Raw genomic sequence first — 72,089 nt, 5'->3', positions numbered from 1 at the left:
TTCATTACTCAAAGTCAAGCCTATTGGTGAGGTGATAGGTTACAAAGAGGGGGATTAATTGCATTTTGCATTGCATATCTTTCTAATGCATTTTAAATATGAAAGGTTAATACATTCATGTGTTTGTATAAGATATATTTATTAAAAATATTTTCCTACTTAAAGTGAGCTTAAAGATCTAAGGAATTAAAAGTTTATGTAAAGGATGTTCAAGAGTGAAGAGTTACTTACTATGTCTCAAAGATGGCCTATAAAAGAACCCTTACATTCAAAATAAGTTCTATTTCTTTAGCTCAAGTGATAGAATTTTTCAAGATCTTTCAAACCGTATCTCACAATATGTTTTTTGATTTTTCTATGATTTTAATGATTTTTTTTTAGTTTGAGCTATCAAAGAGATGAAATAGGCACGTTTTTCTCTTAATTTTTTTTTAAAAAAAAATAATTTATTTTCAAGAAACTAATGGTGTCGTGGAACCTATATTACACTATATCATGTATATATATTTATAGAACCTTAATTATTAAGAGTTTTAAGTAACTTTAATTTTATCTAGAGATGACTTTAGAAATAAGAGTTTTTCACAATCTTTAATTCTAAATAAACGTTTTAAATCTTTAATCTTATTTTAAAGATAAATTCAGAAATAAGAATTTTAACAAACTTTAAATTTTTTTTTATAATTTTGTGAACCTTCTTATTTCAAACCCTTTCGCGACGCAAGAATGAATCATAACTTTGTTTATTTCTTTTAATAATTAATGATAGTTAATATGAGATTATGGCCTCATTTCCAAACATGAGGTTTAAGATTAATTATTTAGTTGTATAAGGTTGTAACAATTCCATCTCCATAAAAATAAGCTTATATCCCATTATAATTACCCGATAGATTAATTGACAATCGGATATGATAGTTTTTTGTTCCCTTTTATTTGGAAGTAAAGCAATGACAAGTTTCGTGTTTTATTTGGTCAGTTTCACTAAGCCTAAACACATAACCCTTAAAACCTTACAAATATTACCCTTGAGTGAGATTATATAGTGAACCCTTCTAGCTTCACTCAAAAAATTCCTTGACCCACCAAAAAGTCGTCAATTGGGACGCATTTGTTGAATTGTCTTATTCAAAAGACATTTTTGGTGATCACTAATCGGGGTGATTTTCCTCAACCAAGGTGGTTAATTTTACTTTTATGAGTGAATCCGTAAAAGATCACAAAAAATGACATTTATGTCAACTACCCAAATTAAAAACCCAATGGAATTGGTTACTTAAAACATGACATCAGTCTGAACTACGAAGGTTTTGATCCGTGAGTGAATTAAAAATCTCACTATGATCGGTACGTAGTGCAATTTTGGTGCTCAAACCTACCTTATATTATTATATCATTTTTTTTTGTGATTAACATGTCTTGAAACTTGATTTTTAACAACGCAATAGTGTAGAGAATATTTCAAGCATTACCCCTAGCTTGAACCCCACTGTGATCATACACTTAAGCATGGTGGCGTCCAAAGGGAAAGAAGATAGAGAAAAAGAGTCGCCAACAAGTTTTAGGAACTTGTAAACCGTTCACGAGGTGAAGGTTACACCCCTAAACGATCCACGAGATCGTCAACTCCAATAGGTCTTGAACCATGACTGTAGTTCGGGGATGAAGGTACAAATCTAACCTAAAAGAGATTGAACCTGCCCTAATAATAGGCCTCTACTTTATTCTGATCGTATTTATGTGCACTTTCTGACTAACATGCAATCAATAGGTTTAACCCTAAACCTGTTTATCTATGTTGGTTGAATATTAATGCACAAATAAATCTATTATTGGCGATCACTTGAATTATAATCATATTAACCCTAAACAAGATTATTAATTATCTTATTAAGCGTGATTACAAGTACCAATTCCCTTTAAACATGCATAAAAGGTGTGATCAAGCAATAACAATAAATATCAAACAACATAATAATAAATAATAATTATTATAACAATTATAATCATACAAATAATCTTGTTAATAATAAAGCATAATAATAATAGCAAGATCCTAGACATGATACTAACAAGATTAATAACAAACCCTAGCATGTCACTAAGCATTAAAAATCATATATTTAGCCCTAACATGATACTAACATGAATATAAATATTAGGAAGAAAATAGGAAGCATCATACTTTTAATCATACTTGATATTAAAGTTACCCTAGACATGAAACTAGGAATTTATTGTTGTCACCCTAAACATCAAATTAAGGAAAACATCCTCACATGATACTAGGAATTACAATAACAACCTAAGCATGATTTCTACATAATAACATCAATAAAAACCATTAAAGCACTTACTTGGATGCCTCGTATCTCTTTCTAATAACAAAATACACACGTTAGTAACTTCAAGGAAAATAATAAACAACAATTAAATTAAATAATTGAAAGAGAGATTTGGGACCAAACCCTCAGAAATTAAACCTTTCACGTCTAGGGCGAAGGCAACTTCGAATAAGGCTAGGTGTATCTAGGTCTTGTGAATGCGGAATTTTGTATTTGAGAAAAGGCTAGTTTAGAAAAGAAAGAGAGAATAACCAAGAATTTCTTGATGATAGTTGGTGAATGAAAACGGAGTTTTTAGTTTTTAGAAGACTATTTATAGAGAAAATCAGCCAAAAATATAGAAAATCGAAACAGAGTTCTGACGCACAAAAAAACGAGGTTAGCGCCAGACGCTGACACTAGCGCCAGACGCTGACACTAGCTCCAGGCGCTAACGCTAGCGCCAGGCGCCAAGCTTAGCGTCAGGCGCTAATGCTGGAGTTTGGCGCTAATTAAATTATTGACGCGTTTTCTAAAATTAGATACAAATTAACAGTACAGGAGGATAAAATCGTATTTTCCTCAAAAACATTCTTGTATTCTGATTAAAACTCTAAAAAGTCAACAAAAGTCAATTTATCAATGCTAATTGAATTAGGAATGAAAATAACCTTCTAGAAGAATCTAGAAGACTAAAATCATTCCTAATTGCATTAGTAATGATAAATCCATATTAGGCCCTCCTCTAGATCATTGGACCGCATATAAGGCTCAAACCAGGCCCAGTTTAGTGATTTGGCCATAACTTCCTCAATATTCATCGGAATTGGGCTTATAATATATCGTTGGAAAGCTCTTTTCAAGCCCTACCCAACTACACTACTATTGGACCCATATCATGAACCAACCAAACTGGATTTACTGTTTTCTTAAAATAGATTTTCAAAAACAGAGAGAAAAGAAATTAAAACGATCCGCAACACTAAACCTTCCACACTTTCACTTCATTCGATTATGATTCGACGTGAAAGGTATTCATCACCGGGTTTGGTTTTGGGGAGACACAAATGGGTGTATACAAATAGTAAGAGCCCATTCCTTAGAACAGAAGGGAAGACGAGTTCCAGACGTTCGATTCTCTTAACCTAAACCCCAAACCCTGTGCCTTATTTATCTTTATGGAGTTAACAGTTGTTTTTTTTTTTTTTAGTTTTATTTATTAAAATTGACAGTTTTAAAATCCATCCTTATTCAGATAAAAATAAGGTGGCGACTCTAAATTTTGTTTATAAGTCTTATCAGACACTTATGTGGAACCTTTATATACTAATCTTTGTCCACTAAACACCAGGTACCATAGAAGGAACCCAATGGTCAAAGCTTTTGTGTATAGACCAACCCGAATCCACGCTCCTTACGGAGTATACTCACAAAGGTGTTTGTGAACCTCATAAGAATGAAAAAATGCATGCTTGCTAAAATAATCTCTCAACAAGGGTACTTTTGGTCCACAATGGAACATGATTGCATACAATATGTCAAGAAATGTCCAGAGTGCCAAATGTATCTAATTTACAACACCTTCCACTATCCTAACTATATCACCTCACTTCCCCTTGGCCTTTATCGACTTGGGGAATTGACATAATTGGTAAAGTTTCTCCAATAGAGACAGGAGGACACGAGTACGTACTAATAGCCATAGATTACTTTACTAAGTGGATCGAGGTCGCTTCTTACGTTAACATCACTTCTAAACATGTTGCAAAGTTTCTCGAACGAAACATATTTTGTAAATATGGAGTTCCATACATGAACTAATTAGTGACCAGAAATCTCAATTCAAAGAAGAAGTTAAGACCCTCTTAGCTCGTTATAAAGTAAAGCATCATCATTCATCGCCCTATAGACCCCAAATAAACGGAGCAGTAGAATCGACGAAAAAAAACATAAATTCATCATCAAGAAAATGACAGAAAATTATAAAGACAGGCTGAACAAACTACACTTCGCCCTATGGGGTTATAGAACATCCATACGGACATTAATAGCAGTAACTCCATACTCCTTAGTTTTCGGCATGGACACAATTTAACCAGTTGAACTAGAACTACCATCCCTACACATCGTACTCGAAAGTAAGTTTCCAAAAGCTGAATGGGTATGAGCAAGGTACGAAGAGCTTTTATTTCTCGATGAACGACGATTTAGAGCTTTGCATCATGTACAAGTTTACCAACGATGCATCACGCGACACTTTAACAAAAGGGTATGACCCCACAATATTAAAGAAGGTGACTTCGTACTAAAAGAGGTTAGGGGTCCACCAACCGATCCAAGATGGAGATTCAAACCTAATTAGATAGGACCATACCGCGTAATTAAAATTTTATCAGGAAGAACCGTTCGATTAATGGATATTGGTGGTGATGAAATCCGTCAATTAATTAGAATTGATCGACTTAAAAAGTATTACATATGAAATTCCGGATAAACTCGTTCATTCATAATTAACAATCATGTCTCTTAGTATTCAAATAAAGATTTTAAGTGTTATGCGCTTTACCGAATCACACAGTAAAGCTCATAACACTTGGGGGTAATAAAAATTGTATGTCGTTGAAAGTGTTTAGATTTCTTCGAACATCACGAAAAAACTCTTCACACTTGGGGGGATAATAATGATAAAAAAAAAATTAATGCTAGTAGCACAAGTGCCGCGGGCAACTAAATCAGTTGCTCGTGGATGTCACGCGCAACAAAATCAGTTGCGCGCGATAGGCACGCGCAAAAAAATCAGTTGCGCACGGCAGGCACGCGCAACCTTGGACGTTGCGCGCTCCACCAGTTGACGAACTACGAACCCAAAATTTTACGCTTAAATAGAATTTTGATTTTTACTAGCGATAAAATAAGGGCATTTTTCAAAAATTATGTGATTTCATAAAACAGCAAAATTAAACTTTGATTTAAGTTATTAAACAAAGTTTGATTAATTTTTCATTTGGTTTCTACAAGTAAGATTAAAGAATATATATATATATATATATATATATATATATATATATATATATATATATATATATATATATATATATATATATATAACATTTTTTTTTTGCACTACGCAAAGACCTGATTTCGTAATACGAATATGTAAGCAACCTTTATGATTCGGTCATATAAAAAAAAACACAAAATATCATAAAACTAGATAATAAATAATTCGAAAAAACATAATGGCGATTACACTTTATTAAAAAAAAAATTATTAAACTACTAATCACTACTACAAAATTGGCCAAAGAGACCCAATATATAAGACATGTTATCTACATAAGCGGTCTCTTTGATTCAAGAGACCGTTTATTATTTTATTCGAGAGACCGATTATTTAAGACGAAGGGTCTCTTGTGTTTTTTTGAAAAAAAAATGATTTGTCAAAAATGAACCAGAGACCGCCTATTGAGAAAATCGGTCTCTTGTTTTGATAGATAAACCTATTAACATTAAAGATGGGTCTCTTGTTTTTAAGGTGTCACATCTGCCGCTCACTTTTTCTCTTTTTAACTTCTCTCTCCTCTTCACTCTTAAGTTACCCCTGCCCTGCTCATTTCCTTTCTCTTCTTTTCATGTCTTTTTCTCTTTCTCTCTCCTCCTTCAAACCCTAACCATTTCCTTTAAGCCAAATAACAGCGATATGATTCAATTTGAGCAGCCATTAACAAAGAAAAGGAAAGAGAAATGGCAAAATAAAGAGAGCAAAATTATTATGGAAATTAAGCTCTTCGATTCCTCGATCAATGAGAGTTCATCGATCCCCTTTTTCAATTTTTATTTATTTTTCTCTTAGATGTGGTACAAAAAATAAGGGTTTTTTCTCTTCATATTCTAGTTATCTATAAGTTTATTTGAGTAGATCTTTGAGTTCTAGTTATCTGACGTTCCTTTTTTTTCATATTTTCCTAATTAAAAGTCGGAATTTCTTATAATAATTGCTTGTAAACATTTTTTTGGTTAAAAAATAAAAAAGTTCTCCGATTTTTTATTTAGCCATGGTAATAGATTATTGTTTGTTTATTTTTCTTGTTAATGTTTTCGTTTCATAACCAATTTTCACTATTTTTTATGAAACTTTTGTTTTGAAAACATCTATCATAGTCAAATCTAGTATTTTTCGTTATTATCGTTCACTTTCTTTCGTATGGAGTCAGATCTGGTATTTTTCGTCATTGTTAAGTTTGCATTTGATTTTATATTTCGATTATCATTTTCAATTTCGATTATTATTGTTTTTTAAATTTCTTTAGAGATTTTCCTGATTAATTGTTCTTTAGATTGTTTTAAAATTAGTTTTTTTTTCTTGCTTTGATATTTTTTTTCATTCATCATTTTAAACAACTTTTATTTTAGATCTCATATTTCATTAGTTAAATTAAACATTTTATCATTTTTTAAAATTGTAAACGAATTTTATTTTGTATCTTGATTTTAAAATTTTCATTTTTCCTTTTTTTCATTCCTTTATAATTGTTCTGATTTATTTATGGATAATAATATTTGATTTTTTTAATTGTTCTGATTTGTTGGGTGGGAAGTGTCAGCGAAGCAGAAGCGATTGCGATACTTTTTGGCCTAACAGATGCTTTTGATGCCTTACTCTTGTTGATCTTCTAAAGAGGAATAAGCAGGATATGAGTGTTCAACTACTCCACCTTCCCGCTTCAATTCCCCTTGTTTCTTTTGATAAGAGGGTTGAGTAATAAAATTTTCTTCTTCTGCTGTTTTAAGGAAAAAAAAGTCATCATTTACAGAATTTTTATTTTTTTATTTTAATGTATTGAATTTTCTTTGATATATGTACTATGTATGTAATTTTTGAGGAGTATACGTACAAGAATTAATTTTCTCCTTTGTATTTAATCATGAAAATATGAATAAAATTATGTAGTATATAATGTTAATATTGATGAGTTATAATTATAAAAATCTAATAAGCTATTTTTTTATTTAAAATGTGACCAAAGAGACACGTTAAGTTAAAAAGCGATCTCACTTTTCTAAAAAAAGAGACTGCCTAAATAAGATAGGCGGTCTTAGTTTTTTTAAAATAGAGACTGCTTTTCTTATAAAGGCAGTCTTAATTTCCGCAATGTTGAGACCGCTTATCTTAAAGAGGCGGTCTTAGCTTTCTCATTCTAGAGACTGCTTTTAATAAAGCAGTCTCTTTGCCAAAGAGACCGCTGCGCTAGAGACCGCCTCCAAGGCAGTCTCTTTGGCTAATTTCAATGAGTCTCTTTGGCCAATTTTGTAGTAATGAATATTGTGTACCACTCTAAGGTTTTACTATGTCTTCAATCCTCATAATTGACGGAGGAGTAGTTTACATTGCAGTACTTTCGGAAACTTTAGATCTTTCCCATTTGCCCTTCTTTTTTACCTAAACATTATTCTTCAACTTAGGAATAGGGGCCTTTTCAACTCTCTTTCCTTTGTACTTAGTATTTGTTGGAGCCTTTTTGCGAGGATTTGATGAAGGTTCCTTAATCTTCACACCTTGTTGCGCGGGTTTAGGAGGAACCTTCCTTTTAAGTTCCCTTGAACGAGCCTTAGGTAATGAGGAGAAGTCTAAATTTCTTTTCACTCATTTGTTTTGGCCATTAGGAGGAGTAGTAGTGTCCGAATGCATCAAAGGCTTGGGTGGATTGCGAGCCGTGGTGGCTTGATTTTGTTGACGAGCCTTATTTAACTCTCCCTTGTCTGCCACATTCATTCAAGCCTTGTAAAAGGAAGATAGCACTATGCTCGCCGTGGGATTTCTCACCACCCACTTAGGAAGACTAGACCAATTTTCCATCCAACGAGCAATCCGGTCAGGTTTAAAAGTTCACATCTTTAGCGGCATCGCAATCCTGTGGAGGAATAATTTGTTTCATCCCATACTGTCACATCACCCTGCAAGGAAAGATGTAATTAGTACTAGAGAGGCCTAAAAGACTAATGTAGGGACAAATAAAACTATTCCCAATCATACTACTTATGTTCCACAAAAGAATCAAAAGCGCATGTTAGGAACCCCATGATAGAAAAAAGATGTCCATTCTTCCTAATTCTTATGTTTTTAAAGAATGCGACTACCAGGGAACACTCTTACTTTTCTAGCCTCAAGATTTTGTGGTTAATCAACAATTCGCAAACGCTCCATGAGCCAAATATGGAAAAAGAAGAAAAAAATTAATTTGCGACATTACACCAGCAGGTGCGCGCGCATGACAATCAGTCCCGTGCGCCACTCGTGCGCATCTTGGAAGATTGCGCTGGTCAGGCCAGTTGCGCTGAAATACGACGTAAAAAAAAAGAAAAAAACGTACGTGTAATAGGAGTGGACTTCCCGTGAAACCGTTCTTGTTTAGGTCTCCTCTGAGGTAATTCAAGCAAAGTACAGTTTCCGCTAGCGCTAAAGGAGAGGGTGAATGACATCCCTCCATCTACTCCACTATGGACACTATAGAATAATCTCCATATTCTTTACTTGTCCTAAGAAAACAATTGACAACAAAACAAAAACACAAAGCACGAATTTTAAAACGTTGTTTAGTCAAATTGCCACGAGGGACGACGAAATGTTCAATAAATTAAATTAAATTAATGCCTTCTTTTGCCCCAATTTTAGCCATATCATTGTCATTCAAGACAAAAAATTCGTTGAAACACAGGTGTAGGAATAATTCAAGAATTACCCCAAACTTGAACCCCACTGAGATCATACACTTAAACATGGTCACGTCCAAAGGGAAAGAAAATAGAACAAAAGAGTCGCCAACAAGTTTTAGAAAATTGTAAACTGTTCACATGGTGAAGGTTACACCCCTTAGCATTCCATGAGATCGTTAACTCAAATAGGTCTGGAACCAAGACTGGAAGTTTAGGGATGAAGGTACAGATCAAATCTAAAAGAGAAAGAACCTGCCCTAATAATAGGCCTCTACTGTATTCTTCTCGTATTCATGTGTTCTTTCTGACTAACATGCGATCATTAGGTTTACCCTAAATCTATTTATTTTGATGCCTCGTATCTCTTTCTAATAACAAAATACACACGTTAGTAACTTCAAGGAAAATATAAGATCAAACAATTAAATTAATTTATTGAAATAGAGATCTGGGACCAAACCCTCAAAAATATCAAACCTTTCACGTCTAGGGTAAAGGCAACTTTAAACTTGGCTAGGTGTGTCTAGATCTTGTGAATGCTGAATTTTGTTTAAAAGTTGGTTTAGAAAAAGAGAGAAATAGAGTATCAAGAATTTCTTGATGAGAGTTGGTGAGAATTGGTGCCATATTATGATTAAAAACGGAGGTCTAAGGACGCTATTCATAATGAAAATAGTCCGGATTAGATAAAAGAATCGGAGTTTGCAAAGGAATAAAACAAGCCGATGTCGCCACAATAGCCCCTGTCGCTAGGCGACAGCCTGACATTCGGCGCTGTAGGAGATTTTTCCCACACGTTTTCTATTTTTAAATAAAATTAAATCATAAAATTCTATACGAGTGGTAAAATCGTAATTTCATTTAAAACACTTCTTTTATTCCAAATAAAACTCATAAAACTTAATTATCAATCCTAATCACATTAGGACTCAAAATAACCTTTTAGAAGATTCTAGAAGACTATAATCAATCCTAATTGCATTAGGAAAATATATTTTATAATAAGCCTCCTCTAGATCATTGGGCCACATATAAAAATCAAACCGGGCCTAGTTTAGTAATTTGGCCATAACTTCCTCATTATTCATCGGAATTGGGCTTATAACTAATAATATTTTCAAGCCCTATCCAACTAAACTATTATTGGATCATTATTACGGACCAAATTAAACTGTATTGGCTATTTTCATAAAATAAAATAGGTTTTCGAAAACAGAAAGAGAGAATTTTATAAAAACTAACCGCAACACTAGACTTTCCACACTTTCACTTTATTCGATTATGATTCGACGTGAAAGGTATTCATCACCAGGTTTGGTATTGGGGAGACACATATGGATGTCTAAAGAAGCCCCCACTTTGACTGAGTTTGGAAAAACGCAAGTTTCGAAAACAAAAGTTAAAGTAGCGATAGGGACGGAGAATGATACAGAACGTTCTGCGATCCTAAATCATTCTTGTAACGCCAATACCTGCAAACTAGCGTTAGTTAAAACAGATAAGAGAGTTAACAAACACGTATCTTGCACTATCAAGCACACGTCTCTGTAGGTAATCGATTTGTTGCATTGTTGTTGTGACAACCTTTCACAAGCTAGGGAACGTCATCTCGCTGTTGTTGATGTTCACTAGTCTCTGAACAATGGAGCTTTTTGGATATGTTCACGCGTCTCTGAACAAAAGAGCTTCTTTTTGAGGATTTTTCACTCGTCTTTGAGCAAAAGAGCTTTAATAGGATGCCCGGAGCTTTTTGGATATGTTCACGCGTCTCTGAACAAAAGAGCTTCTTTTTGAGGATTTTTCACTCGTCTTTGAGCAAAAGAGCTTTAATAGGATGCCCACGTGTCTCTGAGAAAAAGAGCTTTTTAATATGTCCACACGTCTCTGAGCAAACGAGCTTTTGAATGATATGCCCACGCGCGTCTGAGCAAAAGAGCTTTTTGATATGTCCACGCGTCTCTTAACAAAAGAGCTTTTTGATATGTCCACGCGTCTCTAAACAAAAGGGCTTTTGATACTTGAATGTTTGTTGTGATCGTTCGGTTGGTTGTGAACAGGAGCTTTGCCAAAAGACTTTGCTAATGTTTCTTCTTAGGGTTGACCGTGAGGTTGACTCAACGTGCCTGACTGACTCGAGGTTGACCCAAGGTGAATTGACACGTGTGACTCATGACCCATGTGTGCATTGTATTGTGATGTGCTTGACTCAAAATGCAAAAAAGCAAAAAATTTCCGTCATTTTTGTGGAGGGTACCGACTTTCTCCCAAAAAAGAAAGACGCAAAAAAGAATTGAAGTTTTTAATGGTGCATGAGCTTAGTCAAAATTTGTTTGATACTATCTCTCAAGGTGCAAGGATTAATTCATCCCAGGCTATCTTAGATGAAAATATTTAGGTAACTTAGGCACAGAGGCTAAGCAATTCATACTTTGTTATGCAATGATGATTGATGATGATATGACAAGGCATGCTTTAGCCACTACAAGAAAATAACCTTTTCGTAGAAATTATTTTAACCTTTAGTATCGATTGTAATTGCAACAAAAAGCTTTCCCAACGAATGATCATTCGATACAATATCCCCCGTTGCCTTAACCTATAGTAGTGGTTTTCAATGTCGCTGGGGTTTGCCTCAATAATCGATACGAAAAACTACATCAAATTGTGGTGATTATTGTAGCGATTACAATCGCTATAAATGTTTAACTCATTTTCTTCAAAAAAAAAAACATGCGTATGATCTTTACAAGATTCGAACATGCAACCTCAAACTCTTATATTAAATGTTTCACCAATAAGCTATGACATATTTTATGTATTCTTTGTCAAACAATATTTATATATCTAGTGTTGAAAAGGCTTTTCTGTATCGATTTTATATGGGAAAACAATGGCGATTGTAAAAATGATACGACATCCTTAATTATTTCACAGACATTCTTGCATATTGTAGCGAATGTACAATCGCTACGAAATAATCGCTACGAAAAGAGATTTTTCTTGTAGTGAGCGTTATGTTAAGATTTCATGATAAAGGGTTCCTAAGGGAAGTATATTTGTTATTGTATCTGTGATGTGTGTGAAAGTGATCCTAAGGTTAGCCGCAAAGGCTAAGTGTATGGAAAAATATATTCAAAAAGAGTCAAATGGTGGTGATTCTTAGGCTGGGTAGGCTAATAATGTAAGGATCAAGCCCCCAAGTCTATCTCTAAGTGAATAAGGATGAGCATAAGAGATCCCCTTGATATGATCAATCATGAACGTAAATATGAATGCATTTTTATTACGGGCGCACCTCGATGTGAAGTTGCCTACGTATCCGTTAGGAATCAGGCCGAACGTAGCTTTAGCCGAATCTCGCACAAGTGTGTGTATACCTTAAAAAGGTCTTTTGAAGGGTTTTAACGTGGTTAGGCTAAAGGTTTGAAGAAGAAGGGGTTAAAGGCTCAAGACCCTAGATAAGCCCCTAAGGTTTGAAACCTTGCTTTTGAATCCTTGTATTTTTATGCTTGAGTTATCTCATTTTTGAATTCTTTTTTTTCTATATATTTTTTGCTCTCTTTATTTTTTGCTTTTACATTTTTTTTTATATTTTGATAAGTGTGGGAAATCCCGATCATGCGGTTGTAGGCGTCGCTTGAAGTGCGCCTACATAAAAGCATGTTGTGAATATGCTTGGCACTCATAGGAAGTGGGAATTGACATATACGATTAGGGACAAGGAAAGTAGGGAGCCGCCAACAAGTTTTTAAGGAACTTGTAAACCGTTCACGGATCATTTAAGGCAACCATGAATAAGGGACAACGATAGGCAACAACGATTGACCCGTGAAGGTTACACCCCATTCATAATCCATGAGATTACTAACTCCATATGGTTCGGAACCACGAAAGGAGGATCGGGGATGATGGTACGAAGTGAGTCATGGAGTCACATTCGCCCATATTGGCCTCTACTCGATTCTTATAGTGAAAAGTGATTCCTGCGATCTCAAAGGAATAAAAACAGAGATTCAATTTGCTCCAATCTATTATTAAGCTAAATTGGTTGAATATTAATGCAACATATAATTCTAAAATATTAGTGATCACTTGATTTAACAACAAGATTAAAAAGGAACCTAAACCGGTTGTCCAAATTATCTTATTAGGCGTGATTTTCAATTACATATTCCCTTTAAACATGCAATATGGTGATCATAAAAAATAATAGAATAAACATTAATATTGGAAGCAATTTAACAATAATTCTAACAATACTTTGATTCTGTTTGTTTGCAACTACAAAATAATAAACGAGTTAGTAACTTCAAGGAAATAATAATAAAACAATAACTAAATTAAATTAAATTAAATAGAATTGATTTGGGGCCAAACCCTCAAACAGTTCTACCTTTCACGCCTTGGCTTAAGGACAGAACCACGAGTAAAGTATGGACTCCTAGGAGTGCTTGAAGAAGGAATTTTGAAAAAAGAAGGGTAGGCTAGTGTTTAGGCTAAAGCATAGAAGAGAGAAAATACCAGAGAATTAATTCATGCCCCGTACATCAGAAATGAGGGGGTATTTATAGAAAAAATGTGCTGAGGGAACACACGGAACCCTAAAATGATAAAAACCCTAAAAAAGTATCCCGCGACATGGCACTGTGTACCGTGACACGGGAAATCCCACCGTCAGACGGGAAAAATTCCCGTGACACGGTGCACATTTTGTGTGACGCGGGAAATATTTTTTAAACGGGAGAGAAAACGCGTTAAGGGTTTACGCGGAAAGGACACGGAAACCCCTGTGTCACAGCAGGTGTCCCGTGTCACGGGGAACCCCACCGTCAGACGGGAAATTTTCCCGTGACACGGTGGACTGTTGTCGTGACGCTGGAATTTTCAGTCCGCTTTTCCGTCTAAATTCATAGCTTGAAGCAGGAACAGAGAGAAGGCTCCAATCCAGCGTTCTTTTTAACCCTAATTTCGTTCAGCATTTTAAGTGTCGATTGATAATTTCGGGATATTTTCTTATTTTATTATTATTTGGGCCAAAATAATAAAATAAATAAAAATAAATTAAAAGTTTGGGCCAAAAATAAATAATAAAGCAATAAAATAAAAAAGGTTTGGGCTAAAATTAAAAAAATAAGTTTGGGCTGAAATTAAAACTATGCTTTGACCAAACATCAAGACTGATCCATGGACTATTCAAAAATTGAATTTAATTAAATACGATTTTGTAAGCACTCTCGGGAAAATACTGAACCCGACCAATAGTGGCGGTGAAAGGTTGTTCATCATCGGGTTTGGTTTTTGGGAGACATTTTTAGGTGTCTACAGCGGTCTATCACTCACTTGGCATTCATGTTTCTCAGGCACGGTACCGAGCACTCAATAAGAGACGCAATCTGAGACATGTTCATATCAAAGACATGTTCATGTCAAAGACATGGAACACTTGCCCTTTTGTACAATTTTATTTATTTTTATTTTTGCTATTTTAATCTATTTTGCTCTTTTGAAATCACACAAACTTTTTAAAATTGCATAAGTTGCATACTATCCCATCCCAAGGTTAAGTAGATGAGGGTTGAAGAAAGAAAAGTCTATCTTTAGACGAGGCTCAAAGTGGTTTATCAAAAAAGGATTGTTTATTTGAAAGGGCGAAAGGAGATATGATATGGCTGTAAGAGGTGCCTCAAATCATGGGTATACCTTGTGCTTAGTTCGACAATGCTTTTTTTTTTAATTTTTTTTTAGGTGAAATGCTATGATCATATGCAAGGAAATAAATGCTCATTTTATTAAAAGGTGGTGGGTCTTTACTGGGGCCAACGGGACGAATGAGACCTTGATCATGAAGATAGTCAAAAGCTTCATCATAAGCCATTTCTATTGGTGTGTATTCTTCAATGGTCTGTTTTGCCCCTGGCTTAGGAGCATTGAGTTCTTCATTAAATCCTTGGTGAGAACTTTGTTCGATAACCATCATCCAATTTGCTAGTCCTTCTACCACATTCAAGAGCATGGCAATGACATCTTGCAGTTTTCAAACGTCTTCTTTTAGACTTGACAAATTTTCCCCGATATTATCTATGAAAATTCTTTCATCCTCCTCAATCATGGCCACTTCATCAATAGAGGTTATATAAGCTATCTCGATCATGGGCTCGCCTACAGGTGTGATAAAGAGTGAAGGATCGAAGGATGTTTGATCTTCTGCGATGGCTAGAATCTCGGAAGTTTTATTGTCATCGATCAGGTCTTGAATAGCTTCTTTGAGTTTCCAACATTCCTTAGTGTCGTGACCCTTTCCTTGGTGATATTTACAGTTTTTATTAGGATCCCACTTAGGTGGCCTGGCTTCTGGAACTGGGTCTTTAATAGGTCCTATGGGCATGAATAGTCCTTTGTGGTGTAGCTTTTCGAAAGCTATTTCATAACGCATACCAAGTGGAGTGAACACTCTTTTCGACTTTTGGATTCGTGGTTTAGAGGTGTTCGTAGCATGTACTTCGTTAATGGGAAAGGAAGAAGAAGGATGGTCGTTCTTCTTTCCTCTCGCACTATTATCTCTTAGAAGGTCATCTTCAATGTCAATGCCTATATTATGCACAGCCTTGAAAGTATTCAAGTTGTGCTGGTATTTTAAGTGCTTTGCATATTTTTTTTGAAGGTTCTTGATGAACATCCTTACAGACTCCTTTTCGGTGAGAACCTTAACCATATTAGCAGAAGTTTCCCTCCATTTGTTGAAGAAAGAAGTGAACCCTTTGTTTTCTTTTTGTTTTAATATCTCAAGCTGTCTGTGGTCTGTTTCATCTTGGATGTTGTATTTATATCTATCTACAAAAGCGTTTGTTATGGAATCCCAAGAAGAGGTTTTCTCTTTGTCAAGGGAAAAGAACCATTGTTGACAAACAGTTTCAAGAGATAAAGAAACAAGGAATGAAAGACTTTCCTATCAATCCCCTTAATGTTCATTATGGTCTTGAATGCCCTTAAGTGTAAGTAAGGGTTGCCTATATCCTTGAACTTTGGAATGCCATTATCTTCTTAGCTTTTCTTTTTCGACCAACTGGTTTATCAAAAAGTTGAACTTAAATAAAGGTGTTGTCCTTGATTAATCGCCCTTCTCTCCTTGATCAAGTACCGTGGAAAGGGAAATTAGGGATAAGTTTTTTATTATTTATTTTGACTCAAGCTCTATTCAACATGGAAGAGAATTTGGAAGAGAATGGGAATAGATTGGACCCCCCACTCGGATGACGAAAAACGACTCATGCATGAACCTAAGACATGGTTATGGTGACATATGCAAAGTGTGTGCTAAGACTAGTGAGTGTAGGTGACATGTGAAGACTCATGTGTAAGACCATGAGGCTAGACTATGTGACTAGACTTAAGCAAGGACTAAATATGGTTACTGCCATTAACAAAATAACCAAAGTGATTAATAATCTGTGATGACTCGAGCAAAAATCTGAACTGTCGCCAAAGCAACAGGAATTTCGCCGCACACTGCACTGCACCGCCAGACGACAGGGTTGTTGCACGGCGCTGCAACCCAAATTTTTGGGCCATTACTGGAACATTAATCTGGGACTGGTTTCAGTATTTTACTCTACGGGACAGGCTTAATGTCATACTAAGTCAGTTTTGATTTATTTAATAAACTTTAATTACTCTAATTAATTAATTAGTTAATTAGGCAAAGTCCTTTTAGCCATTAATCAGTTCATTTAGGCTTAAACACAAGTCAAACAAACCGTTAGGAAAAACACATAGAGTATGCACAAGTAGTCAAGTAGGCACAATATGATGCAATGAGTTTGCAACCCAACCATGGCTCTAGTTCTCTAAAGTTCGGGATATGGGTTAGTCAAAGAAGGTCCACGGTTATGAGTCCGGATGTACCGCGTAGAAGCCTTACCTTTGGAAGGGTTGGCACGTGTGAATGGGACCCCACGAGTTAAACTTGATTTCCATGGTTTGGTGAATTCAACATTCTCGGATGTACCCTTTGTTGCTCAGAGCGTTCAATCAAGTAGATGGAGCATGAATTCCCAGAGGTTTATGTCCATATGTAGAACACATATGGGTTTCAGAAAAGTGAGAAAAACTCAATCAGGAAGTAGAATCGAGCCAACAGTGCTAGAACTAGGAAAAACAAGAAGACAAATTTATGAATCGGTATTGGAAGAACGCAGCGCCTGCTAACAGAGACTGTCGCCAAGATATGAGCCCTGTCGCTAGATGACAAAGTTGTTGCTCGACGACAGAGCCATATCTTCAGCGACAGGCTTTGTTTTCTAGACGCCAGTTCCTACATGCCTCATCAGCTATCTGTGTTCTTAGAATTTTCCAGTTTTCGCAGTATTATTTCGATTCTAGTTGTGAAAGATATTTCTCAAATTTCCTACGTGTAAAAATCCTATGTTTTAGACTCATTACGGATGGTCTTTCCAATGAGAGCCTTATTTTGTGCATATGGCAATAATGTTAATCAAAATTACGCACGTGAAATATTTAGAACTTTTCGAGTCTCATTCACTCATTCTAAATCATTGCCGAAATAAATCAGGAATTAAAATAGAAATCCTCCCCAGTGGAGTCGCCAAAAACTGTAGGGAATATTTCAAGCATTACCCCAAACTTGAACCCCAAAGTGATCATACACGTAAGCATGGTGGCGTCCAAAGGGAAGGAAGCTAGAGCAAAAGAGTCGCCAACAAGTTTTAGGAACTTGTAAACTGTTCAAAGGGTGAAGGTTACACCCCTTAACAATCCATGAGATTGTTAACTCCAATTGGTCTAGAACCAAGACTGGAAGTTCGGGGATAAAAGTACAAATCCAATCTAAAAGAGAAAGAATATGCCCTAATAATAGGCCTCTACTTTATTCTTCTCGTATTCATGTGCGCTTTCTGACTAACATGCAATCATTAGGTTTACCCTAAACCTGTTTATTTGGATTCCTCGTATCTCTTTCTAATAACAAAATACACACGTTAGTAACTTCTAGGAAAATATAAAATCAAACAATTAAATAAAATAATTGAAATAGAGATTTGGGACCAAATCCTCAGAAATATCAAACCTTTCACGTCTAGGGCGAAGCCAACTTCGAACTTGGCTAGGTGTGTCTAGATCTTGTGAATGCGGAATTTTGTTTGTAAAAAGTTGGTTTAGAAAGAGAGAGAAAGAGAGTATCAAGAATTTCATGATGAAAGTTGGTGAGAATTGGTGTCATATTGATGATTAAAAAGGGAGGTCTAAGGACGCTATTTATAATGAAAATAGTCCGGATTAGATAAAAAAGAATCAGAGTTTGCAAAGGAATAAAACACGCTGCTATCGCCACAACAGCTCCTGTCGCCACAACAGCCCCTGTCGCTAGGCGACAGCCTGGCATTCGGCGCTGTAGGATATTTTTCCCACACGTTTTATATTTTTAAATAAAATTAAATCGTAAAAGTCTGTACGAGGGGTAAAATCGTAATTTCATTTAAAACACTTCTTTTATTCCAAATAAAACTCTTAAAACTTAATTATCAATCCTAATCACATTATGATTCAAAAGAACCTTCTAGAAGACTATAATCAATCCTAATTGCATTAGAAATGATAATTCATAATAGGCCTTCCTCTAGATCATTGGGCCGCATATAAAAATCAAATCGGGCCCAGTTTAGTAATTTGGCCATAACTTCCTCATTATTCATCGGAATTGGGCTTATAATATATCGTTGGAAAGCTCTTTTCAAGCCCTATCCAACTATGCTATTATTGGACCCTTATTATGGACCAAACTAAACTGGATTGGCTATTTTCATAAAATAAAATAGGTTTTTGAAAACAGAAAGAGAGAATTTTATAAAAACTAACCGCAACACTAGACTTTCCACACTTTCACTTCATTCATTATGATTCGACGTGAATGGAATTCATCACCGGGTGTGGTTTTGGGGAGACATAAATGGGTGTCTACAACAGGTTTGTAATCTGACAAGGTAGGGGCATATGTCACGGGAGGAGTATTTGTAGGGAAGCCTAGTAGAGCCTCAAATTCGTTAGGTAATGGGACAATTTTAGCCCCTTTAAGGAGGAAAAGATGGTGGTTTGAGTCCCAAAGATTAACTGCAGCATGGAGGAAATCAAAATTTATATTAAGTTGCATATAGTTTATTAGGGAGTTAAGGTGGTAGATTTTAAAAGCTAGTTTATCCTCACTTGAAAGGGAAGTGACCCATTGTTTCAAACGTTGCTCAAATGGCTTTACCAATGTTCAAACCGAATAAAAATGAAAAAGAATGTGGAGAAAGAGAGCAATATTTTTTTCTTATAATACGAATGAATGTGAGATGATCAAAAGACTACACGAAACCACGTTTAAATAGACCTAAACGAGGTAATTTTTCCGGCAATTTTCGCCCAAAGGAAAGTTCACCCCATGTGGGGCGCACAACCAATTTTCATGCGCGTGACAGTCGCGCGCAACCCATCCAGTTTCGCAGCGCCCTGTTCTATCACGACATGTTGGTTGGTTTATTTCCATATTTCGGACTACCAAATAACGGAATATCAACAAAATCTTATGACTAACCCATACGCTTGCCTTTGTTAGTTTTGTTTCCTTTCTTCATTCTTTTATTTTATTTTTCTTTTTTGTTTCTAACTTTCTTTTTATTTTCTTGTTTATTTCTTATTTTCTTTTAAGTCCTTTTTTTTCTTTTTACATTTTTTCTTTACCCTTTGTTTTTCTTTTTGTTTTTTTTCCTTTTATTTTCTTTTTTGGTTTTTTTTAAGAGGGGTAAGTCGAGAACCCTTTCCTTCCCTCATAATTTTTTTCGCTTTTTAACACTTATGGAAATAAAATATTATATATACAAATAAGGTGTGTCATATGTACAACAATAAAAATTAAAAAATATATATATGTACATTTTCCATAAGCGAAAAAATATAATATATAATAAAAATGGAAGTCAGGATGCTCGGCGACTCCCGGAAGGCTGCTGTACATCCTGCAAAATCCAAAACAAAGATTAATACACAAAATGTGTAATAACTTTGAAAAAGAAATCAAACAAACCTACCGCGACCATCCGATGATCACAGTATGACAAAGCCACGAGGGCTCTCCAATAAGCATCTCGAAAAGCACGCATAGTCCTCACCATGCCGTTCACGGTATCTTGCGAAACTTGTTCCAAAAAAAAATATAAGGACAGATATAAAACAAATGTATTTGATATATGGATATGAAAAAAATACATGTACAAAATAAACATACCGTCTCAGATGTCTCCGGTATGAATATGTCCTCATCCACCGCCACTGAAGAATCTCATGAATTACCGACCCAAAAGCGTCGGTATACGTGATCTCCGTCATGGGAGACACCCAACCACCCAGCTCGACTCACTAAAAATGCGATAACAAAGGAGTCAAGGTTCCGAAAATAGACAAAGGAAAAAATAAAAGAAAAGAAAAATACTAACCGGAACGAAAGTTGGAAAAAGAGTCAGGCTGGATGCGACGAACGTCGGGTAAGATGCACCCGACAGCGCCAGATGCTCTGTTGGATAACCAAGGATCGCCTGAGCTCGATCCTTGGTACACAGCAGGTCCGGACGCAGCATCCGGATCGGAGGGTCCTTAGGAACCAAACGCTCCTCGGACAAAGATTGCCAGAGAACACGCTTTCCTAAGAACCAACCGTCCGTCCTCTGGACACAGAGAGTCCCTGATAAAGGGCTCGGAAACGGCAGCGAACCATGCCTGCCCGGAAAGCCTTAGGGACCCCAACGATCAAACTCCAAGGACGGAGATCGATCTATAAAACATGACCACATGAGAATATATATATATATATATATATATATATATATATATATATATATATATATGAACATTTGTTGCCAAAATCATACTCATCAACGCACGAGTCGCCGAAAGAATCCTCTGGCGGAATTCACCGGTTGAAGTTGCTCGTCTTTTCCTAATTATGACCAGACGATGGCCGACAGGAAAACGAGCCTCCCCAAGTATCCTGGGGGCTAGAAAAGGTAGGTACGAGTACCCCCAAGCCTAAAGAAAAAGAATACAATTAATAAAAAGCCGAAATGATGATAAAAAAAATATATAAAAGATTAAGATACGCACCTCAAGGATACGACCATGCCACGAAATGGAGATCTGAGGTAACTTAGCAGCTGCCGCGGAATCCATCACCCAGATCGCTTTGCCCATATCTGTAAGCATACGGGCATATGACACCTCCGCCCAACTCAAGTTACCCACTTGCCTAAAATAAATAAGGCAAATGAGTAACCCGATAGCGAAACGTTCTCCCCGATCACTCAGAAAAGTGATGGAAAAAACGTGGACAATGTATATCTGAGCCAGCTGGTCAGGTGTACACTATCGATCAACCTCATCAGCCGACAACTCGTCGGCAAGAACCGAGTACGGACAAGACTGCGCGTACATATGAAAGGCTGCCGCAAGATGGTCCCCAAAAAGGTCATGCATCCTCTCATCTGACCCGTTCACGACCACCGTAACCACAGGCTTACCTCCGAAAGGAAAGCCCGTAATCACAGAAAAGTCAAAAGGGGTAACCATCATCACTCCCCATGGGAAGTGGAAAGTGTTAGTGAAATCCCACCAAAACTCTAGCAACCCACACTACAAAAAAAGAGCCTATTTACGATGGCTTAAATCCATCGGAAATTGCTCAAAATCCATCAGAAAATGGTTGTCGGAGAGTCCTTTGTCGGAAATTTGCACATTTCCGATGGAAAAGCCATCAGAAAACTGATTTCCGATGGAAAAGCCATCAGAAAACTGATTTCCGATGGTTTTTAATGGCCATCGGAAATTTTCGATGGTCAAATAAACCATCGGAAAAATCCGACGGTCAGGCTATCGGAAATTACTAAAGAAAAAAAAAACGTCGCCTCCTATTCCTCCACCGTAACCACTCAACCACCCATCTTCCTACCCCAAATTTGCAACCTAGAGCAACCTAAACCCACTCACCATAAACCACCACACTAACCCTACCACACCAACCACATTTTGAACCAAACCCACCTCAGCCCACCGTCACACGAACCCTACTAACCCACCGTAACAGCCACCACAACAACCATGCCCAACAACATTATACCGACATTAATTCAACAACCACCCGAGAATTCACCAACCACAATAGGAAAAATTCAAAAAAAAATGAAAAGAGACTCAAAAGAAACTAACATTAGAAGAAAGAAATTAACAAAAGTAAACATTTACCTTCCAATTTCACCTCAAATTTGGTTTTATGAGGCCAAATTTGACCATGAAAACTATAGATCTAGAGTTTTCATGGTCGAATTTGACCTTAAAAGCCTTGAATTTGTTTAACATAAAAATAACGCTACACCTTGCAATTGGTTCATGACAATAGCAGCTTGTGGTTGAGGAGAGAAAGGGATGAGGAAAGGAGGAGGGGAAATGAGAAGAAAGAGAGAGAAGACTGAGATGAGAGTGAAGATGAAGCCATGGAGGGGAATAGAGAAGAGGAGAGGAGAGAGAATTGAGAAGATGATAATTAAGAAGGGGAAATGAGAAAAAAATGCATGAAAGGACTGGAGGTAAGTAGTATGGGTGTATAGGGTTAGCCGGTTAGGGTTTTTTTATTATTATTAAATTAGATTCCGATGGTTTATTTCATTAAAGCCATCGGAAATTTCCGATGGCTTTTAAAACCATCAGAAAGTTTGTATTTTCCAATGGTTTATTCCCATAGGAAATCTCCGATGGCTTAAGCCATAGGAAAAACCATCGAAAATACGTTTTTCGATGCTTATTACAGTCGTTGGAAATTTCCAACAGCTTCATCCATCAGAATTTTTTAAAAACCATCAGAAATTTCCGATGGCTTTTAAATCCATTGGAAATTACATATTTTCCGACGGTTTCAGGTGGCCATCGGAAGGAACCCATCGGAATTAACGTGTTTTCTTGTAGTGCCACGAAGGAAAGCTGACGATGCAAGCTGACTCGATAAATCCCGAAGAGCCGCTAGTTGGGGGCTGATCCTCAAAAGCTCCACCGCCTCCTTTACCACATTGGGTAAACTCTCGAAGCAGCCTCTCAAGTCACCTGAGCCGTACAAACGCATGCTAGGCTCGCTTTAAAAGGAAATATACAAAAAAATACGGTTATGGCTTTTCAAAAAGAGAGAAATGATGATAAAAAAAAAACGGAGACGCAAAAGAATTCACTATGTCGCGCCAACTCCGAATCGAAACGTGATGGTCTGGGTCCCACGTAAGGACCTGAGGGTCCTAGTTGGAAAGAGCCTCCTAGACCACATCCTCATGGCGACGTCGATCAGCTCCGAAACGTCGCTCTCGGACCTCCTCAAGAGGATGTGTCACTCTCTTTCGAGGGAAAACTGCCTCGTCAGGCACGGGTCCTCCTAGAACCTCCTCAGCATCGACGAACGGAGAGGAGTCCATGATATAACAAGTAAAATTCCTTATTAGTTCGATTTCTTTCTAATACACACGTTCTATATCCATTTCGGCAGCATAAAGACTGCCGAGAGGGCAAAACACAAAAATCGAATGCCACCCACGTGTGGGGGCTACGATGCCTACAGTTAAACTTAGTAAATTGGGGCTTCTAACACCCACAAAAGCCATTCTATACCAGTTTCAACTAAATTATTCTAAGGGATTACATTCCTAAGTCTCAAAAAATCAACTACTTTTAGACGAATAATAATAACATAAACATAATTATCGTTTACCAAACAATCTTGAGGTTCGAACATGGCTAAAACAAGCTAAAGTATATACTTCGCACCATTTTTCGGATTCAAAATTTTCAAAACATGATTCATGAAAGTAATAGTAGTTCTAATACTATAATTTACTTCATAATCAACAAGTATAACCAAAATAAGCAAGCAAAACAACATATTCGAGCCCAAATTCGAAGAAATATGCCAAGAACGAACTTAAACAAAGCAATGCTCATACAAGGCTCAATACTCAACCACTTTTCATGAAATTTGTTGTAAAACACTCCTTAAACATAGCATAACAATACAGGACAAACAATTTCAAGAATTACGAAGCAAATTGGAAACCCCTAAATTAGAATTTTGGGGTTTTACGGTTCAAAAATTCCCCAAATTCAGCCAAAAAACGAAGGAAAAAGGAAAAAAAAAAACTTACATTGGATTATGGAAAATATGAATAGGGAATGAGATCTACTTACTTTAGCTTCAAGAAACAAAGAATTTTGAGCTTTTTAGAGAGAGAGAAAGAATCGAATATGGTGAAGGATGGAGAGAGAGAGAGAGAGAAATGAAAAATAGCGCTCAACGATTTTCTTTTTGCTGATTTAAATGTCGCACGCAACTCAATCAGTTACGCGTGATATCCCAGCGCAACTCAGAACAATGTGCGCGCCTAGCCAGCGCGACCCACTAAGTTGTGCGCGGATACTGGTCACTTAAAAGACCAATACTTGATTTCGATCCGTTTCGTTTATTTTTAACGGTTTTTGCTCGTTGTTAAATGTAATGGCGCGCAAATTATTGAAATATTTATTAGCTTTGCATCTTGTTGTTTATTTTCTTTTTTTTATATATAGTTTTTGCATCATGTTGCATACACACCATGCTTTGTGTCTTCCCTAAGCATACGTTTTTGACGTTTTTCATAATGTCTTAAAATGTTCCGTAGTGGTGCTTTACGTAAAAGCTCTCATAGACAGGTTTGTCATTTTACTGTACTGAATTTAGAAATGTCACGTTATTTTCTTTCTATTTGGCATCCACAGCAAAAAGGATGCCATATCATACAGCGTAAAATTGTATAGTGTAGGTGTTGCGCAAAATTTCACCGACCTATTCCCAGCAACGTGATCTACTTTTCGTAACTAAAACGGCAGAATATCTGTCTTTAGGCGTTAGGTAAACTAGTCGACTGGCGTGCCGAACCACCGAGGACAAGGCACATTCTTGATTGGCAGCAAATACGGTAGTTATTGATCTTACTAGCTTATCGGAGAATTAGGGTGTCCGTCCACCCCCTGTATAAAGAGCAACGTGCAATGTTGCATCTATTTAGACACGTGCCCGCAGTCCTGATACACGTGTTCTCATCTTGTGGACAAAACTACTGAGAGAGTTGCCGATTTTCTTCTCTCTTACTGGATTTGGATATATGCCTCCAGTCCTGTGACATGTATTTCTATCTTGTGGACCCAAATACTACGTTTTGGCAAGCAAGTGTCAAGAACTTTATTCACGTGTTAAGCTATGAATTCCGAAACACCTCTCCTTTTATCATCTTTTAACTTGTTAAAATCATAGACTAAAGTTTCAATGATATATCGAGGGACTTTAGATTAACAATGCCATAATTGAGAGGATATCATCCTCTTTAATCTTTTTAAACCGATATCTTCTCATGACATGACATGACATCACCCAGGAGAGCCTTTACTTGTAAAAGCGTTCTACATTTGCAAAGAATCAATCCAGATTATTTAGCGCCCTAAGACTGGAAAATACTTTTTCTAGCCTTAATAGCTACTTGTCTCAAACACTTAGCGAATCAAGGATCGTTTCGACATCCTTAACACTAACGAAAGATTCTCTATTCTTAGGGAACTTCACAGAATGAGTCTCTGATTTATTTCCTTGGCTACTTTGATCCTCGTCTATTCTAAACTCGATCAAAGTGGGGGCTAATTATAGAAATCTACTTTTGGCCTCCAGTCCCGACATGATGTGCTATGACGATAAATAAAACCATCTTTGTGTTGGATCAACGTGAAGAATGCTTATGGACAATTGATTAAGTCACAAGAATGCAAAATGACTAACCTAACCCAAAATAAAATGAATTAAGGTCCAAACTAACTAAGCCCTATCATAATTAAGCTTAAGCCCGAGGTTAAAACCTAATTATGACGAATTTAGTGGCGCCTAGGTTAAAAACCAATGCTACCACAGAAAAATCCGTGCGCATCTCAATGAGTCGCGCTGGTCAGGCGCGCGCAACTCACAAGGTTTCACGTGACACCCAACGCAACCTTTAGTGATGCGCTTGCGGAAGATTCAGAATTTCATAAGAATATAAAATCGAATCTTACCATAATACTGTGCGCAAGACATTCTTATGCGCGCAAAACCTGTTGTGACAGAATACTCAATACCCTAAATGCATCCATTCCCTATAAATAGTGGCTTAATACGAGGCTGAAACAGACTAAAATTAACCCAAAACTCTGGCAGAAACTTTGTGAACTTGTGTACTCTTAACCCTCTTGTCCTAAACACTCACCCCCTCAATACTTGTTACTACGGTGGAGGTTTCCAAACAAGAAAGAGTCCATAAGTGTTCTAAATGAAGATCTAGCAAGGAGAAGTGGTAAATTCTCGAGCACTTAGATCAATCATCTTTACTTTTCTTGTTTAAATAACTTTTAATTAATTAATTAGTGTTGTTTGATCACTTTAAACAAATTTTTAATTAATTAATTTCACATAGTATCTTGCGTTGAAAAAGAATATAATTGGATAATTAATTGTCGATTGGTCACCTAAGTTAAGACAAATCTTGTTTATTTATTATTCTTTTCATGAATATTGATTAAATGAGAATAACGACTTTTGCAATGTAATTCCTACGTGATTGACGCGTGTAAATAAAATCAATTAACTTAGTTTTTTGGTATCATGTTGCATATATTGTTTGGTGATGAAATGTGGAAAAGAAAGAGCTCATAGAGGCCGCACTAGGGCTAGGATACCGATTCCCCTCTAAAGGGAACATTATCTTGGTACCCTCGCTCCCGAACTCATTTCTAGTACACGTAGACCAATTCAGGCATGGGTAAACTTATGATTTGTGCTAAGTATCCCTTGTACTCTACTTGGGAGAAAGGCATGAACGAGGTTTATGAGTTTTCCTAAAGCTCATTGGCGACTCCTTACTTGTTTCTCATAAAAAAAGCGTGATGATAGGATCAACTCTAGTTCAAGGTCCCCCAAATAGTCATGAATTCAAATCCTAATACACCCTAAAAGTTTAAATTCCCAGGCTTTTAAAGGGCCATGGGAATTTAAGGAGAAGGATCCCCTACGATGGGAACACCCTCCTTACAGTATGCACATACATTTCCACATTAGTTAGTTTTCTCCTTTAAAACTTATTTGCTATTGATGGGTTTTTCACTCTTCATGCAAATTTATCAAGTTTCAAACATGATTTTCAAACATGGAGTCTTTTCAGATTTTATGGTTTCTAACCATTATTCGAAATTTGGATTGCACGTAGCTATCTTACAAGATATTATTCCCTTACTCTCTAATAGTATATAGTATGCTTGTAAGTCTTAGGTTTATTTCTAACTTAATAGAAATTTGTAGGATTCAATCCAATTCTTTGGTGAATTCTATACCTATATGAGGTAATTGCATCAAACACTAAGTTTCAAGGAGTTTAGGGCACCAAAAATCATTCTCTTTCTCCCTACACCAAAATCATTCTCTTCTCCCTCTTTAACATAATTTCTAGCCTCCCTTTTATTCCACCATACATTCCTTAACCACTCCAAGGAGTCCATACTTAACCCATGATTCCGTCCTTAATCCAAGGAGTGAAATGTATAATTATCTGAGGGTTTGGACCAAATCAACTCTACTTTTATGAAATACAATTTTCATTTGATTTATTATTTATTAAAGTTACTAATAGTTTATTCATTATGTAGCAATTCAAGGAAACGCGGAAAGTGAGTAATTAATTTACTCTTATTATTATTTTTATTGCTAGTATCATGATTAGGGTTATTATTATGATATGATTTAACTAACGATATTATTGTTGAATTGATTCCAATATTAATGTTTATTCAATTGTTATCATGATCACCATATTTCATGTTAAAGGGAATATATAATTGAAAATCACGCCTAATAAAGATAACCTGGACAACCGGTTTAGGTTCCTTTTTAATCTTGTTATTAAATCAAGTGATCACAAATATTTTAGAATTATGTGTTGCATTAATAGTCAATCAATTTAGCATAATAATAGTTTTGGAGAAAATTGAATCTTTGTTGTATGCCTTTGAGATCGCAGGAATTACTTTTCACTATAAGAAATGAGTAGAGACCAACATAGCGAATGTGACTCCATAACTCATTTCGTACCATCATCCCCAATCCGCCTTTCGTGGTTCTGAACCATATGGAGTTAGTAATCTCATGGATTATAAATGGGGTGTAACCTTCACGGGTTAATCGTTGTTGCCTTTCGTTGTCCCTTAGTCGTGGACTCTTGGTTGCCTTAAATGATCCGTGAACGGTTTACAAGTTCCTTAAAAACTTGTTGGCGGCTCCCTACTTTCCCTGTCCCTAATGGTATATGTCAATTCCCACTTTCTATGAGTGTCAAGCATATTCACACATGCTTAACATAATCACGCTTCAAACGACGCCTACAATTTGGCGACTCCACTTTGGAGGATTCTTGGTTATTTATCGATTTGAGTGATTAGTATTTAATTAATATGAGTGGATGAGACTTGAAAGATTCTTGAATCGTATTCCTGTGATCAAATTGGCATTTTTTGCGTATACATAGATGTTTTAACATCATATTTTAGGTTCGCCCGTAGGAAAATTGGATAACCTGATCATGATCGAAGAAAACGAGGCATTGCTTGAATTTTACAAACACAGTGTAACGCCATAGGCGCCATGACATGGTACAGAACACCGTGACGCGGTAAACTGTACCCTGTCGCAGAAATTACCACCGTGACATGGTGCATGTTAAATTCTTCCAGTGGTTCTGTTCTTTTTCTCGTTATTAGCTTCCTTCGATTTTTCAGAAAAAATGATTGTGTTCTACATACGTCTTAGTTCCAGGGAATTCAAGTTCTATCGACCGAAAACGCTCACACGCTTTCAAAGTATAAAAACTCGAATAATGCTTTGTAGATTTTATATTTTATTTATTTAAAAAAAATTGTGTAATCCATCCATTTGTAATAAAAAATTTGAACTTATGTATTGAATATTTAATTAATATATCATCATCGTTTTTTTCAAGATTCCGAACCCACAGTTCTGAATTCTTGGATACGCATGTGTTTCACTTTTTCTTTCTAACTATATACAATACGTAAATAGTGTGCTTTAGCACGAATATACTTTAGTTGCAAAAAATGGGCAGTTTTTCTAAATAGGGTATATAGAAGGTGGTTATTTACAAAAATTCATAATTATATTTTAACATAGTAATTTTTTTAATGAATAAAACGACCTAATGTCTCTAATATTATCGATGTACCATAAATTAATGTAAAACAATTCTATTTAAGAGTATTTAAAAACAAAAGGAAACGAAGGGAGTATGTGTATTAAACATATAGGAGGCGTTTGGTAGCAAATTAATAAATGTAAGGGAATGGAAACAAATTAGGAGGGGAAAGGGTAATATATAGTGTTACCCTTACTAGTTGTTTGGTATTACTAAGGAAACGTAAACAATTATAACCAATCTGTTTCCTTTTGTTTGGCATAGATAACTTGGAAACAAATAGTTATCCTTTTATTTTTTGTTGTCTTGGCTAATTTTTACTACACATTATGCAATGTAGAGCAACACTAATTACCAAATATATATATATATATATATATATATATATATATATATATATTTAAAAAAACCAATTACCATAATATATCATATGCTAGATCTATTAAAAAAAATGCTAGATATAGGCAAAGTCATATAAATTATTGATCACAATTGCATTGAAATTATAGTATTCTAAAAAAAAAAAAGCATTTAAAAACCATTGAAACATTGACTCTAATAACAACTTTTGACAAAACTTTCTACTTCTTCTTAAAGAGATCAATTGCATATTGTTTCTTTATATTAGTTGGCGCTTGATAGAAGATGCGGAGGTTATGTTCTTTCGCCATAATGAATCGGAGTTTCATACACAACCTTCTGATTCCCTCCAAAACTTGAAGCAGAGGGAGGCCAACACAGCGCTTTCTTTGTAAGTGGGATAAAAGTACGGCCCCGTAAAGGCATCGGTACTACTGCCGCGCTCAAGGCTTGCGTGACTAACGCACAACGGCTTTCACGCTAGCGCGCTTACCCGTTTGAAGCTGCCGGAAATAAGAGAAGAGAAAGGAACGAAGTGACTCGACTGAAAGGAAAGGTACGAAAGCAAAGAAGAAAGATTATGGTCCGGCCGCGGTACGACACCTGAACTCGAAGCTACGATCAGATCCGAAAGAAACGCTTCGCCCGCTCCCTCCCCGTGTCCCAGTGAGTCAAAGTAAAGAAAGCTCGTTTTCGGGCTTATAAGTCAGTAAGAAAGAGCCATTGATAGGGCATTAAAGGATTCTTCTTTTAGGTTTTTCCTTTTCATGTATAGCGTTTATTCTAAAAAAACCCCTGTAGTGTAACCTATCATTGCTCTCTCTCCGATAGCATGCAGCTTATAAGGAAGACAGCGGGTAGTTCCTACAAAGGATCGGACTAATGACGTATACTTGAATTCTCGACGTAGATGCTACATAGTGGGTTCTCATCCTTCCGAGACTACGAGTGCAGAGTCTTCCGAGAAGGGCTCAACCCGCTATAAGGACTCCGAGAAAGCAATTGCCAGTGCGGCACGAAGCCGCTGACGCCGAGTCGGCTCCTATGCCGCTAGCTATGCCCTGCTTGGTCCCCCGACACGCTTGAGGTTCCGTAGCGCGTTATGAGGGGGCCGGACCCGGCAATGTGCCGGACCTCAACCGGCTTCCTCCGCAGGAGGCCTGTTTGCAGCATTCATAGCCATACGTGCTAGTACTCTTTCTTTGCCTCTGGTTAAGCCCCTTCTTACGTAGGACATCGCAAGCTCCTCGCCTTCCGCCAGAAAGGACCTCAACATCCTGCTGCTCATGGTGTTTCACGATTAGTATTGGAAATGAACGGCCACCAAACAAAGGGGAGGTCTTTGCTTTCCCGTTAGAGATGCTAGTCTTTTTGTTGCTGGATTCAGCTATCGCGCTTGCTTGAAGAGCCGATAAGAGTCTAGGATTCCTCTTTCTTGACATTCTAGGATTCCATTTCCGAGTACCGTGACCAAAATGAACTCCCGCTGATGCTTTCAGCCTTACTCAAATAGGGGATATCGTGGAGCCTGTCGTAAACCATAAATCGAACGATGTCGCGAAATTCCCACGGCGAAACCTCGAGATACTTTTCACTTGTCTTCTGCGAGTCTGAGACCTTACTTTCGGTTGGGATTCTGTGAGTAAGGAAGCAGAGGCAGAATCGATCCCGAGAGGGCTTAGTTGATCCATGATTTATCTTTCATTTGTTTCGAGAAAAGAAAGAATATATGAAGCAGTACATTCGACTCCTTGGAGGTGTCATGCAAAAAGCCCAAAGCCTCCGATCCTCTTCCTTACGGCCTATCGTTGGTTAAAGCATTTCCTTCACGCGGTCTTCTTTAGCGGTGAAGAAGAAAAAAATGAGTTCTTCCTTCTTGGCAGCTTAAAGCCCGCTATTTTAAGACACGATGCCACTGGACCACACCGAGGGACAGGCCCTGAAGCGAAGGACGGGAACGAGCGGAATCAATGTGTTCCAATTTCTGGCCTTGCACCGACCATCCAATGGACCATGGACTAAACGGCCACTGCCTAAAAGGACTATGTCCAGGGGACCGCCGCCCCCCCTGCAATTCTCTCACTTCGGGAAGAGCGGACGGAAAGAGAAGGCCTTTGCGCGGTGGGAACGGGCTTCCCAAAAAGCCAGCCCCGGCCGGGGTCAGCCTGAAAAGCATGTGCCCATCACTCCAGCAATGGCAACGCTCCGCTCTGTTGCAACCCCAATACCCCTAGTGGATCGACCTATACTCGACTTGATCCTTCTTCACGGAAGGTATGTAGGCAACTCTCCTCACCCGCAAGTCAAGCTGGGAACGGGCTGAGACTTACGATTCCGAAGACCAAGTGGGGAAAACCATAATGAGCACCCACGAAGATATCCGAGCCGAGCTCTCTCACAGTCCTTCCCTTCCTCTCCCTGTCGATAACTTCGTACCGCTATCTCGCCTGAGTCTTCCTTTCCTGTCAGTAGCCGGGTAGCGAAACGACCGGTCGGGTAGAAGCTCTCACTTTCTGCCCATTGGCCTTAGAGAAGGTGTAGACTACAGTGAGTGAGTAGCCGTGATCCCGTTTTTTTCATCGGGTCCAGGTAGAGACCAAAGATCTTGAGCGACCGATCCGGCAGAACAACTCAGCGTGTGGAATGGCCGAGAGCGGACCTTTTTGGATATATAATCCAAGTCGAGAGTGGAGTTACGGGAACAGCCGTCTGATGGAAAACGTGATAGGTCACAAGTCGTCTGTCTTTAAAGAAAAAAAAGTCCCAGGGCAAAGACAAGATAGCTTCGAATGAGACTTCATACCCGAAACGCAAGAATGATCTGAACCCTTACCCTAGAGCAATAGACGGAATTCTTGGGGTAGCTGCTAGGATAGATGCATAGAATCCGGATGTCAGCAAATAATGCATTGCTCAACTCATCAGATTCTTCATTAGCCCGACTATGAAAGAGGCACAAAGCTTGACCTTAGAGGTCGGGAAAGGATTTGCTTCTATCTTTCTCATGCTGCTCGACCGTCAGCCCAAGACTAAGGCCGAGCAACTAGCTGCTGCAAGATTGGACGTCTATCTCGACTAATTCATGCTTAAATGGCCAAAGGCGAGATATAAATTGGAGTCATACCTAAACTAAAAGATGGCTCGGCTCGAGGGAAAATCCATATGAAAGGGAAGGAGATATTCGGGTGGGTCGAATCCAATAAGTAAAGGTCATGATCGAGTTAAGCTTGCGCTTACGTTTTACAGCCGAATCACGCCAACGTTATGGACGTTCCTGGATTGTGTGAAATAAGAGTAGTACCAAAGGCAGCACCTAGAGAAAGCTCTATCGCAATACGTCCTACTAAGGATAAGCAACTACATCATGAAAGAAGGTATGGGATTCGTGTGTGGTAGTCTACAGGCCTGGGAGCAACTTCATTAAAAAGAAAAAAATAAAGACAGGTAGTTTACTTGCTTAGTGCTTGCATTAAGGTGTGAAACTTACAAAATGATCTTCGATTTTGCTAGTCCTTGGGAACAACGTAACGGTAACGAAGGATAATTCGGAATCAGAATAAGTCCAGTCCAGGGGAGTGCTGCGAAGCGCAAGAGCGTATCGAGAGAGGATATTTTTCGTGTAATGGTCTATACTATAACCATCTTCTTTCTTTACTGCAAACTAGTGACTGAGTCCAAAGCAGAGAGGCCTTCTTTTCTTCCGAAAAAAGAGAAGGAGAAGGATCTTCTTCGGTGAATCCCCGTCTTTATTTCCACTCTTTATTGGCTCGTTTCGTAAGAATAAAGTAGTCAAAGTAATTGCGTCTATCATTGAAGGCAGCCAAGAGTCACTCAGGGCTTTATTCAGCTCTTTATAGTCTAGGGCAAGATAGAAACAATAGCAACAAGAAGCTCTTAGAATTCTAGCAACCTCTAAAGTTTTGGATGGAGAAATTTCATCTAACGTCATCACCTCATCCAAAACCTTATTCACTTTTTCATCCATTCTTTGCTCCCTTTCTTCCGTTTTAGACCATGCACTAGCCAGTCCCGAGATTATAAAAGTAGTGTCGTGTAATTATTGAAATGGGAAGATGAGAATAATGTTGCTATAAAAATATAGTGAATTTGGAAAACTTGATGGTTGCAACATCTGGGAATATACAAGTAATCAAATAAGGGCAATAAAACAAGAAGATGATAAACTCAACTTAGCTAAACATTTCATCAAACAGCTTGTGTGCATAATTAAAAGTATCACTAGATAAAGTACTCATCATAATCGCAGCAATTATGACACATAGTTTTCTGAGCTAAACAATTCATCCAACACTTTGTGTGCAACACAATATAGATTGACAAGATAACTTACACTCCTTTAACATCATCAATCTTAGATTAATGTATAATTAAATTGTTAGTGACGAATAAATGTCAACAAACAATCATACTAATAAACTTACAAATTCAAAAATACTTACAAATTTGAGGTAGAAGATTGTAAAAAAATGGAGCAAAATATGAAGAATAGCAGTTTTCTTAGGAGAATTCTCAACTGAATTGTCAAAAAAATTTGGAAATTCTCATGAAAAATGAAGATCGAGAGGAGAGAGAAAAGAAAATAATTTGTCTTTTGTGATAGAGGCAAGTAACGTTAATCGTTTCCCCAAGATTTACCCTGGAAACAAAAGGGTGGAAACGGTTACCACAAGGTAACGGATTTTGTTTCTTTACTTGTCAACTAAACACATGGTAAGAGAAACGGTAACTTGATTCCGTTTCCACCCATATCAAAAACTCATACCAAACAGCCCCATAGAGTTATGCCTTACTCATCCAATCATCAAGACATATAAAAAGGGGAAAGACAACTGTATAAACTATACTCTTAATTGGGATTTGAACGTGTCGGTGCTTGCTTAATCTTCACATTTGGCACCAACCCTCTCTTAGATCTATGCTTTCCATATTTTCGATTACATTTAATTCAACCCATATATAAATATATTTTTCTTTAATCAAAACACAGCAAAAACACGACATTTCAATAAAACATTGCAACACCCACGATAATATATTAGCATGAAACACCTTATCAAAGAAATATTCAAATAGTATTTGTTTTTGCATCAAAAAAAGTAAAAATAAAATCAACCATTAAATTCTTAAACCTTTTGAACTTGATTTTGAATTTGATAAAAAAATATTGGGTTAAAAATGGGGGAAGGAAAAGGGTCGAAAGGTGGGTGTTGTGGTTGGTTTTTGGTGTTGATAGTTGCGGCAGCCATTGTTGCAGGTTTAGTGGTTGCTTTCAGATCAAAATTCCATCATTCTGATAAACCCGAACCCGTACCCGGCCCACCTGGCGCCATTGTTACTAAATACTCTGATGCCCTCAAGTTAGCTATGCAGTTTTTTGATATTCAAAAATGTAAGTTTGTTTATAAATTTATTTGATCATATTATTAGTTTGGTGTTATTTATTCAATTGTTTTTTTGACAATGTGATATTATATATATATATGTTGATCTTGTAATTTATTATGGGGTTTTAGTTATTTCATTGATGAGTGATTTTATAATGTGAATTGGAGTTACCCATTTGAATACTTTGTCAATGGAAGTGTTGTTTGTAGAAATTTCATTGTTTTTAAGCAAAGGTTATGTGGTCAAATCAAAGGTTATATAATTTCGATTTGTTGATTTTGGATGATGTTGGTTTAAATAAATGTCAAGTTGATGATAATGTAATTGTGATTTATGTTACATTTAATTAATATTGTCCAAGTGATAGAAGGCTAGTTTTTGGATCTAATTTGAGGAGATTATGGTTACTCATTCTTTCATCTTGCAGCTGGTAAGTTGGAAGATAATAAGATATCATGGAGAGGCGATTCGGCTTTGAAGGATGGGAGTGAGGCAAAATTAGACCTCTCAAAAGGGCTGTATGATGCTGGTGATCACATGAAGTTTGGGTTTCCAATGGCTTTCACTGCCACCGTCTTGTCGTGGGCTATCCTCGAGTATGGGGATCAAATGGCTGCTACAAAACAGCTTCAACCTGCTCAAGAGAACCTAAAGTGGATCACTGACTATCTTGTCAATGCTCATCCTAAAGATAATGTTCTCTATATTCAGGTATATTGAGTTCTTGTCTCATCTATGATTTTGCTAAATTGTTCGAAAAATGTAGTTCTTGCTTTAGATTGTATCGGAGATGGGAAGTATTGCTATGAATTGTTGGCTCGAAATGGTATAAGTTAGTAATTGCTATTTTAATATCCATTTATGCTCTTACAGGTCTTTATCTTATGAATTGTGACTAAGATTGAGTGATTACTTTGTAACTTTTTGTTTATAATTTACTTTAATCTCTCTACTTGAGATTGTCAACCCCATTCCTAGAAATTTATGGGCCCTAGACATAATGTAAGAAAGGGCCTCTTACGTAACAAATTTTTTTGCATGCAATTGCTTTAAATATAAGACAATGAAAATAGCTTATATTATTTGAATACTAAGTCTGCATACACAATACTGGAGTGATAACTTTGCATTTTGGTAATTGAATAAATATGAAACGGTGTAATAGAAAAGATTAAAATTTTGGAGCAAATACTCATAGAAACCGGAAGATTAGAAGAAGTGAAGAGGTTATATTGCTTTGTTATCTCCACTTGATTGACATCTAAGTAATTGAATGTTAATTGCTAACTATTAACTAAATGCAGTAATTATCTTTTTAAAAAGTAGCTTTTTTTAACGAGTAAAAACTACAGAGTAAAATTCTACAGCTATACAAACTGATTTTTTTTTAAAATAATTTTTGGGCCCCTTTCTAACGTGGGCCCTAGGCGGTCGCACTCGAGGCCTACCCTTCCGGGCCGGCCCTGGAGATTGTTTACATGTGGAAGTCTTGGGGTGCGATGAGTGGCTTCTATATTAAATCTTCAGAAATTTTTTATTAGAATGATAAATATGAAAGCAATTGGTAACGTTTCCATTGATGATTAATTCATGTAGGTTGGTGATCCTGATCTAGATCATAAATGCTGGGAGAGGCCTGAAGATATGACAGAGAAAAGGCCTCTTACACAAGTGAATGTCTCCACTCCAGGAACAGAAGTTGCAGCAGAAACAGCAGCAGCTATGGCAGCAGCATCCCTTGTGTTTAAGTCGAGCGACGCCACCTATTCAAGCACTCTTTTGAAGCACGCTAAGCAGCTTTTTGACTTTGCTGACACTCACAGAGGTTCTTACAGTGAAAACCTTCCAGAAGTTGCAACTTATTATAATTCCACTGGTTATGGGGATGAGCTCTTGTGGGCTGCAAGCTGGCTCTATCATGCAACCAAAGATAACACTTATTTGGAATACGTGAATGACAATGGAAAAGAATTTGCTGATTATGGAAGTCCAACCTGGTTTAGTTGGGATAATAAACTTGCAGGAACTCAGGTGAGTCTATTATTAATATTATATCAGGAAATGAATTTTACATGCTTCTCTTTTATGCCCCTTCTGGCTTCCTGCTTATATATACTTGTACAACTGTTTACCAAGTTGCTGCAAGGGATGTCAAATGCTTGTATAATCTGTGTTCATATGAGTTGTATGATATTCCATTCGAGTGAGTAGATATATTGCCACATTGTTTTAATCTATCATATACAACGTTTTAACAAAAAGTTTTACATTTTCCTGTGTAATAATTGTATTACTCCCACCTTTTCCATGTATTTATGCCACTTATTCATTCTGAGGACATCTCCAAATGGTTTACGCGATTATTCATTCGATTGGAGAGACTGGTTCACAATAGTTTGTCAGCGTAGTTGACTAGATTGTTGTCAAGTTTCCAAGTGATCAATTAGTTCATTGTTGTTCTCTAACATGTCCTTCACTTGTCAAGTAACACGCTTTAGTTTAATCTATATATATTTAAATCTATATATATATTTAGTTTAATCTAGCTTAAGTTTCACTGAAGAAGAAAACTAAATGGTTATTAAATCACATGATTTGTTATGGTGGACCATGTAAATGATCGAGTTTAGTACATAGATTTTCACAGGATTCCAGTATTTAAATCAAACAACTATTACAGTCTTTAATGTGAGGGGCTTTCATCCTTAAAATACTGCTGCATAACACAGTAATGAGAAAAGTGTTTTGGTCATCATTGAATTTTCAGTTGCCAAACATAATGGATTTAATAAATTCTAATCAGCCTTACCCCATAAAAGGACTGATAATGGTGTTTGAGTTTGACAGCCTTTTTGATGTTCTGCAGGTACTACTGTCTAGGGTCAATCTTTTTGCTTCAAAGGATGTCTCAAGTTCTGCAAACTCTGGCCTTCTGAAGTATAGGCTAACAGCTGAGGCTGTTATGTGTGGTCTTTTACCAAAATCTCCAACTGCAACATCTAGCAGAACAGATGGTAGGTCACTTGATGTGCTCATAAATACGCCTGCTTTCATCCCCTCCCTACTCAAAAACAAAAACAGAGTCAAACAACTCATTTTTGCTCATTGTTACGAAGCATGTCTTTGTTACTTAGATGACTTTCATGTTTACAGAAAAAATGAACCTTTTTTCATTGGAACTTGGCAGACCTGTGAATATGATTTGGTTTTCATGATGTTTGAACTGTATAAGGTGTCTACCACTTGTTACATATAATTTGACCTTGAAAATCTAAGAAAGGTGAAGACGATAGGGAATTGATGATCATAATAGTTTTGGATGGTGTTATTCCTCTTGATTTAGGTGTGTTATATGTGTCATTAAGTTCTGAATGACTCAATCCTGCTGTCTTCATTTCTATTGATTATCTTAGATGTATCCTACAACCCATAGTCCCATGTTAAATAAGTATCTTGAACATTAAAACTAGAATGGGAAGTAGCTTATATAGTCTAATGGCTAATGGTTGTGTACTTGGGTTCATCTATGAAGAAAACTTTGGTTTTCTATACTAGAGCTCATTTATGTTGTATTGTTGCTACATGCTTGCAAATGTGTGGTCAGTGTAGAAATACCAGCTAGTTCTCTAATTCAATACTTGATTTTTTCTTTTGGGATGTTAATCCAGGGGGTCTTGTATGGGTCAGTGAGTGGAATGCACTTCAGCATCCTGTCGCAGCTGCATTTTTGGCTGTTGTCTACAGTGACTACATGCTTTCTTCAAGAACAGCAAGGGTGTCTTGCAGTGGACATTCGTACAAGCCATCCGATCTTCGGAAATTTGCCCTTTCACAGGTGTGTTTTTTTGTCTGCTAATTTGATAGACGTGAGAGAAATCATGCATCTTATGGACTGTTAATCTTTTCTTGTTTTTGTAGGCTGATTATGTGCTAGGAGACAATCCTATGAAAATGAGTTTTCTTGTGGGTTATGGGGACAAATACCCACAATTTGTGCACCATAGAGGTGCCTCAATCCCAGCAAACGCAAAAACTGGGTGTGAAGATGGATTCCAGTGGCTTAACTCTACTAAACCCAATCCAAATGTTGCTGTTGGAGCACTTGTTGGAGGGCCCTTTTTAAACGAAACGTTCATTGATGATCGGAATAATTCGATGCAAACTGAACCTACCACATATAACAGTGCCCTTGTTGTCGGCCTCTTATCGGGTTTGGTCACCACTTCTTCAGTAGTTGCATCTTTTACATGAATGCTGTTATGCTAATGCCATAACTACAAACTACGTCTTTGTATTTATAGGTGTATTTTTGTTGTCCATATTAGTTATCTACGTGGGTGACATTGATGTCGCTCTTGTAATCCGGTTACAATGATACCATGTATCATCATAGTAATGTAGACTTATGTAGTAGAGTGCTGGAGTATCAGATCACAACTTCCTCATGTGTCATGTCTCTATATTTGCTGTAATTTTTATTATTTTTTTAATTCTTTTTCGTCGTCCCTGACTTGCCTGGGCTAGGGGCACTGCAAAGGTGATGACTGAAGAGTGGAACTTGTTAAGCTTATTATTGTTGTGCGATATACATGAGCAAGGGTGCAGCAAGGCTATTGTAGATTTGTTTTTTACATTAGGTTTATGGTTGTGTAACAAGATTCAAGAAATAACAAGTGCTTGATTTTTATGATCTATTTACATGAAACAAACTTGAATATACCTCAAATAAGGCATTCTCATTGCCCACAAATTAGTTTCTCTTTTGACCCAAAAATAGTTTCCAAAATTAGTTACATTTCTACTACTCCCTGCGTGTGTTAACCCTTTCCTAATGTTGCCTTATTTTTTTATTTTTTAAATTAATTTCAGTAAACTGCTACTTTAATATTATTTCTCCTTCATGGGTCTCATATGTGCCGTTAATATTTCTTTTTATCATTTTTCTCACATTTCAATATATCATTTATATCTTCATTGTTTACTACGGAGTAGTAAAAATTGTAAATAAATTAAATTATGAAAGCAGGCATTGTTAGTTTTAGTATGATATTTTACATAAAATATAATTTTTTTTATTATAAAATAATAATAGATTAAGTCGACATGATTTCTTATTGACTCAAACTTGATCCGACTCAAAATGACCCAACCTATACCTGATTTTCAAGTCTATTAACGATGAAGGATGTTGATGTCTTGATGAAATGTTATTTTTTAAACTTACAAACTCTTAAATAGACCTAGTTCACACTAATTTATTAATTTAATAAAAAGGTCACTATGTTAAAATAATAGTCATTATGTTAAAATAAAAGTGATTGTGTTTTATAAAGGTCATAAGAGATAAAATTTTTTAAATGAAAATTTTAAAATACCGGTCAATATGAATAATATAGGTTACTAGGTTAAAATTAGGATCATAATATCATACTTCAGTTTGCAACAATATTAAAAATCACACAAATTTTATTAAAGGTTACTATATTAAAATTAAGGTTACTATATTTAATATTAGGGTCACTATATTCAATACAAAACCAGTTACGCACATGTAGAACTTCGGATCTACAATAATATTATTGTGAACCAGGTTCATACAAGTTTTTCTATTTTAAACTACATCCCAACTTTTCATGGTAATACAAATGTTTAATTTGGAATGATTACATAGGCAAATACGTCACTTGCAGGTATGTATACTCTTTGGTAAAAAATTGAGCAACGCGTTCAAACATTAGAAAAGTCAATTAAATTTATAATTGAGCAACCCACCAATCATCATCTAATGAAAAAGCTATCTTAAGATTTCGAAGAATCATATACTGGTATATAAATTACATAAACATATACTTGTATATATCATTGGGATGTAACAAAGATTACCCCTAAATTTATGAATAAATAAATTTGGACGACTTGTGGTTATACAATGGTCAAAATGAGATTATGTATACTTGTAATTTGCGTGAATCTCAATCTAAATAATCTATGGCTATCAAATGATTCTGTTTAAGCTATACTAAAGACCATTTATACAATTACAGATGATCATGTATATAATTGGTTGTCGTCGAAATCAACGAGAAATTTCCGACTTCGTTGTACCGTATCCTAGTTGTTGCTCAATCTCCCACCTAAGCTTTGGCGCTTCACCATGGTGATTCGGAACGTAGTCCTGAAAAATTTACATATTACATACGTTTTTCAATATAAAAAAGTTTGTAATGGCTACTAGTAACATTATAGGGTGTGCGTGGTTGGTAGATGTTAATGTAACATATCAATCTCGCACATATAAACCTCACGATATGAACGTTCATTAGTTTATTTGTATTATTGTGTTCATATATTTTAGTACATGCATGTTTATATGAGTCCAAAACAAAGTGTCTTAGCTTAAATTCTTACCTCAAGCTTGGACATAAGTTCATGGGCAGTTGGGGCAGAAACAATAATGCTACGGGCAGCAGGGGCAATGAAACCCTCGTCAACAGCCTTGTCTATGAAGGACATTAATGAGTTGTAATACCCATCAACGTTCAGCAAGCCCACCTGTGTCCAAAAATACACAACATTTTATTATTTGATAACCATTTTTTTTTATTATGTGGGAAAATCTATACTTATATATTAAAAGGTGTTTCTAACAACGTCCACGTGTTATGTAAACTCTTCTAACAAAATGTTCACTATAAGATTTGTACTTACAACCTCTAACTCTAGAACTATTTGTCTTACCACCGGTATATGATTTTTTATGTGATCTTTTGAATAAAAAATATTAATATGTAACAAATGACAATATGAAAAACAAATTTAATTACAAGAAAATTGAGTTATAAATTACTAATCAGTTTCATGTATTAATCTGGGACATCGCCCAAGCCCAAAAACTAGTGTTAAATTAATAATTGATAGACAGATAGAGAATATAATTTATTCTTGGCCTCTTGGGTCTCAACCCTTAACTTACAAAAATATGTTACTAGTATATACTCGTTAGAAAATAAGCCAAAAAAAAAAAAAAAACCACCTTTGTACTAAATTAGAATTTTGCCTACTTTAAATACTTTTCACGTGTGTTAAAAAATTACTAACTCAGTATGTTTTATATTATTTACAATAATCTATATTATTATTAAAATTTATGGGGGATAACAGACTAATGTCATATGTCACCCTTATTTATTATTTGGTGCTACATGTGTTTCATGTCACAGTACTAGCACTGTCAAAAATCGAACCAAACTGGTGAAACCGAACCGTTTCAACCGATCCGAATGAGAACCGAACCGATTAAAAACCGATTTTATGAAACCGAAAACCGACCCAAACCGCATGTTAGTAAAACCGAAACCGAACCGATCCGAGTAAACGTTAAACCGTTTAAGAACCGAATCAAATCTTAACCGAACCGTTTCTAACCCGAAACCGTTTAAACTGGCATAAAAACCGTTTACACCGAACCGTTAGCAAACTGCAACCCGTTTGCACCGAACCGTTTATAAACCGAACTGATTATAAACCAAAACGCTTATAAACCGAACCATTTATGAACCGAATCACTTATAATTCGAACCGCTTACAAACCACTTCCTACTAGGAGTATTTTGAACGACTCGATAAAAATCCGATTTTTTTAAATCAAAAACAGATCCGAACCGTAATTTAGTAAACCTAAAATAAAACTGATCCAAATAATGTTAAATCGTAGAAGAACCAAACTCGTTAACAAACCGAACCAGTTATAAATCGAACTAAAATAAAACTGAACTAAAAAAGAACCGAACCGTTTCTAACCGGGATAAAAACCATTAACAAACCGCAACCCGTCTGCACCGAACCGTTTACTACCCGGACCGTTTACAACCCGAACCGAATTTAAACCGGGATAAAAACCGTTTACACCGAACTGTTAACAAACCGCAACCCGTTTGCACCGAACCGTTTACTACCCGAACCGAATTTAAACCGTTCAAGAATAAACCGAAACCGAATCGAACCGATAATTATTTAAACCGAACTGAAACCGACCCGTAAGACATTTAAACCGATTTCAAACCGACCCGATTTCAAACCAAACCGAAACCGAACTGTCAAACCGTTTTGACAGTACTACACAGTACCATATGTGTATCACTCTTCCCTCACTACATTGAATTGCAATAATGTACTTATGTGTAGTTAATTTGAAAATTCTTTATTGGTGTGTCTTTAATTCTCTATAATAATGTTTATTTTACTTGAAAAATTATTCATATGTATTAACCTCTACATTATATTTTTCACTCATTAATATTGTTCAACATTAACCATTTTAATTTATTTTGATCAAACATATTAATTTATAGGAAAATGTTATACATAGCCCTTAGGGCTATATATAAGCATTAAAAAGACTCTTGAAAATTGTTAAATATAGAAAATCATGACAAAAACACATTAATTACACTAATGAACGCATGTTTTTGTCATGAATTCCTAATTTTATACTACGTATAATTTTCAAGGTTGTTTTTAATGCTTATATATATAATTAACCCTAAGGGTTATGTATAGCATTACCCAAATTTATAATGTACCGGGAAATTGCTCGGGCCAATAACTAGTTTGGTATAAAACGTGAGTAAAAAATGTCTAATAATTACAAATAATTTGAAATAGTGGTTGCAGTATTACATCAAATCAGACAAATTTGATGACCTTTTATATTTTTTGTTTATCATTCTTTTTTAAGTTTGGATTAAATAAAGGAATCATACATGTACAATTTTAATTTTATTTATTATTATTTTATTTTTCATTTCCTTCTTAAAAAAAAATAAAAAAAATAAAAAAACCTTTTTTCATTATCTAATTACAAAGCTCCACATTATCAATGTTTTAAGTAAATTTTATTATTGTTTTTTAAAGAACAATTATACTGTAATAAGGATAATAAGTGTAACTCAAGTTTAATTTATTTAACTCGGCAATATAATCTAGTATGCATTATTTTAATGAACATTGGTATCACGTTTACAGTTTTCTACAAAAATAACATAAACGTTTCCATGTGTAATTTTAAATTAAAAGTCCACATCCAACTAGCCTCCTCACTCAAACTATAATTTAAAATCATCTTAATTAATCTAATAATCATGGTACAATATTGATTAATGAAATTTTGGTGTATGATATGGCAAGTTGATGAAGCGCTCTGATGTTATGCCTCACATCACCTTTTTTTTCTCCATTATTATTATTTTTCCAAAATAAGTGGAGCACTAGTGAGTAGTGAGCACCTATATGAAAACAACTTTTCCTTTAACAAAAAGATAAAATAATTTTTTTGTTTGTTTTCCGATATTGTCAAGGTCAATTCGGCTAAATTAAAGGTTATGCGTGCTCTTGTTCAAAATTATGAAAATTTTCATATATATTCGGCTGTAAGGTGCAATTAAAGGTATTTTTATTCATTTAATATTATTTTTTGCTCATTTTTTAGATTTTGAAATGACCAAAAAAAAATATTAAAGAAGCAAAAAACTATCATGGGTGCACTTACTTGTTTATCAGTGTATGCAACTATGCACCCGGGTGATGTAAATGTGTAATATAAGATTTTGTGAAGGTTGTGTTTTGAGAGTAATTACACTTATATTATTAAGTTATTTACAACATTTAAAAGAATTTGGAAAATAAGTTTCTTTCTCTTTGTGTTAAATAAAAGAATTTGGTCCCCTTCAAAAAAAAAAAAAAAAAAAAAAAAGAATTTGGAAAAAATTATTCTAATGTAAAAGGCAAGAAAAGAAAATTACCGGCTTGTCATGAATTCCTAGTTGAGCCCAAGTGATGACTTCTAGTAATTCTTCCAAAGTTCCATAACCTCCTGCATTCATCGAGAGTGACCAACTTTACCCGTGAGCAAATTAGTAGATTGATTAAGGTAACCCCACATTCCCACTCACTAAAGATGGCTACAATCTATGAATATATATTTAAAATTAATTAACATTTAGATAGTATTTTCTCATGAATTTTATAATTATTCTACATATCTTGTTTTTTCTTAGGCCCACAACCAATTAACTATACTTGCTTTCATAATAGCATCATTTTTTCTAATCAAAGATTAATAATATTCTTAATAATTTTTGGTAGGTGAGAAGAAATATTTAACTGATTCGAAAAACTATCTTATATTAATCTAAATCGAGTTAGAAGACTATACAATTAGCAATAGATCACAAAGTAACTCCTCCCCTAAGCTTATGCTTTCAACCAAACAACAAATATTTTTGAAAAAGTGGAGGAAAAAAGTAAGGAGATCTGCACCCTAAAATTGCCCTTAATAAGAATTGCACCCTCCTACAAAGTTATTTCCTTACAAATAGATTAACACTCGATTTGCAACTCTACTTTAACCCTAATTGAAATTCCATAGTTAAAGCAAATTATTTGATATTTTACTCTTACATTATTATCCCAAATTTTCAAAAATTGATGATAGCACATGAGTGATTATAGCTAATAAAGCATACTAAATATTAAAGTATATATTGAACATTTTTTTTTAACATGCAAAAGTGGTGCTTGTTTGAACATAACGTTACCTGGTAAAGCAATGAAAGCGTCAGCTTGGCGAGCCATTTCTGCTTTTCTCTGATGCATACCGGACACAGGTCTCACTTCCCCTACCGTTTCACCAGTAATCTAAAACGTACCAAAGCAACTTTAATTATTCCATTCATTATTATAATACTCAAATCTTACAATTCTACAATCCCAAAATACACAATCAATCCAATTCTAAGTAAAATCTTTGCATTAGTTAGAACTAGATTAAACCGCATACAATGCAAAGTTGTTAAATTGTTATAATGAAAATAAATTTCACCAAAAAAATTGATGTAAAATATTAAGAATAGATTCCATATTAAAATGTAGGGAGTATGAAATATACTTGAAAGAAAATAATTTAATATGTAATAGTTATAATAGCCAATTTGATATTTAAAAAAGTTTATTTTAGATTTGTACAAAATTTGAAAAACTTTTGTATACATCCGGTTTACACTAATATTAGTGTACATCGAGCAGGTATCCTAACTTTTAGCTAATAAATTTTATGGTAACTTTTTGCCTTTTTTTTGGATAACTTTAAACGTAATACAATTTTTATTTATAAAGACAACAAGAAAAGCCTTATAAAGGTAATTAATTACATTTAATCACTAATAATTGATTTTTAGTTATTTAAAATGCGATTCTTTACAATAAAGCGTAGATAATTTTTATTTATATTGGGTTACTTTTATGCATATTGGAGTAACTTTTATTAATTTCAGGGAAAACTTTAATAACTTTAGATTTTCTTTATAATGGATGTACAATAATTATTGTAAACCCAATTTTTTAAAAAGTTTGTGAAGTTAAAATTAAGATACATATAAGGATTTTTAGTAAGACCTTTTGGAGGGAAAACTTGTTTATATTTTAATACCAAGTGTCCCTTTAAATTTCGTCTCTAATATAATGTAATTGATTGCAATGAGAGGTTATTTTCCTACAATGCAACTTGTTAGGATAAAATCTTACCAAAGAATTTTTCCATGCACTTTATGGTAACTTTTTCTTGTAAACAATGGCACTTATAACTTAGATATGTAGATATAAAGACCATATACTACGTGTGAACAATCTTTTTTAACGAAAGGTGCCCTTTGCATTGTCCTATTCAATAAGTGAACCAAACATCATGTTACACATTTTGTGGTCTTATTTTGGTTTATTAAAGAATATGAAAGTTATTTGAAGTAAGCCAAATAAATTAATCACTAAATTTTACCCAAAAATCACTAATAACCTTAGAATAAACAAAAGCAAAGGCTAGATCTTAATACACACATATACATATGTCACACACACAAAAATAACAATAAAAAATTACTTAAGAGTTTTTTAAGTTTTTGTTTTTCAACACTCTAGACAAATGTTGAACAGAAAAGTATGACTTCTATTTTATCAGATGCAACTTTATTGTTGGGGTGTGAATTGGGACAAGCTTAGCTTTCGAACTCTATGTCACACATATGAAATTTTTAAGTTATAATTTACAAAATTTTGTAAATGGAGTTATCTTACCTCATTATTTTAACGTTAATGTCCTTGTTTTAGCATGTGTTTAGGTTAACTATCGCACAAAAATAACTTTTTATGGGATAAAATATGAGAATTTATGAATCATGACATATAACATATACATTGTTAAGAAAATGTTGTTGTTGACCCACATAAGAATTTTTCTGTAGTAAGTCAATAAGATCTTGCTTACTATTATTATTGTATTTTTTTTTTTTTTTTGGAGAGAATATTTCAGAATATGTATTGTTATATTATTCAATCCAATTTGTTTCATCAATGAAAAATTATCTATCTATAAACTTATATTAAAAGAAAAAATTTTCCATGACACTTGTCACTACCTTGTGAAAAAATTTCTCTTTTTCTCTCTTTTTTTTTTTAACAAAATTTTTAAGTAAACTATTTATACGTTATTTTCTTTCGAGTTTGACAATCAAATTTCATATATACCCAATTGAAATATTTTTAAGTATCTCCTATATACTTTATATATGCAATATTGTTGTCAAAAATATTTAATAAAACGTGCATTGCACGGCACTTTAACCTAGTTTATTCTCTAAATTCTTTCAAAAAAGTTTAGTTAGTACAATTTATTTCACAGCAATAGGAAAAAAATTATATAAAAAACAAAGATAAAAAAATATTTATAAAAGGTTTGAAACCAAAGCGTTGAAGTTGGCTTTCACCTCTTTAGGCATAAGGGTCTTCGGGATTACTCTGCATATAAAAAAAAAAAAAAAAAAAACGAGATAATTAATGGCTCATTTTTTTATTTACGTTGGACTTGGTAAACATGCAAGAATATAAAATGAAAAAAATGAAAGTGTGTTATCAATGGCATTGAGGGCAACGTAAATCTAATTTAATTTTTGAGTTAGGGTTATTTGTACGCTAATGATTTCTAATAGTTAATAACTTTGTTACAGTAACCCTCATTTTCTTTAATATTAGAAAGATCAGCTCAATCAATCGTTGAATTATACTAACTACTACTTCATACTATAATTCATTTAGTAAACATCATTGATGATTATATATTTTTTTTATACCTAAAATGACGTATTTAACTAATAAGTTAGAATACAACAAACGAATCTCTCGCAATGAAATAAAGGAATAAACCTAAATAAACATACTTCATGTCTAGTACGGAATAAACAATATATATATTATACTTGTAGAAGTATACAATTTACTTTGTCACTTGAAATTTCATGAATATCATACTTATTGCATTAGCTTTTTATTGTTGCCTGAAGTAAATAGTATACTTCACTACTTACCCTAAGACATGACGTCCTCCATTATACACAGCTTTAGAAACCATTCCCATTAAGCCAATGCTTCCTCCTCCGTAAACCAAGTCAATCTTGTTTTCAACCTACACAACACATGTAATTAAATCAAGTTTAAAAACTATAGATATATTTCATTTATATTTTTACCCCAAACAAAACAACGAGCCGCTGACCTTTTGGTACATAAACATGTTGATGTACTTACTAAATTGTACATTATTAGCATATGTCAATGTGTAGCTGTAATTAATATCATTGTGTAATCATTCCCTAGGAACTCTGTATATATACTCCTATATTCCTACATACATGCATAGACCATGGTACACCAACGTGCCCCTCGAGCCCTTTTGTGCTTTTAAACATATTCATATCGATTCAGACTATTTTCATATCATGTTTAACTTGCTCTCATTTTAGCCCGGTCCTTGCTTAATAACTTTGTGTCACTTTAGGAAACACACCGTAGTGTATTTTCCCTACATTTTTTCCTCTAATTATTTTCCTCTAATTAGTGACGTAATCTTATTATAAGCTTACCCAATTTTTTAAAAACAAGTTTTACACACTCATATATTCTGCCACATGGCTTCTTTTTGCCCCCTTAAGGCCTTAATCACAAATATCAATTAATAGCAATTTGCTCTGGTACGTGACAAAATCATTGCTCCAAGAATAGAGTCTCTATTTTTTTCAAAATGGCAAAACTATAATTTCAATCTAATAGTATATCTAAATATCTAATAGTCACATATATATGTTTAGTCGCTATTTATATGACTAACCATTAATTCTGAACGGAATGATGAGTATTAAAATCCAGGACACCACCAATTAACTTATTACATATTATTCCAAGATTTTACCAACATAAAATAGTTTAAAATAACGTATACAAAAATGTGTATGGTCATAATAATAATAAAATTAAGACATCAATGACTCGAGGAAATGAAAAGAAACATACCAATTGGTTAGCAAGCTGAAGAGCAGCAACCTGATAGCTAGGACTCTTTCCAGGACTACTACCACAAAAAACACAAATTCGCTTAAATTTCGACGAACCCGAAAACCTCTTCAACATTTGATTGTTTTCCATTGCTAGAAAAGCTCCTACTACGGTCTAACAGTTCTTTTGCTGAATTTGGTTAAGTTATATTTTGGTAACAAGTTTATGTGATATGATGAATAAGGCACAAATGGGTTGAATATTTGGCAAAATATGGTTTGGTAATAAAAAGATAAGAAGTGGGGTAATATTTTGGGTGTTAGTGCTTGTTGGTAAGAAGTGTGAGTCGTGCGAGGAAGCACGGGCCGTGCGCTAGCAAAACAAAAGGTTAAGCAATTGAGGAAAAGAGAGGAGGATAACTGATGTTAATTTTTTTTTTGGTCCCCTCGTATGTCTTTTTATATCACATAAAAACATTGGTCATTTTAAACGCGTCTCTAAGGTTATCATCTCGTGGAGTTTTTTTGGTAAAGTATATTATATAAATATATGTAAAAAAAATTAAATAAAATAAATTATATTATAAAGTATTATTGTTGTTGATATTCAAACATACGTGAGATTTATATAATTTAGTGATTTTAGTGAGATGGTACAATGTGAAGGAACTTTCTTTTAGTAAGAGGGGTAGGAGTGTAGGACCCTTTTGAGAAAGAGAGGTGATGATGTAGTTGAGGGAAATGAAGAAGACCGACTGACCGAGTTGAGAGCTTGAGACGGTGCGTGCATCTTATTTGTTGATTTTTTAAAAAAAAAAAATAAAAAAAATAATTAAGTTTAACAAAAAAGTTCATGTGAATGGAATGTTTACACCATCGTGTAAGTAAGCTGAAGTAAAACATAAGTATGAGAAAAATATATATGAATTGTGTGAAAACAATTATATCTCTAAAATAATAATAATTTTTAAAAAATATGAGAAAATACATATGAATTGTGTGAGACTAATTATATATATACCCTAATGATATGATGTTAATGCATTTAAGCTTATTATCGTGTGATTTATTGATTTAACCTACTCCGAATAATGTATGTTTGGACAGTTATATAATACCCTCATTAATGTTAATTACCTTTTCTTAGAACTCTTAAGAATAGTGCTTGGTGTTAATTGAAACGAACACTACAAGGGGGAGGGGGGGGGATTGTAGCGAGTTCCTATTGCTACTTTTTGCGGAATATAAATAAACTATAAAGGAACTTGCAATGCACACAGATTTTTATGAATAAACCTTCCAAGGCCTAATTGGAAGTAAAACCTCGACCCTTCTAAGGGATTTCCAAAACCAAATCACTTCACTATAATAGAGCAATACCAAATTACAACTTATTATAAACAAACCTTTACTCACAAGTTCCACACTGAACTTGCTACACAGTAGGACCCTATCCTACCCAATCTAAGTCCCACACTTAGATTCACTCATACTCCCTAAGTACTATCTCTCAGCTTCAAACTAGAAGCTTACACACTATATGAAAAGTATACTTCACACACTCACCCAATAACCCCAACCAATACAAAATATACGACACTAGTATATGATAGGCAAGCTACGTATGAAACCTAAAACTAATATGAAAAAATTAAAGCTTGGCAAACTTACACAATTAAAGCACAAATGATTTCTTCATGCATAAAACTCATGGAAAACTATGAAATGAGATGACTACTATTAATACAAGACTAGCTCATATAGTAAATAGGGTTTTCAAAAAGATAATTATATTAATTTAACTAAATCTCAAAACACGGTTTAAAGAAAATCTTTTGGAAAACTAGATAAAGACAGATTTATCAAATAGAACAATATCTTTTGATAATCAGTTTTAAGAAATAAATCTTTTAGAAAAATATTTTCTTAAAAACCTATCTTTTTAAATTTTCCGATTTAAATTATTTTTGCTAAGCATCTTTGTCACGTTTCTAATAAGATTCACGCGTAATCTACTTAACATATTTACAACAAATGTAGAAGATATAGAATCTTAACTAAATTAAGTTGATGTGCCGTTATTCTGTAATTGTAGATTACTTGAGCTTTACGTAGACCAAAACTAAGTTCCTGCTGTCACTTGTACTCCAGTACCAAACTGAAACTTTGTAGGCCAAGTTCCTACAGAACTTGTTGTCTTCAACGCAGATCAAGTTAACTCCTTAACTTGTTGTCTTCAAGTTCCTGTTAGGGAACTTAGATAGTTCATGTTAGAGAACTAAGTTCCTGTTAGGGAACTCTTCTTTTATCTTGTTTAACTTTTCAAGGTATCTCTTCATGCTTTCATAGATAAGGTTACTCTTCCACCAACAAGGTCCACTTCACCTGCTCTAATCATACACTTAAGAAACCTTTATTAGTCCAGTTTGCTTGAGTTTAAGTCCATCATCATCAAAACCTCAACAATTCCCCCCTTTTTGATGATGACAATCTTAAGCAAACTCTTTAGAAAAGTTAAATAAAATAAAAGGTCGTATTTTTGCATTTTTTATTTATTGACTTAACATAAACACACAACAAAAATTAAACACAAATTATAAACAATTATATGAAAATCAAAATAAACAGAACACAAAACTAAACTAAACTACTGGCATCATATCAGAAGAAATTTCTAATACTTTCTCAACTAGAACCCAGAACAACTTCAACCTCCGAGTTTGCTTCTTCTTTTCCCCCTTTTGGCATTATCAAAAAGTCCTGACTTTTCAAGTTTATTAAGCATATAGCCAGAGCCCCACAAGAAATTCATCGAGTGTGGAAAACTAAAGGCAGCGCTGCTAACTTCCCTTAAGTTAGTTCCACTTTCTAGCATAGGTGTTCATAGCATACAAATACACATATGTATAGGTAGAGTTCCAAAACATTCATTTAAAACCAAAAGATTAACATCCTGCTGAGCAAAATAAAGATATTACAAACCAAAATATATTGTTCAAAAACTGAAATTGAAATTGTTCATGACTAAAAACAGGAATGAGATAGGCTAGGCTATTTAGGCCAGGTAGACTAGGTTTAAAATAAGTTAGGCTAAGTCTGAAGAAGTTCAATAATCTTCTTGTTGTCTTCTTGTGTTTGAAGCACATTTGCCTCCAGCTTTTCTTCAAGGCTCCTAATAGCCTTAAGGAACTCCATCCTATGCAGCTTGAGACTGTTTTTTAGTCCCTGCACTTTCCTCTCCAGCTTCTGCATTTGCCATGTGACTACCTTGAGCTGCTTCTCTGATATCTCAGCTCTGTTAGTGAGCTTAACCACTTGTCCTACCATCACATTCTCCTCATCATCATCAAGTTCCAAAGGTTTCTCCATACTCGTTTTAGGAATTGTGCTTGATGACATCCTCCTGCTCTTCCTAATAGGTTTCTCTGGAACCTCTCTCCCTTTTCTCATCCCACCAGCTATCTTTTTCTCTTCCACTCTTCTGATCTTCCCACTCACTACTTCCAAACTTATTCCTAGTAGTGTCTCTTCATTTATAACACTCTCAGGCTTCTCCTCCAATCCACCATAAATTCCTTTGAGCTTCACCCCGAGTGACTCAAACACAGTTGAAAGCACAGCCCCATAGCCCACTTTATTCTTTCCAGGAACACATCGTGCTAGATGTTGGTACATTAGTGAAGGAAAATTTACCCTAATTTTCTTAGAAAGATAGAAAATGAAAGCCATATCCATCAAGCATGCCTCACTCTTTTCCTGAGTTCTAGGCAATATTGTTTTCTCACCAAGTTAAACTACAACTTATTTAAAGGGCTTAGATCATTATGACTCACAGTGTTCTTCCCCCTTTTTCCAACCAGAATTTCAACAATATCACCTCCTAAATAATCACCTACCTTCACAGTCGATTTTCCCTTAATGTATATCTCAAACCCTTTAGTAGGAACTTTCAGAATCGTTCCTAATTTCTTAACATCAAACTCAATAATCTTTTTGTTGACTACACTAGAAATTTTCCCTTGTTTTACTGAAAATTTGCTACAAAATTCATTCATGGCAGAAGGATATAGAATTTTTTTAGATGCACTATTCAACAAATACTCCCATCCCTGAAACTTAATTAAATCGAGAAATTCCAAAAACCTAGCTTGTTTGCACCAAGACAAATCAAGTCTATGACCAACCACATACCTATCGACACTTGCAGTAACTTCCGATTGTTCATCGTCCTCCTCTTCATCTTCACCCTTGTCTTCTTTCTCTCCCTCTTCTCTCTCCTCTGCACCGTCCTCTTCATTGTCATCTTCGTTTTGAACCCCTTGCACGAAATCCTCAACTTCCTGAATATGATCTTCAAGATTTTTTTCTTTTTCTTTCTTCTCTTTCCACTCTCAAACAACCAGTGGCTCCTTCCTTTTCGTTCTTACTCTCTTCCTCTTTTGAATTAGAAGGTGAGGGTTTTGGGCTTTTAGTGGTTTTGGACTTGTTGGGAGAGGAATTGTAATTCACCATTGCTAGAGGTGAAGTTTCTTCTTGAATTGTTTTTTTTAGGGATAAGGATTTTCGGATGAACTGAGTTCAGTGATGATGGCCATGCTTTTTAGAAGATGGTAGTTTTAGATGTTGATGGTTTTTACTGAAGAGGTTAATTTGATTTGACATTGGAGTGAAAAGGTGGGTGAAAGATTCCTTTTATAATTATTAAAGTGGTGTGATAGAAATAAGGGGTTTACTGTTCAGTCATTTAATTAAACAAGTTCAATTAATTTTTACAAAACAATTTAAACAGGAAGCATTTACTAAAAATCCTTTTCTTTCCAAATCCATTTAATTTCTAAAAAGAAATTATTTTCTGAAAATACGCGTATTTGGAACACGCTTTATTACTAATTATATATACATTTAATTGTTTAGTGAACTAACCTCTAGTAATTAACAACGGTGACACTTCAGCTATATATGTTTAGCACACCATAATTGTGCTAGATGCTCTTTTTGCTCTATTTACATTGTTTTTTACTTGCCATATCTTAGAACTTCAGAAGCAATCAATTAAGCTTGATCATCCCAAGTTCCAGTCTTAATTTCTCAAATCTTTATTTGTTTAAGGGCTTGGTTAGAATATCTGCAATTTGATTTTCAGTTTGACAAAACTCTAACTTAATATTCCCTTGTTCCACATTATCTTTTAGAAAGTGATGCCTATGTGGATAGGTTTTACCTTTGAGTGTTGAACTGAATCCTTTGAAATACTAATAGCACTGGTATTATCACATTAAAAGGAACACATTCAAATATAATTCCAAAGTCTCTAACATGTTGCTTTATCCATATGATTTGTGAACAACATGTTGTTGTTGCCACATATTCAGCTTCAGCTGTAGATAATGCAACTGTGTTTTGCTTCTTGGATCCCCAAGAAACTAAATAAATTCCTAAAAACTGTACCTGTAGACACCCAAATGTGTCTCCCCAAAACCAAACCCAGTGATGAATATTTTTCATGTCATTTGATTATCGAACAAAGCGAAAGTGTGAAAAGTCTAGTGATGAAGATGTTTTTATTAAAATATCTATTCTTTCTATTTTTGAAAATATTTCTTTTCTTACCCTATTTATGAAAAACGTGCATTCCAGTTTATTTTTGTACACGACAAGGGTCTAATAATAGGTAGTTGGTTGGGGCTTGAAAATATCTTTCCAACGATATATTATAAGCCCAATTCCGATGAATAATAAGGAAGTTATGGCCAAAATACTAAATTGGTCCCGGTTTGGTTCTTATATGCGGCCCAATGATCTAGAAGAGGGCCTATTATTAATTATCATTCCTAAAGCTATTAAGATTGATTATAGTCTTTTAGAATACTCTAGAAGGTTCTTTTGAATCCTAATGGAGTTAGGATTGATAATTATGTTTCAAAAAGTTTGAAATTGAATAAAACTACTCCTTTTAAGAATTCTTGTTTTGTACGAGATGAAATATGTTAATATATTATTTTAGTGCCTCATAATATTTATCCAAATCTTATATGGTTGGATAGATATTCAAATTATATTTCCAATGATATATTATAATATTAAATCCGAGCAATATCGGAAAAGATATGAATGGAATATGAAACTCTATCCAAAACTGACACCCTTCCACTATTTTGGAAATATCTTTTTATCTACAAAGGATTTTAATTTGATTACAATTGGGTTAGAAATTAGACTTCAACAGCTTTCTAACGACACATTATATGCCTTATTTGGACTTCTGGATCAAAAGATATGATAAAAACAAAATTTGCAAAAACTGTCCTGTAGCGCCGGACGACAGGCCTGTCGCGCTGCGACAAGGGCAGTTGCGGCGATAGCGTCGTGTTTTATTCCTTTGCAAACTCCAATTCTTTTTTTATCTATTTGGACTGTTGTCATTATAAATAGCTTCCTTAGACATCCGTTTTTAATCATCAATTCTTATCAATTCCCCATCTAATTTTCACTAACTCTCATCAAGAATTTCTTGATACTTTCTCTCTCTCTCTCTCTCTCTTTCTAAACCAACCTTTTTAAAAATACAACTCCTCATACATTAGCACTAGACACACCTAGCATAATTCAAAGTTGCCTTCGCCCTAGACGTGAAAATTTTGGTAATTCTGTTGGTTCTCTACTAGAAAACAGGCTAATTCTGATACGACGGACTCGAAATTCCGTCGGAAAAAACAAAATTTCCGACGGATTTTTGTTCCGTCGGATATTTCCGACGAATTAAAAAATTCCGTCGGAATAAATGTTCATTCCGACGGAATTTTCCGTCGTAAATTACAATTTCCGACGGATTTATAGTCCGTCGAAAATTTCCGACGGAATTTTCTATCGTAAAATAATTAAAAAAAAAATTAAAATTGATTTTTCTCCTTACCCTAAAACGCACCCCTTCTCCTCATTTCCCCCTTCTCTTGTTTCCGCCTCCGTTTCTCTTATTTTCCCCTTCTCTGTTTCTCTCTCATCTTCTCTCCTTCATTCCTCCTCTCCGCCAATTCTCTTTGTTTTTTCCTCTTCTTCGTCCCCTCTTCTCTGCTCCTTCTATTTCCTCTTCTTTACTTCTCGTTCTCCTTCTCACTCCTTTCTCTTTCCACCGCCGACACTACCACCCGCCGCCACAAGATCAAACACCAACGTAAACAACACCAAGTCGAATATCCGAACCCAACCCCCCAAACACGATCTCCAACGGTGCAAATGAAGGTTTTTAGGCCAAATTCGACCACGAAAACTCTAGATCTAGAGTTTTCGTGGTCGAATTTGGCCTCTTAAACCTAATTGGAGGTTTGTGGTCGAATTAAGGTAAGTGTATTTTTTTAATTTTTTTTTTTTTTGTTGTTTAATCCGATTTTTTTTTTTGTGGTAACTGTTGGGAGTTCGAATTTTTCTTAATATTTTTGTTGTGAAGGTCTTTTCGGCGGCAGTAGTGATGGTTTTAGGTGGGTGGTTTGGTGGTTTGGCGACAGTAATGATTAGGGTTGTAGATCTGGTTTTGTTTGGGTGGAAGATATGTATTTGGGTGGGTTAGGGTAAGGTGGGTCGGTAGGGGTTTTGGTTTTGATTTTGGTGGATGAGTTAGGGGGCTGGTGGTGTAGGCTGGTGTGGGGGTGTTACGGGCTGTTGTGGGGGGTGGTACATACGGACTAGTGTGGGGGTGGTATGGGCTGGTGTGGGCTCGGGGGTCGGTGGCGTAGGGGGTGGTTGTGGGTCGTCTGGGAGGCTTTTTTTTTGTTTTTTTAAAAAGCATTTTCCGACGGATTTTCCATCGTAAATTTTCGACGGAATACAGTCCATCGTACATTTTCGACGGACTATTTTGGGCCCAAAAATTTCCGGCGGACTGAATTCCGTCGGAATAGTGGTTTCGACGGAAATTCCATCGGAAAAGGCCCATTTTCCTACAACAGTTTTTCCGACAACTAGTTCCGACGGACTTCCGTCGGAAACGGGTTTTCCGACGGAAAACGGAATGTTTCCGACGGAAAATTTTCGTCGTTATTTGCCTATTTTCTAGTAGTGGTTTGGTCCCAAATCTCTCTTTCAATTATTTAATTTAATTCTTTGATTATTATTTTCCTTGAAGTTACTAACGTGTGTATTTTGTTATTAGAAAGAGATACGAGGCATCCAAGTAAGTACTTTAATTGTTTAATTGTTATTTTGATATAGAAATCATGTGTTAGGTTGTTATTTTGATTCCTAGTATCATGTTAGGACGCTTTTCTTAGTATGATATTTAGGGTGACAACAATAAGTTCCTTATATCAATTATGATTTTTGTGATGCTTCCTATTTCTTTCCTAATATTCATGTTAGTATCATGTTAGGGTTAAAGTCTCGATTTTTGTATGTTTAGTGACATGCTAGGGTTTGTTATTAATCTTGTTAGTATCATGCCTAGGATCTTGCTATTATTATGCTTCAACATGATTATTTTAATTATGATTGTTATGATTATAATTTTTATTATTATGATATTTTTTTGCATGATTTTATTTATTGTTATTGCTTGATCACACCTTTTATGCATGTTTAAAGGAAATTTGTACTTGTAATCACGCTTAATAAGATAATTACTAATCTTCTTTACGGTTAATATGATTATAATTCAAGTGATCGCCAATAATAGATTTGTTTGTGCATTTATATTCAACCAACATAGATAAACAGGTTTAGGGTTAATCTAATGATTGCATGTTAGTCAGAAAGCGCACATGAATACGAGAAGAATAAAGTAGAGGCCTATTATTAGGGTAGGTTCTTTCTCTTTTAGATTGGATTTGTAACATCATCCCCGAACTTCCAGTCTTGGTTCAAGACCTATTGAAGTTGATGATCTTATGGATCGTTAAGGGGTGTAACCTTCACCTTGTGAACGGTTTACAAGTTCCTAAAAATTGTTGGCGACTCTTTTTCTCTAGCTTCCTTCCCTTTGGACACCACCGTACTTTAATGTATGATCACAGTGAGGTTCAAGTTTGGGGTAATGCTTGAAATATTCCCTACAGTACCATGCCTGAATTAATTTTTCAGTTAATCAAATCACCTGCATAGTCAGCATCAGTAAAGCCATTTAAATCAAAAGAATCACTTCTAGGATAGAAGAGACTCAAGTCATCAGTTCCTTTTAAGTATTGAAGGATTCTCTTTACTGCTATCAAGTGTGATTCCTTAGGATTAGCTTGGAACCTAGGGCACAAACCTACACTAAAAGATATGTCAGGTCTATTAGTTGTTAAGTAAAGTAGAGAGCCAATCATACCTCGATACATAGTTTGATCTATGCAAGTTCCAGATGGATCTTCATCCAATCTAGTTCTAGACCCATAGGAGCCTTGTTGGTTTTTGCATTGTACAACTTGTATTTCTTGATTAGTTCCTTGATATATTTTTGCTGATGGATCATGATTCCTTCTTCAGTTTGTTTGATTTTCAAACCGAGGAAGAATTTTAAATCACCCATCATACTCATTGCAAATTCTCCACTCATTATGTCAGCAAAATACTTTCACAAAGACTCATTAGTTGCACCAAACAAAATATCATCAACATAGATCTGTACAACTAAGATATCAGTTACATTTGACTTTAAAAACAAAGTTTTATCAATTTTTCCTCGTTTAAAACCATTTTTAAAAAGGAAATTAGATAATCTTTCATACCATGCTCTAGGATCTTGCTTCAACCCATAAAGAGCTTTGTCAAGCTTATAGACATGGTTTGGGAACTTTGGATTTTCAAATCCAGGAGGCTGTTCCACATAAACTTCTTCATCAAGAAATCCATTTAGAAAGGCACATTTAACGTCCATCTAGTACAGCCTAAATCCCATATAAGCAGCAAAAGCAATAAGTAAGCGTATAACCTCTAAACTGGCTACAGGAGCAAATGTTTCTTCATAGTCAATTCTTTCCGGTTGATTGAAACCTTATACAACCAGTCTTGCCTTGTTCCTGACAATAATAACATGCTCATCTAGCTTTTTCCTGAACACCCATTTCAATCCAATTGTCGTCTTCTTGTTAGGTCTAGGTTCCAGATGCCAAACTCTATTTCTTTCAAACAAAGTTCAGCTTGCATAGCATTAATCCAGTCAGCATCAGTTAAATATTCAACATAGTTCTTTGGTTCCATAGAGGATAGGAACGCATAGAATGCCCAGAAGTTTCTAAGCTGAGATCAGGTCTGAGTTCCTTTTGTGATATCGCTCATGATTGCATCCACTGGATGTGCTCTCTGATGTTTCCAGGGCTTTGGTGTAAAGTCCTTGATTGGATACAATATTTCTTGATTGTTGTTGACTGGTACTATAGTAGGAACTCCAACTTGATTCTCAGTTTGCACTTCTTCAGGAACTTCCTCATTTTCTTCCTTTTGTTCTAGATTATGTTCTTGAGGTGGAGTTCCTGGTGCATTCTCCATTTTAGGCTCTTCATTTTCTTCTCCTTCATTTTCAACTTGCTGCTTCTGCAGTGATGTTGCTTCTTCATCTGGATTTTGCTTACATAAAAGTCCAATTTCAAAATCATAATCACATTCCTATACATCAACTATATGTTCAGTTTCATCAAATATAATATGTACAGATTCCTCAACACACATTTTTATCTTATTATATACTCTATAAGCTTTACTGTTTATGGCATATCCTAAGAATACTGCCTCATCACTAGGTTCATCAAAATTTCCCAAATTTCTTTTACCATTGTTGTAAACAAAGAATTTACAACCAAAAGATCTAAAATAAGAAACATTAGGTTTTCTCCCTTTAATGAGTTCATAAGGAGTTTTGTTGGTGATGACTCTAACAGATACTCGATTAAGAGTATAGCATGCTGTGTTTACTGCTTCTGCCCAGAAGTTCCTAGGCAGTCCACTTGAGATCAACATAGTTCTAGCCATGTCTTCAAGGCTTCTATTCTTGTGTTCAACTACACCATTTTTTTGTGGAGTTCTTGGGGCAGAGAAGTTGTGATCCATTCCATGTTCAGTATAGAATTAATTAAATTTAGAGTTTTCAAATTCTGTTCCATGATCTGATCTGAGATATATAAGCTGATTACATGTCCTTCTCTGTTCTTTCTTCACAAATGCAACTAACTCATCAAAAGTTTCATCTTTATTTACAAGAAAGAATACCTAAGTATACCTTGAATAATCATCAACAATAACCATAACATATTTCTTACCACTCCTGCTTTGGATTCTCATTGGACCATAGAGATCCATATGAATTAGTCTAAAGTTCTTTTGGTGCTTACTATCTTCTTAGATTTAAATAAATTCGAGTCTGTTTTCCTGTAACACATGCATCACACACTTTATCATATAGGAACTTAATGAAAGGAAGTCCTTCCACTAATTCCTTAGATATAAGCTTATCGAGTAAAGTAAAACTTGCATGCCCAAATCTCTTGTGCCATGATAGAGGATCATCCTCAATAACACTAAGAGATATGTTAGATTGCTTTTAGGAACCTCGTTAAGATCCACAACATATGTTTACCCTTTACGAGTTCCTTCTACGATTATGTTCCCAGTGTCATTGTGTTTCCTTGGGTTCCTGTGTAACAAGAGTGGGGTTATCTTTCTTAACCCAAATCTGTTCTACATGTTTTTCATCCTTCTTTGTGCTTTTTTCTTTCTTAGGACACTTAACCTGCTTATGTCATGTATTACCACTAAAATAGCAAACAATACTACTCGGTAGATTTACATACTTCTTTTCCTTTTAGAACTTCTTTTTAAAACCTAGTCCCTCTGTTCTCTTAGTCTGAGTCTTAACAATCCAATATGGAACTTTATATTCTATGGGTTTCTTTCCTTTCCTAGCTCTCTCAAGTTCCCCCTCAAGTCTTGCCTTATCCATTTTTAGATCTTCCAAATCAGATTTTAATTTTTCAAAATTCGGATAATGAACAAGGGGAGGAACTTCAGAGTTAGGAATATCAACACTAAGTTTTAACAAAGATAATTCCACATTCAAAAGTATGTTATCATGTTTCATTTTTTCTATAGTTTCTTTTAGAATTACATTATCATCAAAGAGACTAAAGAACCTGTATTGAATATCAAACTTCATATTGTCTACTCATTCACTGTTCTCTTTGTAAGTTACCAAACCTTTATCATTTTGTTGTTTTGCTCTGTGTAATTATTTTAGTTCTTCTTGAATATCTAAAACAGCACATATTAGTTTTTATTTAGGGAAATGTCTTCATTTTGGGAAAACCGTACCTCGACCTTGAGTTCCTTTAGTTTGGCCTTTTCATCAGTTTTGGCCATTAAACATAGATGTGCAGTTTCTTTTTAAAGTTGGTCTTCTTCTTCTTCTGAGTCCATGTCTCCCCAGGCAGTCAGCATAGCCTTATTTACATTGTCCTTAGTAAAGTATGGCTTATAGACTCTAAAATCCTTGGATTGGTCCTTTCCTTTAGTCTTTCCTTTGTCACCTTCCTTAATTGGATAGTCCTTGATAAATTGACCTTTTGAGCCACATTTAAAACAGGTAGTGTCTCTGGAACTTGTAACATTCTTCTTCCTATCAAGCTTCCTGTTGTTTAACATTCTCTTGAACTTCCTTAACAGCATTGCCATCTCTTCCTCATCAACTTCAGATTCATCTGAGTCTTGTGCCTTGAGAGCAAGACTGTTGTTCTTAGAACTCTCTGTATTGGAACTTAGATGAAGTTCATGAGTCATCATCGATCCTTCTAGTTGTTCCATGTTGAATTTCGTGAAGTCCCTAGCTTCCTGCATTGCAGTGACTTTGGATCTCCATCGTTCATCTTGAGGTAGACTCCTTAAGATCTTCCTTTCCTGTTAATCAATAGGAATGTGCCTACCAAGGGAACTCAGTTCATTAATTATATCATTAATTCTTGTAAACATTTATTCTATGGTTTCCTTAGACTGCATTTTAAACCTCTCATACCTAGACATCAATAAATCAATTTTAGAATGTTTTACCTCATTAGTTCCTTCATGAGTAACCTCTAATAAATTCCAAATCTATTTAGCTGCCTTACACCCCATAATACGATTATGTTCATGGGGTCCATGACCATAATGCAAATATTTAATAGCTAGAGCATTTAACTTAAGTTTATGACAGTCTTCTTTATCATGATCAGAAATGAGTTTAGGAACTACCTCGTTTTTCTCATTGGTTGCGGTTACCTAAAAATCACCAGATTCAATGACACGCCATGCCTGGTAATTTTCAGTCTTGATGAAGATCTCCATCCTATTTTTCCAGTATGTATAAATCTTACCATTAAACATAGGTGGACGTTAGGTGGAATACCCTTCTTCAAGTTTCTCCTTGTAATTCATCTCTCCGCAGGAACTTACTCGGCAAAGTTATCTGCTTGCACGTGAGAACCGTGCTCTGATACCAATTGTTAATTGAGACGAACACTACAAGAAGGGGGAATTGTAGTAAATTCCTATAGCTACTTTTTACGAAATATAAATAAAATGTAAAGGAACTTGCAATGCACACAGATTTTTATGAGAAAACCTTCTAGGGCCAAAGTGGAAGTAAAACGTTGACCCTTCTAAGGGATTTCCAAAACCAAATCACTTCACTACAATATGGGAAATATCAAATTACAACATATATAAATAGACCTTTACTCATAAGTTCCACACTGAACTTGCTACATAGTAGGACCCTGTAACAGCCCAATAATTCTCTCTTTAAACCTGTGAGGACCCTGAAAAATATTCAAGACTCAAGAGAATTACTGGCGTGCTACCGCCACGTGTTCAAACGTTAAGACTATATAAGAAAATAGCAGCGGAAAAACTAACTTAGTTATAAATAAGTTTCAAAACCAATAACCAAAACCAAATTAAATGATACAAGCTGGAACCATTAAGGCCCTTATTCAAAACCCAACAAAAGTAGAAAATAAATAAAATCAGAGTTTAAATAAGATTCAAAATTATGAAAAGAAATAAACTGTGAATAATAACCAACTCTCCACTCAAAATCCCACAACCTTGATGCGAATGCTGCGTGTGTAAGAACCTGTGGTTAATCTGCTCCCCAATATTACAAGTGTAAAAATTGGATCGTCACAGGGACATTGAAAGGCAAAGGCCATGACCAAAGAAAGACACACAAAGCACGCAATCAGCAAAGCTGAGTACATATAAGTTGCAAAACATAAAAGAAATCCCTAACGTGCTACTAATAGTCAATCATCACGCATCATTAGTTTATAGACTCGACACATGAGTCAACTATCAAATTTATTAAGACTTTACTAGTTAATATTAACTAAATCATTTATTTATTTCATTGGATTTAGCAATAGACAAGGTTGTCCAACCCATGTCCCATTTGAAACATCAATAAAAGAAAAACCCCATGCCTCCTTTCGAAAACATCAATAAACATCCAACGACCACGGGCGCGACTCCGTGACCGTAGTTAGTATGAGATCTCACCTAACTCCTAGTTTTAAAAAAATATTTGAAATAGGAGACTCGTAGATCAGACGGCCTCGGTAAAAGCTAGTACACGGCTAATTCCCCGTGTACCCCAACCCCTGATTGTCATTACTCCAGAAGTGCACCAATCCAGAGTTTTATTGCTCATCCATCTTGAACTTTACGTGATTTACAGGTTTAGACTTGGTGATGACTCATATGCAAACAATACAATCAATCCAATATCAATTCAATCAAGTAAAACTACTTTTCAATTTCAATTCTTAATTTATTAGTGACAAGCAACATTTATTATTTATTTCTTTAACTACCTCGGTGTATAAACACCTTGAGTGCATAAGGCACTCCAAAACCTTAACCTCGTCTTATAAGACTTGAATTCTTCCTTTACTCATCCTGCTTGCATAATCATGAATGAGTAATAAATCAATCTTTACACCAATCACATACCTTTGCCTCTAAGCACACCTTGCATAATCAGAGCACAAATAATACTTGCAATATAAAATAGTGCACATCATATGAAATTCACAATGTATAACCAAACAATTTAACTCAGTCATCCCTATACATGATATTAAGTTCTCGATCCGTCCTTAAGCATGCACCTACAAGCAAGGTTTCGTAAATTGTACGTACCTTGAATAAACGAATTGGTATGCCACTTTACTATCTAGAAATCACCTTCAATAAACTCCTCTTCTAAACCAAACAATAACATCTCAACCAATACCCAATCAATCAAATTTATAGCAATACTAACTTACTTTAAAACCTTCAAAATCTAAATCAAACAATACTTTAAAACCTTCCCTTTTGTTAAAATTAAAGGTTTATATATAGTTCTTTGAACTTTCTTCATAGAAACCTTAAAATACACTCTTATACATGAAATTACAGCAAGTTTAATGTTTAATAAAAATCTTAAAATTATTTAAAAACCCCTAATAATCCCCCTTTTTAATGGGTGATTAAACCCTCTTTATAAAACATCAAAAGTAGTACTTAGAAACTATTTCTAGCACTTAAAACTTCAAAAAAAAAAACATATATTTATGCTTAATTAACTTTAAACATAATTAATTTTATTAATAAAACTCAAGGATAATATTTTAAGTATAAAAAAACTTCGTTAAAATCAAAAAACTGCCCGAAAATCATATTTAGAGGCTGAACTTGGCCATGAGAGGGTGGTTTGAGTCTTTCTTAAAACTTTATTTCCACATGGAAAACAATATTTTTGTTATCAAAATCGGATGAGTTTAGAACTAGATCGGGATTAAAACGGGATTAATATTAACCAACGGAAATCTAAAAATTAAAACACGAATTTAAGTGTTCAAAATAATCTGGAATTAAGTTAAACTAATCAGTAGTTATAATCACCAAAATTTCAAAACATCATTACTATAAAAGCCCAAAATCAATTGTTCATAAAAACCTTAAAATCATGATTTTAAATAATTAAAAACCCTAGGTTATAAAATTTACAAAATCTGAAAATTATGACCATTTATAAAATCTAAAATTATAAAGTTTAATCATCAAAATACAATTTGATACTAATTAAATTAATTTCAAACTATAAAATCAAAACTCATAAATCAATAATTATAATTATACAAATTAATAAAACAAAGGAGAAAATAAGACTAACCTTTTTGTGTGGGAAAATTTTGGGGATTAATGGGGTATTTATAGGAGAGAACGTTGTAGGGTAAATAGAAAGATTGGGCCTCATAAAATTAATGGGCCAAATGAATGAAATGGACTGAGCTTTAGTTGTATTGAAATAAATTATAGAATGAAGGTTCATAAAATAATTTGTACCAAAATAATTTTTGACCCAAATTAATAATTTCAATATTTTGAAATTAAATTACGGAAAAATAAAAAACAATATTATAAATAAAATTAAATTTCATTTATAACATATTTAAAAATAAGAGGGATTACAGACTCTATCCTACCCAATCTAAGTACCACACTAAGATTCACTCGTACTCCCTGAGTACTATCTCTCAGCTTCACACTAGAAGCTTACACACTGTATGCAAAGTATAATTCACACACTCACTTAATAACCCCAACCAATACAAAATATATGACACTAGTATATAATAGGCAAGCTACGCATGAAACCCGAAACTAATATGACAAAGTTATAAGCTTGGCAAACTTACACAATTAAAGCACAAATGATTCTTCACGCATAAAACTCACTAAAAACCATGAAATGAGATGAATACTATTTATACGAGACTAGCTCATATAGTAAATAGGGTTTTCAAAAAGATAATTATGTTAATTTAACTAAATCTCAAAACATAGTTTTAAGTAAATCAAGTTTTAGAAAATCTTTTGGAAAACTAGATAAAGACATATTTATCAAATAGAACAACATCTTTTGATAATTAGTTTTTAAGAAATAAATCTTTTAGAAAAATATTTTCTTAAAAACCTATCTTTTAAACTTTCCGATTTTAATTATTTTTGCCAAGCATTTTTGTCACGTTTCTAATAAGATTCACGCGTAATCTAGTTAACATATTTACAACAAATCTAGAAGATAGAATCTTAACTAAATTAAGTTGATGCGCCGTTATTCTGTAATTGTAGATTACTTGGGTTTTACGCAGACCATGACTAAGTTCCTGCTGTCACTTGTACTTTAGTACCAAACTGCAGGCCAAGTTCCTCCAGAACTTGCTGTCTTCAACGCAGACCTAGTCAACTCCTTAACTTGTTGTCTTCAAGTTTCTGTTAGGGAACGTTCCTGTTAGGGAACTTAGATAGTTCTTGTTAGAGAACTAAGTTTCTATTAGGGAACTCTTCTTTTATCTTGTTTAACTTTCCAAGGTATCTCTTCATGCTTTCATAGATAAGGTTACTCTTCCACCACCAAGGTCCACTTCACATGTTCTAATCATACACTTAAAGAAACCTTTATTAGTCAAGTTTGCTTGAGTTTAAGTCCATCATCATCAAAACCTTTTAAGCTTCAACACGCGAGATTTATACCCCTAAAAAATATTTGTTTAATATTTTTTGATCCCTTACCAACAACTGAAAGGCCTCTCTAAACATGGCTAGCTATGGCGCATATCGCGCATGATAGCCACCCTAATGAATTATAAAGTGTTCCTAATAAAAATGTTTATCACAATATTTGAATAGTGAGTAGACCACTAAGAAATAAATTAAAATTCTTACCATCTTCGCTATCATTTAATTATGTTGGACTTTTTGTGAAAAACTACCTTATCTACATCAAATTTTGTGAAAAAATACCTTATAAAAAAAATATTATAAGAAACTACCTTATAAAAACTAAATGTTTTTAGTGCTATCATTTGCTTAATTTGAAAGAGTAGGGGGAATTAGAAGTTGTAAGGGGGGCTTTGGAGAAATTGGTTGGAAAAAGGAGAAATAATGTTTGAATATGGATCATTAAATATCTCTTATCTAACGCAATAATTTGGCAAAAGGTAGCTTTTTACAACATTAATTGTTTTATAAGGTTGTGTTTTGCAACATTTATTGTTTAAAAGATAGTTTCTTACAACATATTTTTAATAAGGTAATTTTCACAAAAGTTAACTTGTATAAGGTACTTCTTCACAAAAAGTCCAATTATCTTTCATATTCAAATATAATACTACCAACGTTTCATATTATTTGCAATTATTAGATATTTTTTCTCTCTAATATATGTTAAATCGTTGCAAATAATTTAAAATGGACGTTGTATACAAAATAGTTTGTATGAAACATCAATCTGTGAGAACTTAATTATGCTTTTTCGAAGACGTATCTCTTGGGATGAGTTGTGTGGGGACTGGGGAGTGTGATGGTGTAGTTGAATCAATCATCAATGTATTTTTTTTTATTGTGATGCAGCACAGGGTGTTTGGGATACTAGCCCTTTTCGATTTATTTTGAATAATTCTCTTAACTCCTCATTTTTCTCAAAGCTAGTCTAGCTTGCAGGTAAGTTAGATCGGCATGAATTGCAAGTATTATGTGCCATGGATTGGTAACTTTGGTTTTGGAGGAACAAGAGGGTTCATGAGGGCTTGTCCCTTAATGCTTCTTACACGGCAGCTGACAATGTAAAGCTCGTTGAGGACTATTGTTTGTATGCCAAGAAAGTGCTCTCAAGAAAACCTTGAAGTTCACAATTGTCATCAACGACTTGGTTCCATCCTTCAGAAGGTTTTATAAAAGTAAATGTCGACGCTCATCTAACTAATCTAATTCCTATATAGGATTGGGAGCAGTAGCGAGAAACCGCCAGGGAGAGCTTGTATGGGCGGCGGTTAGACGAGTTGAGAGTGTGTGGGAAGTGGAGTGTGCTGAGGCAACTGAGGGACGTTTTGGGCTTTCAGTGGCTACGACTAGCTGTGACATGAGTATGGCTGGAAGGGGACTCTTCTTTAGTGTGTGAAGCAATCAATATTGGTTCTAGAGGTCGCTCGTCCATTTGGTTAATTTATGATGATATTAACTTTTTATTACAGTATTTTGATGCTTTTACTTTTTCACATGTACGGAGGGTAAGTAACACGGTAGCCCACCTTGTGGAAAGATGGGATACTCGTGGTTGTTCAAAGTTTGTCTGAATGGGTCCGATCTTGCAAATCTTGTAATTTTAGCGAATTCTGATTTATAATAAAAATGCCCGCCTAACATCCTCATAAAGAAAAAAAAAAAGTTTCATTTGTTATGATTGTTTTGTCCTTAAACATTATATAGTTTATGTTTTATAGCTCAAATATTATTTATTGATATTCAAAGTAGAACTTGGTGCATCTATCATCCGGATCATACACTAGTTTATTTAAATCAACATTTTTATTTGAATTTTATTTGTAAGGGAAAACTTGGTGTGTGGTTTACGGGTGTCAGATCAAATCGAGATGTTTCTATATACGAAGGCTAAAAATTAGACATAACAGGTTTCCAATGATAGGTCATAAACCACTATTAATTACTACCTTCAAATTGAAAATCAATTCATGACCTTGTAATTATGTGCAAAAAAGATACAGTCACAAGTTATGCCTCCCAACAATGACAAACCTTCCTGTTATCAATACTACTAGCTAGAAGCCATCGTCAATGTTTTGACTTATAACACCACAAAAAAGCTAATACTGGATTATAACACCACAAAAAATAAAACTTTTATTATATAACACCACACAAAAAAAAAAAGAACTTTGAAACAGATTTCACCACGATTTAATGAATTCTTGGATGGAATCCGTTAAGTGGGTCCAGGTTGTCGTTTACCATCATATTATTGGTGAAAAAAAAAGAAAAATAGACAAAAAAAAAGAATTTTTTTTAAACCTAAAATCAACTCCTACCCCCAATACAGCGGCACAACCTACTCGCAGCCACCACTTCTTCTATACACCCCTTAGCCGCCACCACCTCACCCTCATCCCTGAACGAACTCCCCCCCCCCCCCCCGACTGGAAACCATCACACCACCTTTATCCAAGTCGCTGACACCACCATCACCCGGTCACCCCTACCCCCACCACCACCTAGAACCGAACCCCATTCACCTAAGACTATCGTCAAAACTACCCTCTCACCTAGACCTGAATTCGAAACCCCAACCTACACCCAGAGCTAAAATCCTCCTTCTCACCCTCACCCTCACCCTCACCCTCACGTGAACCCAAACTCGCACCCAGAAACCAAAATCCAAACCAAATCAGGGCTAAGGCTAGCATATGGTGTTTTAAGGTTGGGCTAGGGTGGTGCATCTGGTGATAGGCTGGGCTGGTGAGGATAATCGACGGTAGAGTATAGGGAATCGGTGGCAGTGGCGGACCCAGGAATTTCCGACTGGTGAGTCACAATCGATAATCAAATATGTAAAAAAAAAATTTTACCAAACAACCAAATAATAGTACTAAAAAATACATCTAAATATTCAAACAGTACAAAATACAACCAAATGTTCATATAATACTACAAAAGACAATTAAATAGTAATGCAAACTTATTACAATATTTCTCGACGAGTTTTCATGTTTTGATATCGATTTATGATATCTTCCATGCTAACATTCAAAAACAAATCATTCTCCAAATAAGTAATTAAACAATCATTCAACATTTGATCTCCCATGCTATTTCGTAGTTTGTCTTTCACTTGCTTCATGCCAGAAACAACACCAACTTCAAAAGTAAATAGACCCTATCATGAGTTTCAGACAATCCCGTTTCAACCAATTTGATTGAAAGTTCACTAAGACCCTTCAAATTCCAAAACCTTTCATCTCCTCTAACAGAACAAATGTAACTCTCAAGTGTATGACCAAAGACTATTTATGAACTTGGAAATTCATTAGGATAGAATTTTGCAACCTTAATCAATTTTTCCTTATCAAACTTAGAAAAACGATCAACATGACTCAAACAAGACATACACACAAGTAGTTCTTTAGTTATTTCGGGAAATCGATTTTCAAGTTCTTGCAATTGAAGATCAATGACACCAAAAAAAACTTCAACTAATAATTAACAAGCTAATAAACACCCTAAATAAACACTAACCACAATTCACATAATCGCATGATCAAAAAGGTTCAAATTTCATCAAAAAGACAAAAACCCAACAACATTAACAAAAGGTTCAAAGTTTACCAAACAAACAACAACAAAATCAACCAAAGTTTAATAGAATTAACTAATTAGACTGAATTAAATTGAAGATTAGAATTTTAAACTAAAAATTAGAAATCAACTTACTAGCAAAATGAGAATAGGAGATTAGAATTTTGAAGAAGCGACGAAGCGAAGAGCGGTGAGCACAGAGGACAGAGCAGGCGAGCAGCAGCCAGCAGCACAGCCAGCACTGGAGGCGTGAGAAAACTAGCGAAGAGCACTGTCAAACATTTCAGAGACTTTGGGTTATTGCAACTTTTCCAAGTCGTCTCATAATCACAATTCACAAATTCACAATAACTGTCAAACTTTGAAGTTTCAAACGAGAAACATTTTGCCACTGTCATAATCACAAATTCACAATTTTACAAATTCACAAGAGCACTGTCAAACTGTTTCCAAGTCGTCTCATAATCACAATTCACAAGAGCACTGTCAAACTTTTCCAAGTCGTCTCATAATCACAATTCACAAATTCACAATTTTGCCACGACGGTGTTACAATGTTACTTGATAATTGACATTCCTTTAGATATTAAGTGCATCGTTTTTCTCAATTGAATTTTTTTAGTATATGAAATCCCTAATTCAGATAATGCAAAATTCTCTGAAATTGAGTTGATTATTGAAAAATTAGGGTTCAAATTTAGTATTACTAAATCATAACTAACAAGTAATATCAACAATTAAATAAATAAATAAATAAATAAAAAGCCGAAAGATGAGTAGATGACTAACCTGAATTTATCTAGCTGTGCCATCGCTTCAGTTCAGCAAAAATGGTGAATTGCAGCTTTCTTCTTTCAGTGTTCAGCAAAAAAAGCAAGGGCCCAATCCATTTTAATAAAGAGGAAGATGAAGCGAAGAGGAACTGAGGAAGATGCGAAGAGGAAGATGAAGCGAAGAGGAACTGAGGAAGAGGCGAAGAGGAAGATGCGAAGAGGAAGAGGCGAACTCAGAAGTTAGAATTTTTTTTTTTTTTTTAAAAAAAAACTTAAATTTTTTTTTGGGCCCTGGTGAGTCATTTGACCCACCAGGCACAAGGCCCAGTCCGCCACTGATCGGTGGCGAAGGTTGGGGTGACGATAATGTGGGTAAGTTAGGTTTATCAGTGTGGGGGTGGTGGCTATGTTAGGGTTTAAGTTTTTTTCTTTTACTTTAATTTATATATTTTTTTAAACTAGTGCATTAGTAACATGTGTACTTAGTGGGCCACAGTAATATATTCCATCAAAGATTCAGTTAAGTGGTGATGAAATCCATTTTGTTGTTTTTTTTTTTTTGTGATGTTATAATAAAATTTTGGTTTTTGTGGTGTTATAATCCATTTTTGTGCTTTTTTTTTTGTGGCGTTTATTGTAAAAAGAAAAAAAAGTCCTAATTTTTATGCCCCATTC

The 72,089-nt window shown here is 34.9% G+C and overlaps 2 protein-coding genes across 2 annotated transcripts; one reads left to right on the top strand and one right to left on the bottom strand.

Annotated features, from left to right (window-relative positions):
* Nucleotides 1-34,594: 34,594 nt before the first annotated feature.
* LOC110688721 (endoglucanase 10) lies at nt 34,595-39,839 on the top strand. The gene is made up of 6 exons (XM_021865482.1): nt 34,595-35,138; nt 35,562-35,845; nt 36,731-37,165; nt 38,001-38,148; nt 38,803-38,969; nt 39,053-39,839. The coding sequence occupies exons 1-6, from the start codon at nt 34,925-34,927 to the stop codon at nt 39,383-39,385; spliced, it is 1,581 nt and encodes a 526-aa protein (XP_021721174.1). The 5' UTR covers nt 34,595-34,924; the 3' UTR covers nt 39,386-39,839.
* Nucleotides 39,840-40,939: 1,100 nt separating this feature from the next.
* LOC110688720 (probable cytokinin riboside 5'-monophosphate phosphoribohydrolase LOGL10) lies at nt 40,940-50,043 on the bottom strand. The gene is made up of 7 exons (XM_021865481.1): nt 49,529-50,043; nt 48,547-48,644; nt 47,950-47,980; nt 45,730-45,829; nt 44,935-45,005; nt 41,543-41,686; nt 40,940-41,309 (listed from the first exon to the last, which is right to left on the bottom strand). The coding sequence occupies exons 1-7, from the start codon at nt 49,658-49,660 to the stop codon at nt 41,211-41,213; spliced, it is 675 nt and encodes a 224-aa protein (XP_021721173.1). The 5' UTR covers nt 49,661-50,043; the 3' UTR covers nt 40,940-41,210.
* Nucleotides 50,044-72,089: the final 22,046 nt, after the last annotated feature.

The sequence above is a fragment of the Chenopodium quinoa genome, unplaced genomic scaffold (assembly GCF_001683475.1).
Source record: "Chenopodium quinoa cultivar QQ74 unplaced genomic scaffold, ASM168347v1, whole genome shotgun sequence".
In the NCBI taxonomy this organism is placed as follows: Eukaryota; Viridiplantae; Streptophyta; class Magnoliopsida; order Caryophyllales; family Amaranthaceae; genus Chenopodium; species Chenopodium quinoa.
This window is presented reverse-complemented; position numbering and strand designations above follow the sequence as displayed.

Coding starts and splice junctions, on each gene's coding strand:
- LOC110688721 (XM_021865482.1), top strand. CDS start 34,925: ATGGGGGAAGGAAAAGGGTCGAAAGGTGGGTGTTGTGGTTGGTTTTTG. Junction 35,139..35,561: donor GTTTTTTGATATTCAAAAAT/GTAAGTTTGTTT, acceptor TTCATCTTGCAG/CTGGTAAGTTGGAAGATAAT. Junction 38,970..39,052: donor GGAAATTTGCCCTTTCACAG/GTGTGTTTTTTT, acceptor TTGTTTTTGTAG/GCTGATTATGTGCTAGGAGA.
- LOC110688720 (XM_021865481.1), bottom strand. CDS start 49,660: ATGGAAAACAATCAAATGTTGAAGAGGTTTTCGGGTTCGTCGAAATTT. Junction 45,006..45,729: donor CGCTTTCATTGCTTTACCAG/GTAACGTTATGT, acceptor CGATGAATGCAG/GAGGTTATGGAACTTTGGAA. Junction 41,687..44,934: donor TAGGAATTCATGACAAGCCG/GTAATTTTCTTT, acceptor TTTTGGACACAG/GTGGGCTTGCTGAACGTTGA.